At 54.3% G+C, this 67,674-nt stretch overlaps 4 protein-coding genes across 8 annotated transcripts in view; 1 reads left to right on the top strand and 3 right to left on the bottom strand.

Moving 5' to 3' along the window:
* The window catches only part of COPZ1 (COPI coat complex subunit zeta 1), a 19,521-nt gene extending 14,553 nt beyond the window's left edge, over window positions 1-4,968 (top strand). The window contains exons 6-9 of one of the 2 annotated variants that reach the window (XM_065934243.1): window positions 1,210-1,287; window positions 1,446-1,497; window positions 2,708-2,746; window positions 3,568-4,968. In XM_065934243.1, coding sequence (XP_065790315.1) covers window positions 1,210-1,287; window positions 1,446-1,497; window positions 2,708-2,746; window positions 3,568-3,615 — 217 coding nt within the window. In that variant the 3' untranslated portion in view covers window positions 3,616-4,968. Of the gene's footprint in view, window positions 1-1,209; window positions 1,288-1,445; window positions 1,498-2,707; window positions 2,747-3,337; window positions 3,488-3,567 lie in introns of those variants that run through there. The other variant, XM_065934242.1, reaches the window with a different exon arrangement.
* An 11,064-nt stretch (window positions 4,969-16,032) lies between these two features.
* Window positions 16,033-17,743, bottom strand: GPR84 (G protein-coupled receptor 84). Its single transcript, XM_065935501.1, has 2 exons — window positions 17,664-17,743; window positions 16,033-17,232 (listed from the first exon to the last, which is right to left on the bottom strand). Exon 2 carries the CDS (start codon window positions 17,222-17,224, stop codon window positions 16,034-16,036), a length of 1,191 nt encoding a protein of 396 aa, XP_065791573.1. The 5' UTR covers window positions 17,225-17,232; window positions 17,664-17,743; the 3' UTR covers window position 16,033.
* Window positions 17,744-19,488: 1,745 nt separating this feature from the next.
* Window positions 19,489-35,229, bottom strand: ZNF385A (zinc finger protein 385A). 4 transcript variants are annotated; one of them, XM_065935499.1, is made up of 8 exons: window positions 35,133-35,229; window positions 33,909-34,045; window positions 26,201-26,311; window positions 23,969-24,131; window positions 21,828-22,070; window positions 21,300-21,469; window positions 20,994-21,089; window positions 19,489-20,847 (listed from the first exon to the last, which is right to left on the bottom strand). In XM_065935499.1, exons 2-8 carry the CDS (start codon window positions 33,993-33,995, stop codon window positions 20,617-20,619), a joined length of 1,101 nt encoding a protein of 366 aa, XP_065791571.1. In that variant the 5' UTR covers window positions 33,996-34,045; window positions 35,133-35,229; the 3' UTR covers window positions 19,489-20,616. The 4 variants fall into 4 exon arrangements, with proteins under 4 accessions (XP_065791571.1, XP_065791570.1, XP_065791572.1 ...); XM_065935498.1 differs by lacking the exon at window positions 35,133-35,229 and adding an exon at window positions 34,443-34,590; XM_065935500.1 differs by lacking the exons at window positions 33,909-34,045; window positions 35,133-35,229 and adding an exon at window positions 29,379-29,520.
* Window positions 35,230-44,223: 8,994 nt separating this feature from the next.
* Window positions 44,224-65,233, bottom strand: ITGA5 (integrin subunit alpha 5). The gene is made up of 30 exons (XM_065934241.1): window positions 64,851-65,233; window positions 58,513-58,643; window positions 56,861-56,973; window positions 56,623-56,743; window positions 56,356-56,417; window positions 56,220-56,265; window positions 55,841-55,966; window positions 55,566-55,610; window positions 55,387-55,430; window positions 53,438-53,494; window positions 53,209-53,261; window positions 52,716-52,924; window positions 52,251-52,442; window positions 51,984-52,029; window positions 51,710-51,811; window positions 51,456-51,511; window positions 51,168-51,322; window positions 50,717-50,854; window positions 50,518-50,585; window positions 50,010-50,160; window positions 49,832-49,924; window positions 49,635-49,714; window positions 49,465-49,545; window positions 49,247-49,352; window positions 48,743-48,895; window positions 47,508-47,594; window positions 47,284-47,397; window positions 46,558-46,659; window positions 45,901-46,023; window positions 44,224-45,318 (listed from the first exon to the last, which is right to left on the bottom strand). The coding sequence occupies exons 1-30, from the start codon at window positions 65,225-65,227 to the stop codon at window positions 45,235-45,237; spliced, it is 3,315 nt and encodes a 1,104-aa protein (XP_065790313.1). The 5' UTR covers window positions 65,228-65,233; the 3' UTR covers window positions 44,224-45,234.
* Between the last annotated feature and the right edge of the window lie 2,441 nt (window positions 65,234-67,674).

The raw sequence follows: 67,674 nt of genomic DNA, 5'->3' as shown, positions 1-67,674 counted from the left end.
AGTTGATTTACCTTGAGAAGTTGGGCTTATTATTTCAGAGTAATTTACACTGATGGGGAGGGCTGGATGGGGGAGTGTGTTACTCCTGTGGAATAATTCTCCTGAGAAAAAGGATTGGGAGGGAGCAGAATCTTTGCCTCTGTGTCTACTGTCACATCCCGCCGTGGCTCTGTCAGAGCTCCAAGCACCTCACAGTGTTCTCCTGGGCTTCATTCTTTACATTCAAGATAGAGAAAGGGCAAGCATAGGGAAATGTCCCGGATACGACATCAGCACCTCGGCAATGGAGGCAGCACTCCTAATTTTTCATGTGCGGCCCTTAGTTGTTCCTTCTATAGAACAGGAAGAATGTGCCTTTTACTACCCTCTCCTCCCCATCTACCTCCCCGCCACCCTCTGCTCCCCACGTAGATGGGCCGTAGAAGAGATATAAGATACTTTTCCTGAAAACATCCAGGGCTCCCCAGTGAGCCCAGTACAGACATCCATCCAGACGGAGCAGAACAGCAGGCGCTCTCAGCCCCACAAAATCAGCAGGGTGAATGGCTCAGATTTCCTCAGGAAGGGGATGATTTATTTCTCAGCCAGGTGAATGAATAGGCTTCATTTCAGTGATCTAGTGAAAGAGTCAAACTGACGGATGTGACTGGCCATGTGCACCAACCACCGGATCTGAGGCTGGTGGATGCTGGGCCCTGGCGGTTCCCAGCCCATTAGTTGGGCTTCTTTTCAAGGCCTGAGCAGAGCTGGGGAAGGAGGCCAGGGGAGGGGAGTGTGGAGCAGAGAGTCTTAGAAGGCTTGTCAGAGCTTGAGTGCAAATAGAGTTTGTACTCAGTCCCTCCTCACCTCCAGATTGAGTGTTAACTCTGTGTATTTCCTTTTTTCCACCCACTGATGTCAGTGTTCGTGAGCAATGTTGTAAGCAGCATCATAGCAGATAGGAAAGAAAGCATAGCTCTGGAAATCAGCCCTCGAATAGGCAGAAATTGATTGTGTATGTTTTGAATCTCTTTCCTGGCATTCCTGATCCTTACTCAGCAAAGAAGTGTAGGAAGGGTGTTAGGATGGGTTAGCCAGAAGGTTCTTACTCACTTGTTTGTGTGCTTAATGGAGACATACACTGGTCTAGCTGAGGCTCCCCCAGCTCAGACCATGTCCTAGGATCCCTTTCACACCCAGGCTGGGTTTTCTCTTCCCTTGGGGACTCAGGAAAAATGTAGAAAAGCGAGCTCTGCTGGAGAACATGGAGGGGCTCTTCTTGGCTGTGGACGAAATCGTAGATGGAGGGTGAGTTCTCGGCCTTCCCTGGACCTCCCTGGATCTGGGGTGAGGGGTGGGGCCACTGCCCCTGTCCTGAGGCAAGGGGGCTGAGTGATCAGAGTTCCCCCACAGTAAGTTGGACCTTAAGGACAGAGTAAACAGTGGTCTCTTCTTTGTCTCTTCAGGGTGATCCTAGAGAGTGATCCCCAGCAAGTAGTACACCGGGTGGCATTAAGGGTAAGTAAGATTATGCTCGTCCCCCACAGCCACCATCCATTCATCCTCCAGGACCAAACCTCCTCAATGATATAAAGGGTTGGGACTGGTAGAATACATGTAACTGTCTCCTTCCCTTTCAAATTGTCCTGATCTCAAGAATGGGAACCAGAAAGAAGGTATTTCTACTCCTAACCTGGTACCTAGCGTCTCATATAGTCTGCCCAGAGTGGACATTTAATACATACTTTTAAAATCAAAGATGAAATAAAGGGAACTTGAATATTGATGGTTCTAAAATGATAAAGGGATTTGAGGCTGGCTGCTTCTTCCTGGGCGAATGAATCCAATCATCTGAGGCAGAGGAGTGTCTTCCTTGTCTTTTAAAGTCTTAGGAAACTGAGGACAGCACCTCTCCATCAGGAAGTACTTATTTGTCAGAACCTCTGTCCTCTTTGGTGCCAGTGGTACCAGAAAGAGGCTTCTGAGTTAACCATAGAAAGCCTCAAGTCATCGAGGTGCAGAGAGAGCCCACCAGCAAATTGCAGGGCTACAAAGAGGCCTGAGCAAAGCCAGTCTCCCCACTCACAGAATGTCCCGGCTCTGACCTCCACAGAGTGAAGGCTGCCAGTGCTGGTAATGGGAAATCTTCTCCCTTAACTGCCGTGGGCTCCATTTGCATAGTTTAATCTTCTCCTTTAACATATGTCTCTGTGTGGCAAGAGAGAAGGTCCCCCCACCCCCCCAGCCGACTCCCTCCTTTCCCTTCTCAGGCTGCTGTTGCAGCAGTTTATTTCTCAAATTAACATGCTGTCGTTACCCATCAGGCCTTGCGGGATCCATTAAACTACCCCCGGCTCCCCCTCATCCTCTCCCTAGCGATATTGATATTCAGGGAAGGTCTTCTCTGACTAGGGAATCAGGTCTCCCACCCCCAAGTTGAGAATCAGATAACCTGCTGATTACCTGGAATGGAATAAATCTTAAGAAGTCCTCCTGCCTTAAAACAGAAGATGGATGAAATGACCCTTTTTTTTTTTTTTCTCACAGTCCCTCTGGCCAAGTAAAATTGTGGCTGCACTAACTAGTCCCTAGGAGGGACTGAGAAGGCTAGGGCATGTGCCCTCCACTTCAGTTTAAAGGACTCCCTCTTCCTTCCTCACTGCCCGACCTCAGTCAGGTCTTACTCCAGCTTTTTTCCACACTGAACGCTTGTTTCTCTGTGCCATAGGGAGAAGATGTACCCCTTACGGAGCAGACCGTGTCTCAGGTATGACTTTCTTCCTTCCTCTCTCTTCTCCAGAGGGACCGGGTCACTAAAGAGGCTAGCATAGCATTCCACCCCAGCCCACCAGGCCTGAACTCAGTAGATTAGAGACTGAAGACACATCTTCTTTGGCTCCCTCTTAATCCCGAGAACTGGGGCTCATGGCTCATAACAGCCCAGTGCTCCCTACCCATCCCAACTCCTATCCCACTTTCCTGTGAGCAGTGGCTGTCAGCCTTGCTCTGTACCCTTCAAACCCTCCCTGCCTGATGCCTCATTCAGTGATTTATTCCCCAGCAGAGACTTGCCTTAAGCAGATGGTCTGTGTGCATGCACACACACACTCTCCCTTTCTCTTATTATTCAAATGAGGGCTAAGCTGGCAATGCATACTGTAGAATATGCATGCAGGTTTTGCAGATCCATCTTGCTACTTTGCAGATAGATTGTCTACCTGATGGGGGTGGGGGGGGTGCAGGGAGGGATTCCGTTTTCTACCCACTTGGAATTCTCACCAAGAAGTCCATCTGGATGTGGTAACCCCCCTCCTTTTAACATGTGTCCAGTAACCCCCAGTTTTTTCTTTCCTCCCAGGTATACCTCTTCTCTCTTCATCCCCCCAGTGGACTTGAATTTTTTTGGAATTTCCCAAACTGACAGTCCTCTAGGGCCTTAGAGAGCTTCTTCCCATCCCTCTACCCTTGGGGATTTTCTATTTGCCAGTCTTCTAAGGACAGGGAAGGCAAGTGAGGGGAAGGAGAGCCTCATCCCCACCCCCACCCTGCCCCTCAGCAAGCCCCTCAATGCCATCCTTGTCCCTGCAGGTGCTACAGTCAGCCAAAGAACAGATCAAGTGGTCCCTCCTCCGGTGAAGACCCCACTGTTCCTGGCTCCTCACCCCCTCAAAAAATCCACGTCGGCTGTGACTTGTCATGCAGTTCCCCAAATGATGCTCTCAGGGTCATCTTGGGGATCACAGGGATCCTTAAATCTCCATCCTGTCTGTTGTTGCCTCCTCATTCCCACCCCAAACCCATATACACTTCCTGTTCCTTCTCCCTCCTTTTGGCAGTTCTGGGAGTCAGTCAGGCTCTCAGTGGATTTGGACGTGGACAGGGGCAGCACCCTCTCCCTTTCTCCACTGGATTAGGCGTCCTTGCATTTTCTCCTCCATTTCTGTGCCCTTCGCTGCAGCTCCACTTCAGAGCAGGAGAAAGAATGTGCTGAGTGTTTTCCTGCCTCTGCCTTTATCCCATCAGCCCCTGTGTCCAGCAAGGGGAGGGAGAGGGAGTTCCTTTCTATAGAATGAGTGAGGGTGGGAAAAGGCATATCAGGTCTCTGCCGAAGCCTGGCTGGGCTTGGTATTTTCTCCCATTTCTTCTTACTGCCCAGATATCCAGCCTTGGGAAAAAAGACTGGGAGCAACTCATAGGCAGGGGACAGCGTGGAAGAAGCAGTGATTTAAATTTTATTGGAGAGGGCCTAAAAATTCTTTATTTCAAACACAGCTGAGTTTTTTTTTTTTTTTTTTTTAAATTCCAATCCTGGCTTGTAACTTCAAAACTGCTGTCGTCTGTGAGTGTCCGTTGTGGGAGGGTCCGTCTCTTGGGCCAGTACCTTAACTCTCCACCTTCACTACCCGTGAGATCTCCGCCTGGCTTGTCTTCTCTGTGTCCTGGGGCAAGGCCAGTCCCTGAACTAAAACTCCATTCTAGTCTTGGGAAGGAGAGTTTCTGCTCAGAACAGGGACAGGGTGGAATTTATGACTTGGGCCTCTGGGCTCTCTCAGCCCCTTCTCTCCCCCACATGCATTTCACTCCTCTGCCTCAGGTCTGCAGTCTCTGTCTGCTGCTTAACCCTGTCCTCTCTGCCTCAGCCTTACATCCAGGCAGTAGGTCTGGGCGCCTCCCTTCCCTTGGTCTCTGAGAGAGGCACCTTTCTTCAGAAAACCTTGGGGATTTGGATTCCTCCAGGAAGACAGAGGAAAGAACAGCCACTGTTTTGTCTCATCTCTGACCCAAAACTTCCCACAAAAAACGTCTCAAGAAATCTTCCTGAGACTTTGAGTTCTGCCCCACCGACTAACTGCCAGTTCTCCAAGAGTGTGGGTGGATAACGGCATCCGTGAGGGACCATTTCTGTGTAAGGGATGTGTGGAGTCAGGATGGTAGCCGCCTTCATATACTGCTCTGTGCAAAGAGGAATAAAACATTTCTTTTTCCAAACTGCCTTTGTGTGATGTTTGTGTTCCTCTTCCTCTCTTTTTGGCAGCTGCTCCTATTCCTCTAAACACCACCGCCCCTCGCTCCCCATCTTACAATATTTCTTCCCTGCTACCTCAGAGACTCCCCAGCATTCTGCCCCCCCCCCGCCCCATCCCTAATTTACGGGGCTGTTTGCCTCCTTGGCATCTCTTCGTCCACTCTCCTGGAAATTGGCGCCAGGGGTGGGGTGGGGATGGTATTTTCTCAGTGGGAGTCCCAGGGAACCGAGTGCTCCCCCCACCACCCCCAAAGCCAGCTGCCTGCTCCCGCCTCAGCCATTAGTAACCCGGAGACGCGCACCTGCGTGGGGGCTCGCCTGCAGCCCCGGCTCCCTTCCTGCACCTCCCTCTCCCGCTCCGAAATGGCGCTGAGCGGGTTATTTATCGGAGCCAGCACTGCTCCAGAAGGTCAGGACGGTGGTGTAAATAACCTCTCCCCGCCATTTCCCCGTCCCTCCAGAGCCTGCTCCCCACCCCTCCTCCACCTTTATTCGCACAAATGAATGTGGCTGGGCTGGCGCAGAGCCTGGCCCTGCATCTTAATGGGGCGGTGAGCTCACAAGATGGATTTAGCTGGGGGTTTTATGGTTGCCGCGGCGACAGGAGAATGCTTTGGTTTTCTTTCCCCCTTCCTCTGCAGGATTTGAAGGGGGGGGGGGGGTGGAGTGTGGGGAGCCCTTCTCTGCACTGCAATTTTAAGGGTCTCTGCAGTCACCTCTACTGCTCATGAGACGGGCCTGTAACTTCAGGATTAGGCAACAGAGACAGGAAAGGTTGAGGGAAGGAAAGTAACCAGAGGGAGAAGCCTTTCCAACATCAGTGATACCTGAAACATAGAGGTGTCATCTTGCCTGCTCTTTGAGAACCTAGCAATTCAGCTCAGCCACTGTAGGACCCCTGGGCCCAGGGTCCCCCTCAGCAGAGAGGGAAAAAAAATGCTTGGGTATAGCACTCTGCAATCCTGCACTGAGAGTTGGGGTACAGGGTGCTGGATAAGGGCTAGGGATGTTTGTCTTGCCCGTCTGAGCTTGGGGAAAAGCAGTGTTCAGGAATTAAGGTTACCACCCTAATCCTCCAGGCTTCCCTTGTGGCTCAGCTGGTAAAGAGTCCACCCACAATGCAGGAGACCTGGGTTCAATCCCTGGGTTGGTAAGGTCCCCTGGAGAAGGGAAAGGCTACCCACTCTAGTATTCTGGCCTGGAGAATTGTCCATGGGGTCCCAAAGAGTTGGACACGACTGAGGGACTTGCACTTTCACCCTAATCCTCCTACTCATCACCCAACATGGACCCTGCTGGAGTTGGGGGCATGTTGATTTGAGAGTTGGGGGCTGCCAGACATGACTGAGTACGCACGAGATCAGCAATGGTGTGGAGAGTAGTGTTCTATCCCAGTTCTCAAACTTGGAATTCTCTGAGCTTGTTTTCCCAGCCTGGCCTGCTGTGAACTTTTCCTGCCTTCTGTTTCGCACTAGGAATGGAACTCTGGTGCCCTGGCCTACACTGTCCTCTGGCCAACAATGTTCCTTCAGGACAATGAGCAAGCCCTCCCCCAGCACAGACTGAAGCAGAGACTGAGGAGTAGGGTCTGATCTCTCCTTCCCTTGGCCTTTTTCTGTCTGATTCTGGGCCTCTGTCTCTGTTTGTGAGTCCTTCCCTCTTCCCCAGGGGACCCTGGGAACCCCTCCTCCCTCCTGTCTCCCCCTCCTCCCCTTTGGCTGGGAAAGTGACTAGAGCCTGAATAGTGCCAGACACCTGCCTGCCAGATGTGGCGATTCCCTATTCTTCTCTCCCCCCTCCCCAAATGTCTATCCTTTCCCCACCCCACTGAGCTCAGGCAGAGGGAGCCCCCCTACAGGGTGATTTAGTGCCACAGCCCCTCTTCCTCAGCGCCCCCTCCAGTTCCTCGCTCTCCCCCTGGTGCCCATGCTCCCACTTTTTTCCACCTGGTACAGCCTCCTGCTCCCACCCCAGGGTGCTGGCTTGCGTAAGCTTCAGCTTCTGGACTAGAGAATGAATGGGTGGGGCAGAGGTGACTGGCCTCTTTTTCACCCATGGGAGAGTACATCAGCTGGGCTGAGGACAGTGGCAGCCAGAGCTGATGTCATTCTCACTGGTGAGGTGGGGAGGAGGGGGTGAGTGGGGAGAGAACTAGCACTCTGACTGCAGAGGTCTGTGAGACCTCCCCAGGTAGGCAAGAGAGCTCAGACTTGTGGCTGCCTGGTAGATACCACGTCTCCAGCTGGGTCTCCAGATCTTGTCTGGATCTGTGTCTCAATATGACTCAGTAAATGCCCTTCAGCTCCCCCCCTTCAGACTTATCCAAAACACACACTTAAAGGGAACCCTTACTCCTTACCCTTCTCTCTTCAGTGTTTGCCCTTCGGTATCTTTTCTCTATTAATCTTTCTTCCCTCCCATTTCACCCTCCTCCATTTGTTGAATTTCCCTCCCAGTCACCTGGCCTCCCCTGACTCCATCCGTCCCATATCACAACACAATATAATCCCAGACCTCCTACCAAAGCAGAGACTCATACAAAGTCACTCATTTCTCCTTTCCATCCCTCTTTGCAATCTGACAGTCCCCCTGGGCCAGACAGAGAGCTCTGAGATGGGGGTGGGGTAAAGGATGGCTGAGTTGAAGAACAGCAGAGGCAAGACAGGTAGATGAAGTGTCCAAAGAAGTAGAAGAGGTGGAAGGAGTGGGACAGAAAGATGGAAAGAGAGAAAAAGATGACTGTGACACAAAGAGGGTTGAGGGTTAGTAGAAAGCCAGCAGAGCAAACTGCGTGAGAGAAACCCACACAAAGAGAGCAAAGCTGGGAGCAGGGAGAATGGAAAGATGGAGACAGGAAAGTCATAGCAAGAGAAGGCAGCTAGGGAGGGGCCAGGCAAGGGGTAGACTGACCCTCCTGGGCCCCCTCACACTGCTGGGCCATAAATCTTGTGTATGCGTGCATGTGTGTCTGTCTGTCGGTCTGTGTGCCTAAATACAGGGCACAGGCATAGAGGGGTGTCTGGTGAGGGTAGAGATGATCCCCACAATATTATTCTCCCATTTCTTTCAGCCGCCTCCTTCCTTGAGGCACCCCACACCTATACACCCCTCAACCAGTATTCCTGATGCTCCAAGAGCCATCCCCAAGGTATTTCCAGGATTCCAAGGAATCCAGGCTTTTTCACTTGGAATGCAGGCCTGCTGGAATGTGCAGTTAGGATCTGTAGCATCAAGAGGCCCCATCACCTCACTGCCCACCCCCATGCCTGCTCACCAGCTGCTCCTGTCCATCTTCTCCTCCCACTCTCCTTGTATGTCTCCCTCCTCGGCACTGACCCCTCCCCCAGCCCCTGACCCCCAGCCGCCTGGGGCCTGGATTGGAGGGGAGACAAAGACAGGATTTATCACCAGGATAGAGAAGCAGCCAGAGACCAGGGCTGAGGGCAATGGCTGACCTCCCTGGATGGGAGGGAGTGCTTGGCCAGATGCTGGGAGGTGGAAAGCCTGGGTTCTAGTGGCTCCTGCTCACAACTCTTGCCCCCTCGCCCTTTCCCCCACTCAAACCTTGGTTTCTCCTTTTCCCTGAAGACTGAGGAAAGAGAGGATGGCCTCAGGTGATTTTAGGCCTCTGAAGAACAACCTGGGAGAAGGGAAGAAGGGAGATGAATGTCTTATGGATATTGGGGAGGATCTGGAAACCAGGCAGCAATCAGTTTCCTATTATTTCCTGGACTAGAAAGGAATTCAGGTTTAGCAATGCAACAGATGAAATGAGATGGAGAGGTATCCCCCAATCTAGAAGGACTTCTCCGGAAAAGGCCCTGATTGCCAACAAAGAGGGAGAAAAAAGGTGACTGTGGGTCTTGAAAGATAGAAGATACCATCTCACCTGAAATCAAAGGAAGAAATTAAATTCCCCAAGGGTAACTAGCTCCTGGTGGCTCAGATGGTAAAGAATCTGCCTGTAATGCAGGAGACCGGGTTTCAATCCCTGGGTCTGGAAGATCCCCTGGAGAAGGGAATGGCAACCCATTCCAGTATTCTTGCCAGGAGAATTCTATGGACAAGCCTGGCAGGCTGCAGTCTAAAGAGTCAGAGTCGGACACGACTGAGCAATTAACACTTGCTAGTTCCAGTCCCTTTGAGAAGACCTGCCTCCCTGAGATCCCCCACTGCCTACTGAGAGGATGGGGAGCAGCTGGACCCTGCCTTTACAGTAAATAGACTATTGGCCTGAAATTGTCTCTACTCAGCAGGCAGGGTGTGTGCTCAAGGAGAGGGAATGGTGTGATCCAGGAGTTTCCGAGAAACTAGACCATATATCTTTCAGTGGACAGCTCCTGCAGCTTCCCGAGCCGCCCTTGGAGGCCCACTAGCCCTCCAGAATCTCAGCATGTCAGAGGCTTCCAAAAACCCAACTCTGAAGCTGCACCACTTCCAACTCCTGTCCCTCCCCCCCCCGCCCAACATCCTGCTTTCTGCCTTCACCCCACTGTTCCAAGAGAAGGATGCTTAAATGAATTACCTCCAAGTGAAAAAAGAATGGAGGGAAGAGAAACCAAGGCAACTAGGAGCTTCTAGTCTGTCTACCAGTCTCTCAACACAGCCCGAACAAACCATTCCTACCCAGGGGCTGATGAAGGAGACCATCTCGTGGTTTCTTTTTAAATTCTTCTGCAAGCTGAAACCATCCTCTCAATTCTCAAAGGAAAGCCCAATTTTGGAAATTTCAGTGGGAAAGGCTCATGGGTTGGGAGCAGAGACTGGGAAAGGACAAAAGAATGGTGGGGCAGGGGTTGGGGTTGGGTGGGTGGGGGGGATTTGCACAGGGTAAGGAAAAAAACAGGAAAAGGGAGAAGTGAGCATCTCCAGCATCTCGTTTTTCCTGGCTCCCCCCTTCCCCCAATTGAGAAGGCAGATTTACAGCCCTGGTTTGGGGAGGTGGGGGGGTGAGCATAAGGAAGACAGATCTGCAGTTCTGCCCTCTGAGTGTCTGGGTACTTAGCTTTAACTCCCCCATTAGCATCAATCCCCATCTTGCTGCCCATCCGTCTTCTGACATCAGCTCCTTCCCCTCTCTGTAGCCCAGGCTTTCTGACCCTAAGTGGCTCTTAAAGGGCCAGTCTAGACCTTTCTCTCCCTCCCTTCTCCCACTCCAGGCAGCACAGTCTGGGCTGTGTGTGTGTTTATGTGCAGCCATCCTTGCTGAGGCCAGAGTGGATGGGAGGCCCACTGTGTACATGTGGAGGGAGGGGGCAGCTCTTCCCTAGCTCCCTCTGTTCTCTTTAGGTCCCTCTATATCAGGGACCCCTGTCTTTGTTCACTACCTCCGCAAGCCCAGAGCAAGCCCTCCAGTTGAGCTGAGGGTCACAGACATGGCTCCTAGAGCTGAGGGCTGGAGAAGTCATGTGGATCCACAGGGAAGATCCTCTCTCCCTCTCTCATTTCCTGGAGGCCCAGGGCAAGGGGTATCCTGAATTATTAGCTGTTTTTAATTCTCAGCCAGCAGTGGGGGTGGATAGGCTGAGACTCCTAGGAGATGCCCTGAGCCCCACATTCCTGGCCTCCTTTCCCAGGGCCCCAGGCTGTGGTGGTGGTGGTGGGGTGGCATTTCAAATCTTCCTCTCTCTGTGAGGGAAATGACAAGCCAGAGAAACCTGCCTCTACATTTACTGGCTCCTCTTTCTTATTCCTCAGCAACTGAGTTTAGGGGGTAACAGGGGAAACTGGCTTCTCCCCTTTTCTCTCCATCTTCTGCAGAAAATGCTGTAACTGCACTCCAGGGGCTATAAGAATGCCAGGATGATTGGAAAGTTCCTCCCCCATCAGCCTTCAATCCTTTCTGCTGCAAAGCTCTGCAGTCCTCTGAGAGGCTTTCCAGGACAGTCAAAGCCCCCTCCTGATATCTGAAACCCACTCCTCACCTCACTCAGTGTTCCCTTCTCTGGCTCAGGATGAGAGAGAACTGGTAGGTGGGGGGCTTGGGAAAGTGGCCACGCTAAAAATAGGAGCCCCCAGCTGCACCCCCCCACCCACGACCCCTTATTTATCACCTTCCAAACCTCACTCTCAAAGAAGCATAAATATTCCTAATTCCTGAAGGCCAGCACTGAACTCATAAATTTAACTGGGGAGGTGGGCAAGGGGAGGAGTGAGGTGTGGGGAAGGGGAGCCTACTGCAGCCTTGAGGAAGCCGAACATCTCCTGGGGGGGCGGTGTCTGACTTATCCCCAGGCTGACGCCTGTGGGTCTACGTTGAGAGGAGGAGGAGTTGCGGCTCTCAATATTTCCTCTAGGAATTAGCCTTTTCTCACTCCCCGCCCCGAAATAAAAAACAAACTTAGTTCTGTCTTCTCGATTAGTTCTCCATTCTTCTCCATCCCTCTTTCCTTGCTATTACCTTTTAGCTCTTTCCTGCGCCCCTCTCTACGCCTTTGCTCCTCCAAGTCTCTCCCTTTTCAGAACCATTGTCTGAAGAGGAAATTTTCATCTCTTGTTCTGTCTGGATAGTGAGGTTTGAAAAGAAAAGTCCCCCTCAGTGCCCCCATCTCCCCGCTTCTGCCCATTAGCCCCCTCAAACGCGCCCTTTTCAGTCTTCCCCTCAGACTCTCCCTTTCTCTCCCTGGGCCTTCCTTTCTTCTCAGTCTTCCTTTTCCTCTGTCACTCACTTCGCCTCCTCAGTTTCCCCTTCAGCTCAGGATTCTCTCTTCCCTCTCCAATCTCCTTTTCTCTCCCTACTGCACCTCATCCTACCCCGCGGATTCCTCAGGTCTTATTTACCCCTTCAGACCCCCTCATCTGCTTCAGTTCCTACCACCACCACACCCAGTTTTCCTCTCCCAATGGATGAAAGAGGAGGAGAAAGCTTGAGGAATAGGTATAGGGAATGCGGTTCCAGAAGGGGAGGGAGAGCAAAGAGAGAAAAAGCAGGGGAGAGGGAGACGGAAGCGGTGCAGAGGGGAGGGGCGTCCTCACTCCCCAAGCGGCGCCCCCCTCTCCCCGCAGCCACTCAACCATAAATCAGAGCTAAGGCGGTTTGGCCAATGGTAGAGTGACTCGTAAATCGGCCTGTCAAGATCAGCCAATGAGAGGCGGCGTTAAATCAAGTCCTGTCAGCGCTTGGCCAATGAAAGGCCCTGGGCTGACCATAAATCTGCCTGTAAGAGACAGAGAAAGAAAGAGAGCGTGCGGACGAGCGAGAGCTGCAGGGGCGGGGGGCAGGGGAGGGGACATGGGGAGAGCGGGCGGGGGCAGGCGCGCGAGAAAGAGCTGCGGAGAAAAAAAGGCGATAACCGAGGTACCGGCGATGAAGACAGCCTAGAGGAGAGACGGACAGATGGAGAGAGACAAAGAGAAGCCTTGAGAGATAGCGTCAGAAAGTCAGCGATAGAGCTGGGGCTCCGGCGGGAGACTGACAGAGATAAAGAAAAAGGAGAGACCGACACTGACACCCTCAGGAGGGCCCCCGCGAAACCGTTCCCCAAGACAAATGCATACACTTGCCCGAGATACGTGTGAGCTCCGCACCACGAGGGACCGCGTGCGTGGACACACGCGCGCCGTGCACACACGCAAGAGCGAGAACGAGCCTGAGGCATAATCTTCCTTCTCTTTTCCCCTCACTCAGCGCCTTTGGCGACTAGGCGTGGGGTATATGTGTGGGGGCTGAGGGTGAGAGAGGAGGGGGTTGCGTTCTCGCTATGACGTGTCCCTTTTGGTCTCAGACTCTAGGGTTTCCCGTGTCCTCTTTGAGTCATTTTTTCCAGTGACTGAGGATTGGGAAGTCCCTCCTGAAGTCTAACTTCAATCCCTATTGCTGCTCATTTCTACTTGCCAAAGCTTTTGAATAGCCTTCAAAGTATATGAAAACTGAAGCCTTTTACAACCCTTCAGAGAACTCTCAACTTTGAGAATCGTAGAAGGTCTGAGCAGGAAGGATTTTTAGGCGTCATCTGATCACTTGATTCTAGTTATAGAAAAGTTTAGGTCTTACTGTAGTTAGACATGTAGGGTGTACTAAAGTCAGACTTTCAGGTCTCAGATCATGATCATATCACTAACCCTTGGACTTTAGACAAATGGCTTGCCCTATTTGTGCATTATCTATTTATTTTTTAAGCAAAAGATTATAGTAGATATGCTCAGATGCTCAGTCGTGTCCAACTCTTTGCGACTCCCATGGACTCTAGCCCACCAGGCTCCTTTGTCCATGGGATTCTTCCAGGCAAGAATACTGGAGTGGGGTGCCATTTCCTCCTCCAGGTGATCTTCCTGACCCAGGGATCGAACTCGAGTCTCTTACATCTGCATTGGCAGGTGGATTCTTTACCATTGGCACCACTTGGGAAGCTCATTATAATAGATACCTTATGGTAAATTTTGTGAAGATTATGCAAAATAATATATTTACAGGATTTAGGACAGTAAAAGGCATATGGTAAGAGTGCACCCCCACCTACATCTTTGTACAGATGATAAAACCTGAGGTCCAAAATGATTCAGATTCCTGCTCCGATTCACAGAACAAATTATCAGAGAGCCTTGACTGGAGCCCTGGTATCTATACTCCCAGGCCAATGATGTTTATTGGTCTTGCTGTTCACCCCACCTGTCTGGACCCCCAGCTCAGTCACCTGAACTTGATTCAGTACAGGCTGCTGTAATTTTTGTGGAAGGAAGATGCTCAAAAATACATGTTTCTTATTAGGAAGCACGACTCTTGGGTCCTGGAGGTGTGTTGAACGTGAGGGTGTCAATTTGTCCACCCTGACTATGGTTCTTTCTGCTCTCATCTTCTTCTCTCTGGACTTTGTTCTCTCAAACCATGGACTTAGGGACAGGGAAGGGATACCTGCAGCCAGAGCAGTGTCACCATCAACATGACTCTCACATTCTATCCACAGTGCCCACTCTTCTCCCTCCACCCCAGCTAGGTAGACAGTAAATATCTCATAATAATAAGTGTCTAATTCCTCACTTTTCTTCCTAAGCTTTGGGCAAAAAGGAGGGGTGGGGATTCCTGGCTCTCCGCCCTTGCTGGCCAGGAGGGTGGTGGTATCTCTGGGCTCCCTGTCTTGTTGATATGTTCTGTCCTCACAGGGAAGCCAGAAAGGAAACACAGAGAACCAGCGTCACCTGGTGGCCACAGGTGCTTTGAATTCATGCATGTGCATACACGTGCACACAGATGACAGGATATCCGTCACATTGGAGGAAGGGAGTGGTGTGACATCCGCTTAGCCTGGCCCCTGGGCCTTCTTAACTAGTCTTTTTGTAACTTTTGTAACCCAGGATGACAAGAGCAGGTCTGAGGGAAGAGGAGGGGCCAGGACCCAGGTGAATTAACTCCAAGCAGTGTGACCCTGCTAGGGCAGCTAAGAATGCCTACCTGCCACTGCCTTGGTTAAGCTCAGTTCCATTTCCACAAAGCGAGCAGTTCTCCCCCATGTCCATTCTCTTTGGACAGGGTAAGGGTCAGGGGGCTGGACTCACTGAAGTAGCTATCAAAGCTGGATTTCAAAACTTTTTTGTGTTGAAAAAAAAAAAAACCTGTTTGTTGTGATGGGGCATCCTGGAAGCAGTAGTTAGAGGTGGGGGCCATTTCTGGGAAGTTAAATCAGTTCAATCACTCAGTCGTGTCTGACTCTTTGAGACTCCATGAACCGCAGCACGCCAGGCCTCCCTGTCCATCACCAACTCCCGGAGTCCACCCAAACCCATGTCCATTGAGTCGGTGATGCCATCCAACCATCTCATCCTCTGTCGTCCCCTTCTCCTGCCTTCAATCTTTCCCAACATCAGGGTCTTTGCTTTGCTTTTTTTTTCGTCAGGGTCTTTTCAAATGAGTCAGCTCTTCGCATCAGGTGAACAAAATATTGGAGTTTGAATTAAACAAAAAGGCAGGCTAATAGGGACTTCCCTGGTGGCCCAGTGGTTAAGAATCCACCTTGTAATGCAGGGGACACAAGGTCGATCCCTGTTCAGGGAGTTAAGATCCCACATGCTGCAGAGCAACTAAGCCAGCTCGCCACAGCTAGAGAGTCGGTGCACCACAAGGAGAGATCCTTCATGCTGCAACTAAGATCGGTGGCAACCAAATAAATAAATATTAAAAAAAAAAAAAAAGAATTGGTTTTCTGGCATCCACTAAGGGTGCGTGTGCATGTTCAGTCTCTTCAGTCGTGTTTGACTCTTTGCAACCCTATAGACTGTAGCCCACCAGGCTCCTCTGTCCATGGGATTCTCCAGGCAAGAATACTGCAGTGGGTTGCCATGCCCTCCTCCAGGGGATCTTCCTGACCTAGGGATCGAACTGGTGTGTCTTATGTCTCCTGCATTTGCAAGTGGGTTCTTTACTGGGATTCCCTGGTGGCTCAGGCAGTAAAGCATCTGCCCACAAGGCGGGAGACCTGGGTTTGATCCCTGGGTTGGGAAGATCCCCTGGAGAAGGAAATGGCAACCCACTCCAGTACTCTTGCCTAGAAAATTCCATGGACGGAGGAGCCTGGTGGGTTACAGTCCATGGGGTCACAAAGAGTTGGACACGACTGAGCGACTTCACTTTCTTTACTGCTGGTGCTACCTGGAAGCTAATGGTAATTGATTTTTTTTTTAAAAAAGAGGCAGGCTAATCCTCTTAAACCAATTCACATGATTTATACCTGGAAACCCCTCAGCTGAAGGCTGTCCCAGGTCTTCCGCTTCCTGCCCCTGCTCTGACTTATGTCCCCTGAAACCCTCAACTATTAGGTTCCAGCTGCAAACCAACCTTGGCCTATTTTCTTCTTCCCCACAGATCACACCTGAATATGAAGAGGATAGAATTCATTTATTAATAATTAATAATGCATCTTTAGCAGCCTAGGGCTGAAATGTTGAGTGAAGGGTGGAGAGGCCTGGTTTGGGGAGTGTGGGGGGTGCTTGTCCATGAAAGTTCCCACAGGTCTCACTTTCACCTCTTCCTATAACAGCCGGCCACCTTAGTTCTGGAAGAGACAATCCCAGATTCTGGTGACTGGGGACACAGTTCTAATCGAACCTACGAAAACTCCGGGGCCCTCGTTTCAGGAGGGAGCCATAGGCTTGGCGGAACTGGCGGTTCATGGCTGCGTACAGCACAGGGTTGATGCAGCCATTAAGCCAGGTGAAGTTGGCAGCCAGCATGTGGACAACTCGGGGAGCCTGGACCTTGGCATCCAGGATGTTGAGTAGCAAGAAAGGGATGTAGCTCAGGGTGAAGCAGAGGAACACAGCAAAACACATCCGGGTCACCTTCCCAAAGTCTGATGGAGAGTCCTGAGCTCTCTGGGCTCCTTTAGCCATCCTGGCCTTGGCAGCCACTTCTGGAGGGTTTTTCTCTGCCATCTGCTTAGCTGCCTTACTGTTGCTCTGGTCCCTGACTTCTGATGAGTCTCCTTCCAGGGTCTGGGTGGTGGCAGCACTGACTGGTTCAGATGAAATCCCCTCGCTGGGTCCTCCGGATGCCAGCCCACTATCTAGCTCCTGGAAACGACCAGGCACGGCCTTATCTGCCCCCGCCACATGGTTGGAGCGGATGCTTGCCTGACGCAGCTTGTACTGATCCAGTGCCTGTGCTGCTTGCTTCACCTGCCGGTGGATGAGGCAATAGAAGATGCCGACACTGCTGAGCCCAACCACAAAATAGATGCCCAGGAGGATAGTGGTGTAGGGCTGTCCTCGGAGGCGGTCAAAGCTGCAGGTGCAGACTACGGGCACCAAGATATAGATGGGCCAGAGGGGAGCGAAGCTGGCTACAGCCACCACCCAGGTGCTCACCAGTGCCAGCACTATGCCCTTGGCACTGAAAACTTGGGGAAAGAGCTTAGGGTGGGCAATGAGGAGGTAGCGTCCTAGGGCGATGAGGCAGAGGGTGAGGATGGAGACGGAGTTGGATACGAAAAGAAGGAACCCAAAGACCCGGCAGAAGGTGGCACCGGTGCGCCAGTGCAGGTGGAGGTAGGTGTCGACGGAGAAGGGCTGGAGAAGGGTGCAATAAAGCAGGTCAGCCACCGTGAGGTTGGCGATGAGCAGGTTGAAGCGGGTGCGGAGCTTGGGCTGGATCGCCAAGGCCAACAGGGTGAGCACGTTGCCCACGGTGCCCGTCACGGCCACCACAATTCCCCAACTAACTGCCACGTAACGATAGCCCAGCACAGACTCATGGTAGCAGGAGAAGTTGACGTCAGAAGTGTTCCACATGATGGAAGCTGAAAGAGGTGGGGAGAAGAGGGAGTCAGAACCTGACCTTGAACTCAGATTTCTCGAATAACTCTGGGCTTCTGGGCACCTGGACTGTTCCAGGAGCTCCAGGGCCATTCCCAAGCCTTTTCATCCCAAGATCCCCAACCTCCTCTTTCCCATTCTCAAAGATTTTTCCCAAATGTTTATCTATTTTATCTATGAAGTTTCTGTCTACTCCAATCTCCAGGCCTTTTCAATATCCATCCAGATACTCTCCGCTGTCCTTTAAGACCACCTGGAAGTCGCCTCTCCTCTTTTATTCAGAATAGTCCTTTCTATCTGTAGTCCCTTCTGCCACACACACATAACAGGCCTCAGTTTTTTATTGTTTGTTTTTACCACCTGGGAGATGAGGAGACAGAGAATGTAAAAGTATATCCACTACAAAAGTACTCACCTGGGTCTCCCAGCCTTCAAATCTCTCTTCAGTGGAAGAAGTTCAACTCACTCAAAGCACAGTCCTTTCTGGTGGGCAGTCAGGCTTCAGACAGGAGGTGCTCTGCTCCTATTATACTGACCTGAAAGAACAAGAAACTCCCTAGTTACCCAACCTCAGCCACTTCCTCCCTTGCCTCGGGTCCTACTCATTTGGTTTTAACTAGTGAAATATGGGGCTTCTTTGTTGAAATTTCCTTACTACTTGCCACACTGGACACCACAAATGATGTAGCCAGTCCTGGCTAGGACAGTGGTTGTGGGAAATGACAACAATGATCAGGATCCATAGGTTATTGAGAGGCAGGTAGGATTTATTTAATGACTCATAGGAAAAAGGGTTAGAAGGAGGGAAGACTAGGAGGATGCCCACTTTTCCAGGTGGGAGTGGTTCTCTTAATCAACGAGATAGGGAATGTGGGAAGCATAGGAGGCTTAGGAAGGGGGTAAATAATGAATTCAGTTTTATATCAGATTTGAGGTACCTGCGGGATAGAGATATGCTAATATCTTAGCTCCTCTAACCCAAATTTCTTCCAGCCCCCCTCTCTCCACATGTGATCCAGCCCTACTTTTCTCCACCCACTTTCCTATTTGGCCACTTCTGCCCCTCAGATTTCTAGATCTCTAGGCTCTTTTTTGAGCTAGATCAACCCGAAAACAAAACACACATACACATAAAACCCCTCAAACTCCTTGTTGGGTTCTATTTCTGAACCTATAGCAAACTCCCACCCCCAACTTTGTAACTAATTCAGGAGGCCTGATTTCCCTCATCTTTCTCATCTTCCTCTTTAACAGTCCTCATCCCACCTTCCCTCCCCCTTTCTTCCGGAAGACTGGGAAGTGGGTAGAGAGGTGGAAGTGAGCAAAGAAGATGCAACTCAGGATGAGCCCAAGTCAAGTTTGGATTCTGGTCTGGCCTTTTTTTGTTGACCTTCTTGCTGCCCTGCGGGGCTAGAGGGAGGGGGATCACAGAATCACTGGCTGCTCTTGGGAGTGTGTGGTTGAATCGAATCCTGAAGATGAAGAGACTCCTCCCCCCAACATCTTGTGAGAGGCGGCTAGTGAAGTGCATCTTCCTGTCCTACAGACCATTTAGGGAACCAGATGAGAAGGCATTGTAGTATCGTTGTAAACAGCACGGCCCCAGCTCTTTAGTCTATGATCCATGAAAGCAAATGAACTTTTAAGAAACCCAAACTTGCTCATTTTGCAGATGGGGAAGTTGAGGACTAACCGCAAAGTCACTATTTATATGGAGCCGAGTCGAGCCTAGAGCTCAGATTCCCAGGTCCCTCCTCCCATCTCCCCGTGCTTTGAGTGTCGCTGGCGTGGGTTTCCCACTAGAGGCACAAACGTCTGGATCCTTCCTTTGTTTGAGACCGGGTCTGAGACCCGTCTCCTAGGACCTCGAGACACCACACTGGAGCGTTTTAGCCCCGCGGTTTTCTTTTCCATGTCGTTGTCGCCGCCTGGTGGAGTTGTGACGAATTCTCAACAGCCGTGGCTGCAATCCGAGACCTGGACTCGAAATGATTCCCCAGGGCCAAGTTGACACTTGAGCTGGGCCGGAGTGGGGGTGAGCGGGATGGGGAGTATTGCTCGCTTTGCGCAAGCCTCGAATCTTGCCTCCTCCCAGCTCGGTTTTCCCATCCCCCTCCTCCTCCTGGCTCTTTCCTCTGTGCCCTTCCCCGCCCCCCACCCCCCCATCATACACACACACGCACACCCCTTCTGATGGAATTGCTCCCCCAAACAGCAGGCAAAGATTGAGAGTCTGAGTCTGAGGGACGGAGGGCAACGAATCCAGATTTTATTGTCAGGGACTGGGAAAGGGGGAAGACGTGGGTGGGGGGCCGGGGTTGCTACATCGTCAAGCAGAAAGAGTTGATGTGGAGGGGAAGGCCAGTGGGGCCCGTCCCTCTCCCGGGTCGGTGCTGGAAGGGCTGACGATACGGAAAGCACAGGGGGTGGGGGAAGGGAAGGTCACGACCCCGCCCGAATTGTGCAGTGGAGGTGTCTGGTGGGAGGGGACAGCCTTGAGGTCTAGGAGCTGGGATGGGGGAGGCTACAGACTGCAAATCCTGCGGGAAGGGGCGGGGCGGGGGCGAGGCTTCTATTGCTTTTTGCTCACAGTTTTGCGGAAGGCGAGGCGGGGGTGGGCTTGGACTGGACACCCCTTGCCCCCCTTGGTACCCCTTGGGCTATGGGTGCTGGTGAAAAGAATGGAATCCGGACTGGGAAGGAAGAAGGTGAGGGAATGGGTCTATAGGGGCATCTACTTGGTCCCACCCAAATGCCAGAGATGCCCCCAAGTGCTGCCCGTGGGCCCGGCTAGACCTGGGCTGGGGCATGATGCGGGGCGGGCACAGTGAGGTTGCAGGCGGTAAAACCAAAGTGCTTATGAGGGACCCAGGATCCCGCCTGCTCCCCTCCCCCTGCGGAGGACAGGGGTGTTCACGGAAGCGCTTCAGTTTGGGGGTAGGGGGCGCCGGAGTCCCAGAGTCCGCTTATTGCCAAGAAAATCCATTTCTGCCCCCTGGACCCCGACCATGGCTTGTGAACCCCGTTTTGTGCTAGGTTGGGGGGAAGGGCTGGATGGACATGGCTTTTGGGAGAGGGGGTGTCTCCAAGGGGGCTCGGGGGTGAGACGGCCCCCCCCTTTTCTAGGGGAGAGGGAAGGGCAGGGGGCGGGGTTCCCTGAGATCTGGGGTGTTCCCCCCCTTCTGAAGCCCCCCTCCCCCGCTACCCCTCCCCTTTCCTGGAACCCCGTACCTCGGGGTGGGGGGGAGGGAGAGAGATCATTCAGGGAGTGCCGGGAGGAGGGGCGGGCTGGGCGCCCGGAGGCCTGGGTCCCGGCTGGAGGTGGGGGGGGGGTTGAATGGGAGGGGGTTCAGGGTTCAGGTTTCAGGTCAGTAGGGGGAGAAGAGAATGGGTCCGTGCGCAGTTCGGATGGGCCCGGGGGCGGGGTGGAGCAGGGGATGGGTGATCGGCGGTCCCTGGAGAAGAGGTGCGGCTGGAGCCGGGCGCAGAGACAGCGGGGAGCCTGCTGCCGCCGCCATCACCGCAGCCACCGCCAGGGGGCTGGGGAGCAGGCCGCCGGCCAGGGACTTGGGCAGTTCCTTGGAGAAAGTCAGCGTGCCCTGCAGGGGGAAGAGGGCGGGGAGGGGAGAGGGAACAGTCATTCTGTGGCCTGGCCAACTCCACCTCTCCCAGGGCGGCCGGCATCCCCTCTCCTCCCCGCTCGGGTCCCCCGCTTTGGCCAAATTCTCCATCGTCCAGGCCTCACCGCTAGTTCTCCGGCGCCCCTAGGCTTCTTGTGACGGCTCAGTAGCGGGTTGGGCTTCCCGGCCACGCCATCTCGGTGCCGCCGGCTGGAAATGTGCTGTAAGGACCAGTGGGTGGGGGCCCGTGAGCCATGGGGAAAGGAGCCGCCGCCAGGGAGCAGGGTACTCACACCTCAGCACCCGGGCCTGCCCCTTCTGTGGCACCAAACGGGAGAACCCCGAGGGAATGCCCTCACCCAAGCTCTCCGTCTCCCCTCCCCCTTAGCAGGTGCCCTCCAGAGGATTCTTGGGGAGGGCCTCAGACCCACCTGTTTCAGTTGGACCTCCGAGTTGACCTTGACATTGCAGATCTCACAGTGGAAGGTTCGGTCCTGGGCAGGGGCCTCGGGCTCCCCGGGAGCGGGAGGCCCCAGCCGGGGGTAGGCTTTGATGGGGCCCAGGCCACTGCGGGCCTCCAGAATGGTCTTGTGCTTTGTACCTGGAGCCCACAGGGGGCAAGGGGTGGAGAAAAATTCTCCAGGTCTGCTAGGCCTCAAACACCCTCATTTCCAATGACAATACTGACAGGCTGCACCAGGTGTGGGGCTTTGCCAAGCCCCTTGCGGCCCTTTCAAAGGTGGGTCAGGGGAGGGTCATAATTACAAGCGATAAGGTAGGGAGGGGGTGGGGAGGAAACTGAGGAGGCAAGAGGCTGAGGAATGAGGGAGATGCTTAGAGAGGGAGACAGGCTGGTGAGCCTTAGAGGGTCAGGCATGTTGGAAACCTGGGAGTTGGGAGGTAGGGGGCAGTAGCGGGCTGAGGAGAGGGCAGTGGGCCTGCGGGAGGGGCGGCCATACCTTTGTTATGTGCCTCAAGCTGGGACAGGGAGTTCACTGCCACTTTGCACAGAGCACAGTAGAGCAGCCGCTTGGCCTTCTCCTCCTCTTCCTTGCTACCCCCAGGCAGGGAAGCTGGGGCTGGAGTCCCCCCTTCACCCTTGGTCGCACCCTGACCAGTCTCCGGAACGCTGGGAGGGGATGGGGAGCCAGGCTGTTTCTCTGGGGATCCTGGGGCTGGACCCACTCCATTCTCCATGGAAACTGTCATTGGGGGAGAAACATAGGGATCATCCCAGATAGCTTTCGGAGAAGATTCTTTATGTGGAGGAGACCTACCCCCATTTCCTGGAGGGCAGGGGCCCAGGAGTCCCCACCCTGTGACAACATGCATACACTCATGCCCTGGACCAGAGCCACGTGTGGTCCAGAGCCACGTGTGGTCCAGCTGCTGCAGGCTGGGTGTGAGACTCCAACGCCTGGCTCGCTCTCCATAAGCTGGGAATGGCTGATGGGTCCGGACCCACCAGCCTCCCGTTCAGCCAGGGTGAAGCCGGCAGCCAGTCTAGCCAGGGGGAGAGCAGCATGGAGCAAAGAATCTCCCCTCCAAGGCCTGCCAGCCAGCCTGGGCTTTCTGCCCGGCCAGCCCCCTCTCAGAGGCCTGCCCAGTCCCTGGGGAGGCATGCCAAAGAACTCTAGGAAGGGGCCGAAGCGAGGTGAGACGAGCCTGGGAGAGACAGACACAGACATGGCGAGAGGGAAACAGAAACAGCAGAACCGGAGAGGGAAGAAACAGGGATGTGGGCTGCTCTATAATTCATGGCTTGATTAAAGATGCACAGGCCCCAGTCCTCAGCTCTGGGTTCTGGCCTCTGCACAGGGGAAACTCAAGCGCTCCCATTCTTGCTCCAGTGGCCGATCCAGTTTCCGGGTCAGGGAGAGGCCGGGGGGTGGGAGTGGGGGTGGGGGTGGGGGGCTGGTGGGAGGGGACCCTCCCGAGCCCTGCAGATATCCATTTGTTGGTCCATCCTGGGATCTTTCTCGTTTTTTTTTTTTTTTCCCTCTCTTCCTCATTTCTGCCATCCTTTATCTCCATCCCAATCCAGACAGCACAGTCATATCTCAATCTGGACAGGCCCTCCTGGCTTTCAAAAGCAGGACAGGTTTCCTTATCTCCTTAGAGAGATACCCCAGGAACTCAGTGAGGTAGTATACATCAAGCATCGAGAATGGTGCTAGACAGGCAGTGTTAGCTACATCACCACCATCGTCAGCCCCCTTTGACAGAGACATTACCAAATGAACACAAGATGTTCAGGCTAAGAAGCAGTTAGAATCAAATTAGAACTCAGCTCACTTGCTTGCCCTATTCGTGCATCCCTGAGGACTGTGTGTGTGTGTGTGTGTGTGTGTGTGTGGTGAGAGTGGGGACCTGTTTCCCGGTTCTCATTCTTAGGATAGGGCAGGAAGGACAGGCAAGGATAAGGAGGACATGGGGTTACTGAGTCTCCCTGGAGTTGGCCCTGACTGACATCTGATGTGGTAATCCTGGGATGGGGGTAGCTCAGATCTTCCTGTCTTGATATTCCTTCTTTCCAGTTTCTTGGCTGGGAATATGGTTGAGGATGGCCATCAGCCATGAGGGAGAAAGAATCTCACAGATCTTCAAGTCTCAGTCCCTCATGTCCCCAGAAAGAAAATTCTGGCCTAGAGAGGTCAAAGATCTACCCAAGATCACCCAGGGAGTTGCCTGGGTTTCCTGTGCTCAGTCCTCCCTGGTGGAGTGGGGAGCCTCCATGGGCAGGTCCTCAGATATCCTGATTCTTTCCCCTGCTCCTCTGCCCAAGATGAAGGGGCCTCTCCCTGCACTTGATGGTTCTCTCTTTCTTGAGGAAGTCTGCCAGGTGGCCTCACCCTAGCCCCTCTCTGAGTCACTGGGCAGTGGGGAGGACAGAGAGTGGGGACTCTGCTGAGAGGAGCTGGGGCGGGAGTGGGGGTGACAGGATGGAAATTTTGCATCACTGTGTTTGGCTGCAGGACTCACCTTGGGTGGGGGTGGGGTGGGGGCTGAGGAAGAGAGATGAAAGCAGGGGAGAGTTCTGGGAGTGGGGACAGAATGGAGGAGACAAGGTTTGCTGAAGGGTGTGGGGATCTGGACTTACCTGGACGGGGGGCTACACCATCTCCATTTGGGGGGGTGCTGCCTGGGGGAGCTGGGTCTCCTGGTTCCCGGACGCTGGGCTCCCTGCCTCGGGTCTTGGCAGCCTCGATGCCTTTGACTCTTCGGGCATGGCGGTTACCCTTGTAGTGTGCCTCAGCCTGGCTCTTTAGGGATGGAGGAAGAGAAGGGAATCTGAGATCACCTTTCATCTGAATGTTCTCCCCACGGATCTGTCAGATCCTGGGGTGGCCTCAGCGGGCTGCAGTAAAAGCTGTCCCCACACCGGGGATATGTAAAGCCCCACGCCGAGGAGCCCTGATTATTCCTGGGGCTCAGTTGTGGGGAACCTGGGTCCCCAACTAGCCCGGGCTCTATCCTACCACCTCACCCAGGGCCTGGCTGCTGACTCAGGCTTCCCACCTTGTCCAGGGCTGAGAGAAAGGGAACTCAGTCTATGCGTGCTAAGTTGCTTCAGTCATGTCCGACTCTTTGTGATCCCATAGACTGTAGCCAGCCAGGGTCCTTTGTCCATGGGATTCTCTGGGCAAGAATACTGGAGTGGGTTGCCATGCCCTTTTCCAGGGGATCTTCCCGACCCAAGGAAGAGACATAACCTGAGTCTCTTATGTCTCCTGCATTGGCAGGTGGGTTCTTTACCACTAGCACCACCTGGGAAGCCCACTCGCACCAATAAGGGAAATGGTAGGGGCCGAGCAATCCAGCCAGCCTGCATCTCCTATGGCCCCGGGGTTTTCTGCGCCAATGTCCCCTGGCCCCAGCATCCAGCCTTGCTGCTTCCATGCTCAAGCTGGGAGTCCCAGGAGCATTGAAGCCTGGGCTCTACCCTGAATACTCCCCCCGGGTCTCATTTTCCCTGAGGCCTCTGTGGACACCCTGGAGGACCCTGGCCCCCAGCCCAGCTCTGGAGACAGAGACAGCAGCAGAGACAGCTGTCAAAACAGAGCTGCTTGGTCGGGGGTGGGGGTGGGGGGGTGAGGGAGGGCAGAAAGAGGGGAGGGCTGCCTACCACTGGGCCCTGGCCCCTCCAGTCTCACAGTGAGTGGAGCCAGGATTGGGAGAGGGGGTTCTTGGGGCCAAGGTCAAGGTGAAGTCTAAATCTGAGTTGGTCCTGGCTCCACCCCCACCCTGCATGCACCCTCTGCTAAGAATACACAATCCTGGAACCACCAGGCAGGGTAAAGTAGAAATAAAAGGTGTGGATAGGCAGGAAAAGATTGACAGCGAAGGGTGGGGCAGTGGTGTGCAGTCTGGCAGCATGGGGTGTGTGTGTGTGTGTGTGTGTGTGTGTATGTGTGTACTGGGGAGAGAAATAGAACATGCTTTCTTTTCCTCTACTCAGCAGAATGAGGCTGTGCTGTTTTTCTCCAAAAGCTCTCAGAGCCTGCACCCCACAGAGTCCCCTACAGACCCATAGAAAAGGGAGCCTCAGAGGGGGATAATCTGGGAGGCCAAATACCTTGGTTCTGACTCCTAGGTTTTGGGTGGCTTCTCCCATGAGACAGACTTTCCCACAGGAGAGCAGTAGGGGCCAGGCCTTGGGTGTGATTTGGAGAGAGAGGGAAAGCAGGTTAGAGGGAAGTGGGGGCGCTGGGAGGAGTTTAGCAGAGGCCAAGGAGGGCACTGGGCTTCCCTGATGGCTCAGTGGTGAAGAACCTGCCTGCCAGTGCAGAAGCCTCAGGTTTGACCCCTGGGTCGGGAAGATCCCCTGGAGGAGGAAATGGCAACCCACTCCAGTATTCTTGCCTGGGAAATCCCATGGACAGAGGAGCCTAGTAGGCTTCAGTCCTTGGGATCGCAAAGAGTTGGACACGACTAAGCGACTAACCAACAACAAGGAGGGTACACAGACTCTGCAGGGGGGCCAGTGACCCAAGACCCGCGGGGCCAGAGGCCACACTCCCACCTGGACACAGATGGCCACCTGAGTTCTAAGAAGTTCTGAGGCAGGAATGCCTCAGTCCCCGAGGGAGGAGTTATAGGGCAAGGGAAGAATGTCTGGAAACATTATGAGTAGACTTGAGTCCCCCAAGAAAGATCTCTGGTCCCTCCGGAGGGCTTCCATCGGTCCCGCCCCTCCTGCAGTATCCTCTGAGACCCCCTTAACCCCCACCCCTCACCCAGAGCTCCCAGCCCCCACCCTCCCAGAAGATGCCCCGCAGCCCCTGTTCCACCTGCCCCACACACTGGATGCATGAATGGCTGAGAATCTTACCTGAGAGTTGAAGCGAATCTGACAGACATTGCAGGAGATGATGGGCCGCTTGGTCTTGAGCAAGGGTCCCCCAAAAGTGTGGGAGAGTACAGCCTTCTGCACAGGATCCATCTGTGGAGGCAGGCTGGGGTAAGCCAGGGACCCCAGCACAAGCTCATGTCCATCATAACCCCAGTGGCAGCAGCTGGACTGAACCAAAGTGCCCAGAGCTTCCTCCCCACTCTTCAGCGGGCCAGAAGGCCCCGAGCCTCGGTTCCCTGATTCTCTCCCAGCCCAGTCTTCATAGCACTGGAAGGGCCCTGAGAGAGCCCCTGGCCCAATAGTCCCATTTGACAGAAAGTACAAGTAGCTTGCCCAAGGTCACAGCATGCATTAGTAGCAGAGTTGGGACTTGAACCTGGACTCCTGCGTCCATCTGTTATACCATGAAGATTGAATCCTGTCACATTGACCTTTTTCCTGAGCTAATCCACCAGAGGCCCACTTAGGAAGTCCCCAAAGCATCCCAGATCCTAGGGCCTTTGGCTAAAGTCTTTTCCAGCCTTTCAACCAAGCCAAGCCAAGGAGACAGATGTTCCTAACTTCCCATCTCTGGGCCCCAGGTTGCCCTGACATGCTCACTCCCTGGACCTCTTAAGAGTAGCAGTTTCCAGAGGGAGTAAAAGAACTCAGGCGAGAGTAGGTGGCTCCAGTGAATAACGGGGAATAAGGGGAAGCTAAGAAGCCTGGCTGGCCTGAGGAAGCCCAGGCATCTTCTGAACTCCCTTTCTCTGGTCACAGGGCTTCTAGGGCAGGGCTGTGGGGCTGGGCGGGATTAGGAACAGCCTCTGCCCCCACCCTGGATCAGCAGATGTCTTTGCCGTGTCCTGCCAAGAGTTCACATGAGGAGGGAAGAGGATGGGAGTTTCTCTCTGAGGCGTTCTGCTATCAGGGGATGAAGCCAGGGGCCCAGAGGCATGAAGACTGCCTCCCTGCTCTTCCTCCTCCCTTCTGGCCCCTCAGTGGCCGGGGAGAGGCGAGCCTGGAATGCAGCTGAGGCTGTGCAGGACTGGGTGATCTCTTATAAGCTTAGAACCAAATGAGAGCTGAAACCTTATCTCCTAGGATTATGTGGAAAAAAACATTGCTGGAGACTGGGGGGGTCCATAGCTCCTTAGGCGAGGCCCTCCCTGTGCCCAGGTCTTCATGATTCCCAAGGAGGCAGTGGTGAGAGACAGGAGCACGGAGCAGGGTGAAGAAGGCGGTCTGGAAAGCCCACACATCCTGGCTCCTCTCTGCTCCCCTCAGTTGTCTCACTGGCGGCTTGGGGTTAATGTCAAGAAAGGGGCTTCAGCATCCCTGTGAAATAGGCCACCCCACTTGGCAGTAGTAGAGGCAGGAGCCAGGTTCAGATAACCAGGCTGACAGACAAATGTCCGTTGCCTGGCCTGCCCATGGCTGGAAGCAGCCCCTCTCAGTGACTCTTCACCTCCTGGAAGCCTGGGTCCTTTCTGGGGGAAAGCCAAACAGGGGAAGACTGGGTGTGTCTGAGTGTGTCTAGGCAGGCTATGATCAATCTGTGCAGGGGTGGAGTGTGAAGGCGTGTCATGTGCTGTGTGTACATCATTTATGGATCAACATTTCTGTGTCGGGGGCTCTGCTGAAGCCATGAATGGTCAGGTTGTGCAATCTTCAGCTGTGTGTTTATCGGTGTGAATGTACGATGTGTTTGGCAGAAAGATAGACAGACCAAGTTGGAGACAGGCTTTAATCACAAAGAGGAGACATATGACTGCACTCGACTCTCAGCCCCTAGCCGACAGTCCTCCCTAATCAGGGACCCCCAACCCTGTCCCAGGGATACCCTCAGCTCCTGGACATCCTTACATGCTGGGTGGGGAATGGAATTCAGCCCAAACAGAAACCCAATCTGGGCCAGGAAACGTAAGTCAAAGAAAACTGTAGGGAGAGAGAAGCGGGAAGGAGAGGGGGACAGAGAGGCCCCGGGTTCTGTCTGTGCCCCACCCAGCACCTCGGCCTGCTCCCCGGGGTGGCTGAGGACCAGTGCCCTGAGGATGACCTGGGAGTTGACCGTCCCAACATCCATCCCTGCCAATAGTCCCTCCCCCACTTGGGTCCTCCCTGCAGGACGAGAGCCTTTTCCTTCTCACACCCCACTCCTCAGGTTTAAGTCCATGAACACCAGCTAGGGGTGGGGGTAAGCAGAGAAGAGGGCAGCAACCCAGCCAGGTGGGTCCTTCCCACCCTGTCCTCCGGGGAGCGAGGAGACACTGGGCTGAAGGTGAAGGCTCCTGGGCCCAATCCCTGCGCAGGTGGAATGTGAACCACCGAAGTGCTGCTCCAGGCCAAGGTCAAGAGGCCCTGGTGACCTAGATGAGGGCTCTCTGGGGAGGGTGGGGCCAGCGTCTCTGAGAGCCCATCCCACTCCAGAGCCCCTTCCCTAGGATTCTGGCCTAGACGCTGTCTGGAAAAGTCCACACAACAGTCCCCTCCCACCTGCCCTCCAACAGCAGACATGAAAGGGAATCGCTCCACTAAGCTGGGGCAAAATGAATCAGGAAGGGCAAGGGGGAGGGAAGAGGGAAACCAGATCAGGAACACGAGGGGGGGCTCTGATTATATTTCCTTCCATTGCCCTTTATCTGATGGCACCGCTGCCCCTGTTTGACCACCCCACTTCCCCATACCCCCAGGTAAAGGTAAAAAGGGGAAGGGGGTGGAATTTCGGGGATGGGGAGACCTGAGGGGCAGGAAGGATGAAATAGGAGAGAGAGGGGGCTAGAGGATGTCCAAAGAGCAGGTGGAAGCTGGTGGGGGAGGGATGCTAGGAAGAGGACTAAGGCTGAGATGGGGTCAGGGCTGCATTAGGGATCTGAGCAGCGGCCTGGCAATCGGAGGGTAGGTGTAGGACCTGATGGGAAGTCTTAAGATTTGGGGGACCTCGAGGATCTGAGAAACAGAGGCCGGGGTATCCAGTATGGTGGCAGCAGGCTGGGGGGCGCCAGATGGGATCCGGAGATTGGTTAGGGCCGCGCCGGTCGTGGGGGATGGGCCGGATAACCCGAGGACCAGGCGAAGGGAGAGGTAGGGAGTCGGGCAGGGGCGGGCGGGGATTGGGGTGGGGGGGCGCTGCGGCAGCGGCGGGAGCCAGGAAGGGAGGAGGGGCCGGGTGGCTTACCCTGCGGGACCCCGGGGGACGCGGCTCCATGACCCGGGTTGGTGGACCCGGGCGGGGAGGCCGAGCCAGGCCGGGCCGGGCAGGCCGGGGACGCGGCGCTCGTTGCCCGGGTGGCTCGGGGCTGTGCGGCCGGGCCGGCCGGGAGAAGGGGAGGCGGCGCCGGCCCGGCCCGGAGCCCGCCCCAGAGGCGGGGCCGTGGGAGGGCCGAGCACGGGGGCGGGGATAGGGAGCTCGGGAGGGATAAAGGGTCGCTAGAGCGAAAAGAGGACGGGGTGTCCATGTTCAGACACTCGTTCCAGGAAGACCTGGTCCTGGTGAGCGGCATGGGCCAGACGCCCCATTGGGCTTCCTCCACTGGGGACCTTGCTGGGGCTTATATCCCTACGAATCCCATGGCCGACCCTGTTTCTCTAGCTTGGACCTTTCTCCTTTCTGTCACCCCTTCCACCCTCGCTCTTCTAACAGCTTCTCTTTCGAGTCCCCAGACGACCCTTCTGCTCCCTCTGCACACGGCCCCCGTGCCCCCTTTACATGTCACTTCTCCTGCTAGGGATGGGAGACGGGGCCCAGGTAGCCAGGTGCCAGGCACTGCTCTCCTAGTGACTCCTCTGGATGGTGGAGCTGGGGTCGCCCAGGGCTGAAGCGACCTCAGGCTGGGGACATTATCCCTAACCTCTTCCCACCTGCTCCCCTCGCCCGCCACCTGCTGGAGAACAGCGTCCCGAAGAGCTTATGCTTCGTGCACCTGCTGCCCTCTGGCGGTCGAGTGGGGACAGCACTGGGGGACAAGGGCCAGGAGGGCAGAGCAGCCCACTCCCCCAAACACTTCCTTATCGTTTTCTGGATAAGTCCTAGGAGATTCTGGCTCTCTCATCTCTGGATCTCTTCCCCTCCGTTCCACCTAGGGCTGAGAGATGAGCGAAGCAGGGCCCAGGATGCGGAGAGAGAGAGGCTGTCTCTGAGAGACAGTGAGGGATATTCAAGGGCAGAGGGATGAGTAATGCAGGGAGGGGTCTAAAGAGTAAGAACTACCGGAGTAGGAGAGATCTGGAAGTATTACAGACGCGAAGGAGAGGCTTTGCCATGAATAATAATATCACCACCACCATCTAATGTTGATTGAGCCCTTGGAATGTGCCAGCCTGTGGACTGAGCTCTTTGCATGGATTATCTAATTTAATCTTCACAACCACTATTGGAAGTAAGTACTATTATTATCTTCATTTTATAGATGAGGGAACTGAGGTTTAGAGAGGCTAAATAATTTGCCCAAGGTCATAAGCTAGTAAGTGGCTGAACTGGGATTTGAATTTAAACCTGGGCAGCCTGACTCCAAAGCCCTGGACTTAACTGCTGCACACCACTGCCAAGGCCTGTCTGCAGCTTTTCTGCAGTCCTTGTTCCCCTGCAGAATTTGACACTATTGATGCAGCCCGCCACACTCTCTCCCTTGGCTTCTCCAACTCTACAAAAACCCAATTCTGTCCCCACCCCCTCCTGTGGCTCCTCCATTTCCTTTGCTAGAGCCTCCTCCTGTTACCACTGCCTAGCTCTGCGTATTCCCCGAGGCTTGGGCCTTGGCCAAACTACCTTTCTCTCTCTGATCATCTATAAAATAAAAACAGTAGAAATAACATAATAATCATAGCAGCTTACCTTGAAAACTTACTTCATGCTAGGCATTATGATTATGTAATACAATTCTCACAATAACTTGTGAGTTGGTACTATTGCTCTTCTTGTACAGCTGATAAAATTGAGATTCAGAGTGGTTAAGTAAATTTGCCTAAGTCACACAGCCAGTACTTTCAGAACATCAATTCGAAGTCTGTCAGTCTGATGCCAAAGTTGGTGCTGCTCAAAACCTGGTCACACTCTCTCCAAGCTTATCCATGCTCCTGGCTTTAAATGGCTCATTCCCACCGGAGGCCATGGAACCATGAATCCAGGGAGTCAGAAACCTGAGATTATCCAAGTGAATAGACTAAGTAGCTTTGTGACCTTGGGCAAATCACTTAACCTCTCTGAGTCTGTGTTTCCTCATTTATAAAATGGGGACAAAGGGGACTTCCCTGGCTGTCCAGTGGTGAAGACTCTAAGCTCCCAATGCAGGGGACATGGGTTTGATCCTTGGTTGGGGAACTAAGATCCTGCATGTTGCATGATGTGTGGCAAAAAATAAATGGGGACAATGATGGGAGACCTGAGGTTAAGTGTCAATCAGGTATGCAGATTGGGGGGAAAGTAATTTCAGCACCTTCTGCTCCAATCACACCCAATCAATTGCAGTTTCTCAAATGCTCTTTTCTAGTCCTTGTTTCAGTCTGGAATATTCTCTGAGGCCCCTTTTTAAATCCTACTAATAATTCTTTTTTTTTTTAAATCCTACTAATAACTCTTCAAAGCCCAAATCATAACGTCACCTGCTCCAGCTTCAATCCCTTTTTCCTCCACTGTTTTTCTTTTTTCTCCCTGCTCAGCTCCAGTTGGTCCCTCACCACATCCAACGAGTCTTTTCTGATACAGCTTTGGGCTGCCCTACAAGCTGCATGCCCCCAGCACAGCTCTTCTCACACTATAGGGTAAATGCTAACTTGTTATCTTTCCTACCACACTGTGAGCTCTCCAAGCAGACTGAGTCCTGTGTCCCTGACACCTGGTGCAGTGCCTGGCACATAGTAGGTGCTCAAAAAATTTTTCATTCAATTGAATTTTTGTGACTGTCTCTTTTGCCATTTTTCTAACCCTTCCTCTGTTTTGCATTGTAGATCATTTCATGCACATCTATACTTCTCCGAATATAAGTGTCTTTAGGACTGGAGCATGTTATATTTACCCTCACATCTCCATCATATCTAGGACAGCACCCTGCTTATAGTCAGTATTCAGTTTTCTTGTCTGTAAAACATGGATAAAATGGCAGCTACCCCATAGGGTTGCTATAAAGATTGAGATATGAAAAATGCTTTGTAAACTTCAAAGTGCAATGCAAATGTTGATTGGATTCTCTGAGAAGAGTTTGGAGGGAACAGGTGTAAAGAGAACTCTTTTGGAGTTAGATGCTCTGGGTTCAAATCTTACCTTAGGCATGTACTGTGTCAACTTAGATACATTCCTTCAGGGCCTTAGTTTCTGTCTTCCTATCTGTCAAACTGGAATAACAGTGTCTACTTTGTTGGGTAGTGATGAAGATTAAATGAGATCACATATAAAGAAACATCTACTGGTTAGGACTCACTTTTTCACTGCTGAGGGCCCAGGTTCAATTCCTGGTTAGGGAACTAAGATCCCATAAGTCACCCAGTGTGGCCAAAACAACAACGATAGAACCATTTACTGCAGTGACTGATGCATAGTTGATGCTTAATATGCTCATAAGTGGATATGGTTTGATGGTGGGTTACTTGAGTTGAATAAAGCTGAACTTTCCCCAAACCTTTAGCTCCAGCCCACTCTCCAGGCCCCAAGTTCCAACTGTCTGTTGGACATTTTTGGCTCAGTATCCCATTGGCCCACAACTCACCATGTCTTCAAGTGAGTTTAGCAGCCTCACCCCAGGCCAGCCTCCTCCTCTGATCCCCTGCCCCTGGCAAGGTAACTTCTTTCTCTCAGTCACCGAGGCCTGAAACCGGGAGTCATCCTTGACTCATCCTCTCTCTTTTCGCCTGGTTCCCAAACCCTGGTTGGTCACCGTGGCCTGTCAACATTTCCTTGGAAACACCTCACCCCTCCCTTCCTCTGCTCACTCTGCTGCTGTCATGGGCCCAGTCTGGCTCTCCAGGCTCCCCTGCAGGCTCTGGACAGTACCTTGTTTATAATCAGTACTGTTTTCTTATCTGTAAAACAAGGGTAAAATGGCAGCTACCCCATAGGGTTGCTATAAAGACTGAGATATGCAAAATGCTTTGTAAACCTCAAAGTGCAATGCAAATGTTGGTATTGCAGGGCCAGCCTCCTGACTGGCCACTGTCCTCCAGCCTTTGCTCTCTTCCCTCCTGCCCCACTCACCTGCCTCAAACACTGCTTCTCCAGCTCACTCTCCTGCTCAAGAATGGATAATGTCTCCCTATTTCATATTGTATTAAATCTAGACAACTTAGCTGGCCCTTCAAGCCCTACTGCATGAACCACCCCCCCCCACCCCAAACAGTGGGCTCCAGAGAGATGGAGCTTACAAACAGGCTGCCTGTGCCCTTGTGGAGTCTCTCTTTCCATCTCCTTGTCATCACTGCCCCCAATCTAGGTCTCATGACTTCTCTTGATGGTGGACTGAATGAGATGATTCACATAAAACACCCAGCACAGTGTCTGGCCCATAGCCGAACTTCAGCGATTATCAGCTATTATGGATATTGTTGTCAATGGTATACCAGAAAGTCTACAATGCTTGTAACTGACTAGAAGTGAGGGATGGGGCCTTGAGATAAGGAATTAGACTGAATAGGAGAAGAAGGCAGGGATGGATCTGAGGGAGAGAAGGAGCCAGGTGATGGGAGGGTGGTGAAGGCAGGCAGGCAGGTTGCTACTCACAGCGCTGTAGTTGCTGAAGAGGCCCAGGGTGGGTGCCGGCTCCAGTGGGAAGGGCAGGATCTGCTTGAGGTCCAGTGGGGGCTGCATGATTGGGGGCTGCCGTAGCAGAGGGAGGGGCCCTGCCCGGCTCAAGCTGCCTAAAGGGCAGAGAAAACATTATGTCGGGCAGGAAGATTGACACTTGGGAGCCCCACCCAAGCCTGGCAGTCCCAATCCCCAGCTGGGGCCCCCAAACTCAGAGTGCTACCAACCCCCATCACACACACTTCCCCCTGCTGACTGGCTCCGGAGCAATGGAGCAAGGTGCCCTGTGGGCCTGGGGGAGGGTACAGATCTGTCGTTCTTCCCTTCTGGGTGATTTTCACTTCCCTCTTCTCCAGCCTCCCTCCACCAAGACCTTCAGGCATTTTACAAACCCAGGAAGATCACAGGCCTTATCTGCCGCCTGACAGACCAGCAGGACTGGGAGTCCCAGACCCCTGGCCACTCCCTTCTTCCGGTTTTGCTGTCCCCTAGGGAATCCCAAAAGCTTACCCCAGGGAGAACAGTCAGGTGAGTGATTCATCCCACTGCTTAGAGGGGAATATTGAGACCTGGATTTGAAGGAGGGCTGCTGAATCTTTCAGGCTCCCCAAAGAGTTATGATTTTGTCCCAATTGTAATTCTTAATAAACTGTCGACGTCCGGGGTCAACGAGTGGCATTTGCTCTGGGAGGCGGGCTGCCTGGGACCATTCTCAGAGCCCCTTCTCCCAACTGGTCTGTCTTCCCCAGGCACCTCTGTTGGTCGCTGCCGGAATGTTCGCTCCGGCTCTGCAGGAGGAACTGTGACCGGCCTCTGGGAGGGGAATGCCTGGGTCTGACCCCAAGGGGAAATGAAAGTCCAGGCCAGCCACGCCACTACCCTCCCTGAAACCTTCTCCTCCCCCAGAGCCATGGGAGGAGCCCTGCCAGGCTCCACGGGGTGGTCCCTAGGCCCTAAGTACCCCTCTGGGGTTCCGCTGGCCCAGCTCCCTTCTGCAATCTCACTGTCCACCGGTCAGGGAACTCTGGCTGCCCTTCATGGCTCCAGCAACCCCCTGCCAGCACCAGGGGTTCCCAGGAACAAAGGCAAACCCAGGAGGCTGCAAGCTTAGCCCCGTCCTCCCTTGACCTCACTGGGGCAGAGGGTCCCCCCCCACCCGGATCCTTTCCTGCTCCCTCCAGAGACGGCCCCCTTTCATACCTTCAGTGTCTGGTGCCCTCTGCCCCCAGGCAGTAGCCTGGCCCTGGCCCCCCAGGGGCCTGGGCCTGACAGCGTCCCCTTCCCTTGGTTCTGCCCCCTGCCCCCTCCCTTGCCAGCCCCCCCCTACCCAGGTCCAGTCAGTAGAACCAGCCAATCAGAGTCCTGGAAAAGTGGGGCAGAGGGGAGGGCGGGGGAGCAGGGATTAGGGGAATCAGAGGCAAGAGGGAGGGGGTGGGGAGGGCTCAGGCACAGCTGGGGGCAGGGAGCTGGTCCAGGAAGGTTGGAGGGGTCTGCCTTTTTCACCCACTGCTATGACTGCGTGGCCAAGGGCCCTGAGGCTGAGGGGTTAAGGCTGCTGGGAGCTTGGGCGGCAGACATCTAAGGGCTGAAGGAGAAGGGTGGGATGCTTAGCCTTGGCCCTAGGGCAGCTGGGGGTCTGTAAGTCATGTCCATTCCCTCCTCACCTTGGGGTTGAGATGGGATCGGGGGTAGGAGAGAGACAGACAGACAGGCAGATAAAAATGAGGGAGAGAGAACAGGAAAGACTGACAGAAGCAGGAATAGGTGACTGAGGAAAGGGACATAGAGGCTGAGAGAGAAGTTAGGGGACAATGGAGAGGTGAAGACAGGAAAATGAAGGAGAAACAGAGACACCGCAGAGAAACTGGACACAGCGCTAGGGACAAGGGCAGAAAGACCAGAAAACAGAGAGAACGAGAGAGGAGAAAGAGGGATGGGCAGACTGATGGGGTAGGGCGACCATCTCCCCTTCCTCTCTGTTCCCCCTGTGGGTTCTCCCTTCTGTGCCCACCCCCTCCTGCCTGGCACACAAGGCCAGGGCAGCCTTAACGAGCCCCGGGCGGCATCAGGAATGGTGAGAGAAACCTGAGCGCTCCCAGAGTCCCCGGCACCCAGCACCCACCCTGAGCAGCTGGTTCGGGGCTGGCACTTGCCCCGGCCCCAGAGAGGGCAGCAGCTCAACTCCCTGACCCTTTCCCTGGCTCAGGATTCTCTAGGTCCCCGCCCCTCAAACACCTATCTCGGAGGAGAGAGGTGAGTTCTGCAAAAGGCAACAGGAAAACAAATATATCCAGGCATTCTGAGTATCAGCACATTTCATCTCTGAGGGAACCATTCTATGTGGTAGCTAATGCTAGGTTTTAACCATTTGACATATGAAGAAACTGAGGCTCGGAAGAGTTGCAAAGACTTGGTTGATATTACACAATCTGTAAGTATCAGGGTTGAAATTTCAATGAAGATCTGTCACCCTCTGTAGCAAATGCTTCCTCTGCTACATAACCCCGAAGGGCTCCAATCTAACTCTGAATTCAGCAAAGATATGAGCAAGGCTTCCATCTTGTCCAAGGAGAGGAAATGGAGAACAAGTTCCACGTACTTCCTGGGGCTGGAGGAAAAGAGGTAGCCACCACTTGGTTTCCTTTGACCAGCAACTCATCTTTTCCACTGATGTGAGCCCAAGGGTGGGGGGAGGGAAGGGGAAATGGGAGGAAGGAACTAAGGATGGAGTGAAGTAAGGAAACAAAGAGGGCAGCTAGAGATTCGTGTGTCTCTTTCCCAGAGTCCTGGGACTCTCCCAGATTCCCACTCCACTGATATCTGGGGTGGAAGGGGGCAGACAGCAGCTTATGGACCCAGTGAGCGAAAATAGGGCCCTCGGTCTGGTAGCCCAAGCCTCAGTCCTTTCCTCTCCTTCTTGGGAATAGTAACAGTTGCCATTTTCTGAGAGTCCACTGTGTGCCAGGCACTGTACATACACGCCTCCCTGTGGATGGTTCCATTGCTTACTAGCTGGGTGACGAGCTTGTTGCCCGAACTCTCTCTGTCTCACTTCTCCTTTATTAGAAGAGAGCAGTGGTATCTTGCATTGTGGAGTTGTTGAAAAGATAGAACAAATCCACGTACAGTGCTGGCCTGCCACAAAGAAAGCTCAATAAGTGTTTGCTAAATAAACAAATCCTCATCTTTTAGATGACGGCCATCAGATCAGAGAGGGGGAGTTACTTGATCAAGGTCACACAGCTAGTGAGTCATTTGAATCTGGCTGGCTGGCTCCAGACAGGGCTTTCAGGCACCATACTTTACTAGAGGTAGACGAGGGAAAGGCAGGAATATAAAGAGGGCTTCGCGGGAGGAAATGAAGCAGGAAATCTGGGGCTCCTGATGGCTGGTTAGGTGAGGGCTTCAGGGGGGGGTTGGAGGAGGAGGAGGTGGAGTGCAAATTGGAGTGTGTATGTGTGCGCTAGTGCACAGGCCCGTGGGCGTGCACACCATGTCAGGCAGGGCAGGGAGGAGCTGGGGCCTGGCTGGGACAGGCCACTCCAGAGGGAAACTCATTAGAGTAATTACCTCCAGCAGATAGAGCCCCACCCAACTCTGCTGGGAGAAGCCGAATGCTTTATTAAAGACTGTTCCCAACCACTTTAGGGGGGTGAGGTCTCAGTCCCTTGGTTGCATGTCCGTCTGTCCATTTCTGCGCCCTACCTGGCCCTAGGCACTTTGATTTTGTTCAGGTTTCCCCTCCAGCACCAAGCCACAACCAAGCCAGATTTGACTCCTTCCATCCCACTTAGGGCTGGTCTTTTCCTTCCTCTCTTCCCCAGAAACTCTGACCAGGTGGGAGTCCCAGCCCTGGACTCTCTTAAGTGGGCCTGGGACCTGAAGCTCCTGTGCCAAAGAATGGGAGTGTCTGCCGTGAGCTGGCTCTGGGAGTGGCAGCATCTGGTAGGAACAGGATCCAGGAAGGGTGCTAGGGTAGGGCTTCGGGTTAGTGTTGGGCTGGAGATCAGACTGGGATGAGATTCAAATCAGAGAGAGGATTTGGGGTTAGGGTGGCAAATGTGTTAGGGTCCACGGTCGTGAAAAACAAGGGGTCAACACTGTGTTAAAGTGGGAATTATGCTCAGGGGCCAAAGGAGAATTGAGATTGGCATCTGGTCTTGAATCTCATCTCTAATCCATTTTTTCTCTTCAGGCCTTTTGGTCTCTTTTAAACCCCAGACAGTTTTAAAACTGGGGGGTTGTGGGGGAGAGCCTGGAACCCCTGGATCTTGCTTTCTTGACCAGCTCTCAGGTATCTGTCTCCTTCTGCTTCAGTTTCCCCCCCGTCTTGGCAGGAGGCAGGCTGAGTGCTGGGAAGGCTTTGAAGTCAGAGATGAAAGCAACAAGGGGATGATTATGAACAACTACTCAAAACATCATCCCTAATAACCCTGGGGTGGATTGGGCGGGGGCAGGGCCTAAAAGGGAGGAGGTGGCCAGGAAAGGAAGGAGGAAGACCCCTGCAAAAATTTCCCCAGCCTGACTGGAAAGGCCTCCTTTAATGTCCCCAACCCCCACAACACCACACTAAGGGCCCAGTTGCAGAGGAGCGTAAGAAAAGCTCAGAATAGGGAACCTGAGCCCAGAATCACCACCTTAAACCTGGGCCCACAGTCTAGTTCTTGAGTAGGCAGGCTGGGCCTCGCCTGCTGGGCAGGACACCCACACACAGCTTCAGTGGACCTCAGCATTTAGAACCTGAAAACCTTAGAATGGGGCTCAGGCCCAGCTGGCAGCTTCCTCCCTCTTTCTTTCCTTGTCTAAGAGAGTTAAGGTGTGTGGCCCACCAGGCTTCCCACTGCTCAATGGGCTTGGCACAAGGAGGGAGTTAATTACAGTGTCTGTCCTCAGGGAGATGTGGTGGGGGTCCAATTGGTGGCCCCTGGCATTCCTCCTGTGGTGGGGTCTTGGTCTGGTACTAGCAGAAGTCCTCCCCAGGGCCTACTAACCAGAAGCACAGCTCCAACTGGCCTATCCCAGACAAGCGTGATGCTGCCTCTGGGGTTCGTGCCCAGGGTGGGGCCAGGGTGTGGGGGATTGCACAGGTTGGAGGAATGTAGAGCCTGTGCTCTGGGGACCTGAGACCAAGAGTGTTGGTGGGGGTCACACAAGGGTAGGGATTGTCTTGATGGGAGGGGAGTCTTTTCCCTGCTAGAGATCCTCTTGGGAAGGAAGGCAAGCAACCAGTCATTCGTGCCTCCGTTGGCTCATTCATTTAATGGATTTGATGGAGTGCCAGGTGGAGAGAGGCAGACATGGAGTGGTGAGAGTGAGGAGATACAGGAAGGGGAGAGAAAGAGATGGAAGGAGGGCAGAAGGGGAGAGAGACCCCTAGTGGGAGTCAATAGGGGTCAAGCCAAAGAAGAAAAGCAAAAGAGCCAAGGAGGCACCAGCAGAGGGCTGAGGCGGGAGCCAGGCAAGCCCTGGAGCGCCAGCATGGAGCCAGGTGTCCCCGGTGGGGGCAGGGAGCCCACAGGTGCCTGACCTGGTGGGCAATCTCCCATCACAAACAGGGCCCAGGAACCGGCCTATCCAGGGCAGAGACCAGAGGTCAGAGGACAGAGCACAGTAGTCCAGAGGCAAGGGCCTGGAGCCGGGATCTTGAGAGTCCTCTCCTCCCCCACTCGGGGCTCCCTTCCCATGTAGGTCATGAGGCTGGGGTGGCTGTGGTTGAAGGGATGGCGGAGCCCCGCGGGAGTCTCCCTCCCCCATCCTGATGCTCTCCGTTGCCCCTTCCTCTGCTGGTGCCCCTCGGCCCAAGGCAGGGGTGGGGGTGGGGTGGGGGAGGAAGGAAGAAGAAAGAAGCCGGGAAGGAAGGGCCCGGGCCGCCAGAGCTGGGAGAGAGAGGGGCAGGTCCCGGCGTGTTGGGGCAGGATCCTGCGGAGGCAGGATCCGAGCCGCAGGGGCCCTGGGATGGACAGTTTCCACCCCTGCTTCTCCCCAGACCCCTTATCTTCAGCCCTCAGGTTCCCACCTCCCACCACACACACCTCGAAGCTACACCCACCATCTTCTCCCCCCGCCCGCCCCCCCACTTCCTCCTTTCCATCTTATCCTGGGCCCAGAAGGGGGTCGGAGTGTTTGAGCTAAGGGTGGGGGAAGGCGCTGGGGGTGAGGAGGGGGGGGCGGGTCAGAACCTTTCGCTCAACTCCACCAGGCCAAGGCCAGCCCCCTCCCCCAGCCGCTCGTAGACAGTCATATAATATTCATGAGGCTCATGAATACGCAATGTGCTCATTGTGGGGCTGGGGTCTCACTCGGCTCTGCCTCCCCCTTTACCACTCCCAGGATTACCGGGAGAAGAAGCGGTAGTTTGGGGAAGGAGGGGGCCCCAGATGTGGAGCCAGATGAAGGGGGAGGGGGGAACCGGTCGCTGACGGGCGGCCGCAGTCACCGCGGTGCGGGAGGTTGTGGGGCGACCTACTGAGAGGGACCCAGGAGCCTGGAGCCGCAGAGCCCACTCACCGAGGATCATGCTGGGGACCCAGGCGCCCGGGGGTTCCGCGTCGCTCTGTCCCGGGGGCCGTTCTGGCCGGGCTGGGGGTACGGGGGGTGGAGTCGGGGGAGGAGCAGAGGCCGGCCGAGGCGGAGCGGGGGCGGAGCCCGCAGCAGGTGAAGACGGGAGGAGGGGGGACCGGGGCGCCCAGGGCTCCAGGAAGGGGCGTCCCGGCCGCTCCTCGCCCTCTCTCGCTTTCTCTTCTACTTGCCGCCCCTAAGTCTCCTGGATTTACGGTGACGCTGCAGCCAGGGCTGGGGGAACAGGACATCTAGAGGACGGCGTGTGCTGACACAGGAAGCTGGGAACTAAGATGCCTGGGATCCCGGGAAGGGCTGAGTCTGAGGGCGGGAAGTCTAGCCATGGGTTGATATGGGGTGGGGGTGGGGTGCCAAATACTGTGGGGAGGGATGGGGCCAGGGTGGATGGGACACCTGAGTCCTCTCCAGAGTGATGGACTGGGCAGAAGCGGAGGGCGGGGGCAGAGATGTTTGGGTCCTCGTTTGTTTCTCTGGCTCTGCAGCAGGATGCCTGAGGGCTGGGTCTCAGAGGTGAAATGTGGGGTTGAAGATGGATCCCAGGTTGATCTCTGGCTGGGATCTGAATGCCTAGATCTTAGGGAAGGTCTGAGGGAAGAGACTGCAATCCGTGGACCCAAGGAGGTGGAAATAGATGCTTGCAACTGAAATCATTAGGGCAACCAGAGGTGACAGGAGATCCAGAACTGAGGCTCAACCTTGTAGATATGGCCTGGATTGGTGTGGAGATGGAAGTGTCTATCCAGGGCATTCACCACTAAGGTGAGCTTAGGCTAAAGAGGCCTGGTGGGGGGTCTTTGATAAGGTGGAGGATAGGATGGAGGATAGAACAGACTGTATGTGCTGGGGAGAACGTGGGGGTGGCAGGGCAGAGTACAGAACATTGGATGTTTTCTAAGCACCAACAGCATGTATTCTAAGGCAGGCAACTGGAACCGCAGCATGAGGCTGGAGTCTGGGAGTCTGCGAGGTGTCTGGAGAAGATGCAGCTGCTGCAGCCTGGACCTGTCTGTACCTGCCCCAGGAGGGAGGGCAGGAGGATCTCCCAGAATGCCAAGCAGCCAGCTTCAGGCCAGCCCCAGCCAGAGGGAAAGTAGGTGTGACTAGGAACTAGAACACTTGGGATTTAGGGAGAGTGGAGGCGGGGAGGAAGAGGTCGGGAGGAGGGTGGGGGGGACTGGAGTCTTGGAATAGTCTAGAAAAGAGGAGCGTGGCATTCCTGGGTTCTGCAGGAAATTTAGGACTATATGGCTAATTAAGGTACAGGAAGTTTAAGTTCCTGTTTCTGGGCCTCAGCAGTTTCTTGTCCTCACCCCACTGATCTGGTTTGAAAAAAATATCTTTATTTACCTGCCAAGATGCTCCAGCTCAAGGGCAAATTCTGGGGGTCCTAATGCCTTGGTCTTGTTCTGATCCAGAGGCCCAGAGATCTAGGGGGATTGTGGCTTTGTGCCTAAATCTGACCTTGGGGGAGAAAGTAGGGTCTCCTAGCCCATCAGAGTTTATCCTTGTGGTCCAGATCCGACCTACTACCATGCTGTTCCAGCTTCATATCACCAAGCTCGCTCTTCCCAGTTCTTCTTATCCACACCCCCCCACACATATACTTCTCCCTGCCTCTTGCTATTCTTTCTCCTCCTGGGCGGCCTCCCGAGAACAAACCAGAGTCAGCATCAGACATAGTTAATTAGTGATGAAGACCCCTTTGCCCTCAGCTTTGTCCACCCTCCCACTCTGTAACCCCCAGGACACTGAGTTAGAGGGGTCTCAGAAGAGGGGTTGCTTAGCTCACCAAGGGGAGGCAGCTGGCTGGAGGGCGGGGTGACCTTGCAGGCAGCTGGAGGGGGGCAGTGTGAGGGGTGAATTCATTATTGATGAGCCCTGCACCCCGGGCTACTAATGAGCCCAGGCCGGCTGCTCTAATTGATGTCAAGAAACTTGAGACCCCCAGATCAGCTTCCCGCCTGCCAGCTGCCTCTCCTAAGCCCCCTCCCCCTTCCGCGCCCCCAGCTGCTCTGTTCCCTTCCCAGGCCTCCTTTCCACTTCCACTGACACAGACAGGGCTAGGACTCAGGCCTTCCCCCTACTCTCTTGTCTCTCTGCATCACTCAAGTCTCAAGATGAGAGGCAGACATGCTTTGGAAGGGCTGGGAGATTTGGAAGGGGAAACATACCAGAGCCTGAGAATTACAGTTCAGCGACAGAGAGACTGAGGCTGGGTTACATCTTCAGCACTTCTGAGCCCAAGGGATTCCTACCTTGCATTGTGCCTACTTAAGAGAGACCTCGTCACTCTCAGAGACTCAGAGGTACAGGCACTAACTATACAGACACACCCATGATACCAGCCCAATACAGCCCACTTCCCCTCCTCATTTCCTCCTCATCACAGTGTAAGAAATCTCAGATTTGGCCCCTGGAGTATGGCTATTGCCATTCCCACCCATCCCCCAAGAAGGCGAGTATGGGATTTCATTCTTGGAGAAGTCTCAGTGCCTTGCTATGCCACAGCTGTCATCCTTGGAAATACGGGGTAGCTCTTTGCCTCATCAGGTCTTGCCCTCTCTACAGTGCTTCATTTATGGGTTCTGGGAAGAAGTTTCTGAGTTACAGAATTATTAAGAAGTTGACGATTGGAGTGTAGAGCAGGTTTGAATTCCCAGGAGAGATATTTTGAGATCATGCTGGAACTTCGAGGCAGGAGCCTAAGCTAATAAGAATTGTCTTCTTGATGGGGGAAGAGGGTGAAGAGGACCTCATACATAGCCTCCCTTCCCCAAATTCCCATAAATTTGTGACTGTGCCGCCCTCTGGTGGCTGACCTCAGTCTAGCAGGACATAGACACCTTTGCCTCTAACAATCCTGTTTGAATTTCAGCATCCCTCCCCAGGCTCCTGCTGGACACTACTTTAGGATAGGCCTCGAGGAGACAGAGGATGCTGAGGGGTTCCCTCACTTTATCTTCAAAGACCTGAACTGTCTGTCATGTTGGTTAAGAATGTGGGCTTTCACAGTCGGGCAAGACTGAATTAGACTGTGACCTTGGGCAAGTTACATAACTTCTCTGGACCTCAATTTCCCCTTGTGTAAGTGGGGTTAATTGTGCCTGCCTCGCACATTTAATTTGGTAGAAATTAAATGAGATAATGTATGTAAACTAGCATTCCCTCTACCCATCGGATTCATGGGGTCGCAGAGTCAGACATGACTGAGCGACTGAACTGAACTGAACTGAAATACCCATCGGAATACAATGGGTAATGAAAACTAAACACAAACCCAACTGGCTGTCTTCTGATTTAGTTCTGTGGCCTTTTCTCTCAACCCTTTTCATTATTCTAATTTCGGGAAGCCTAAGTGAGTCTTCTGGGCCATCTTCTTCCACCTTCAGCTCTGACCTCTCCCTTTCTTTGTATTCTTCCCTAACCCTCAAACCCAAAGAGAAGAATTCCTCTCCCTGTTCTCTTAGAGGTGTTAGGATCAGATCTGGTGATCTGATGGGGCTGGGAGATGGGCAGGAGTCAAGCCCTGCTTTCACCCCTTCCATTATCTCTTCCATGTAAGAAAAGGTAACCCCAAAACTAGTCCCACAGTTCCTGGGGGGTCATACTCCTGGTTCCCAGTGGAAAGAAACTGCAAGAAACATTTCCCATCCACCAAGCGGTCTGGTTCCAGGAAAGATCTGGAAAGAGTATGGAGAAGACAGATTCCAGCTCTGATCAGTGGGGGCACCAGGCCGGGTTTATTGCACTTGCAACAGAGTTTAAATAAGTCCCGGGTGTCTGGAGCCGAGGTGAGGGGAGGGTTGGGTAGGGAGAGGAGGGGCAGCGTCAGTGCAGCTGGCGGGCAGAACCCAAACCTGCAGGCCCGGGACAGCAGGCTCCCCCTTTCTGCGGAGGACTGAGAGGGCCTACATCCAGCCAGGGTTAAGGTTCCAGATCTTTTACCATCATGGCCCCTTCAGGGTCCTGGGCAATTCCTGACTTCTCCTGAGTCAGAGGTGGATTTGGTCTCCAGGCCCAGGTCTGGAGCAGGCTCAAATGTCCTGGATCTGCCAAGTTAGGTTACCAACATCTGAGTCTGGGTCCCAGATGAACTTCAGGCTCCAGAGGCCCCAGGTTCGATCTGGCCCTGTGAAAGTTCTGGTTCCCCTTGGAGCTGCTTCTGGGCCAGCGTGGATCCTGGTGTGGGATCTGTCCTGAGCTGGGCCTGGGGTGCCATCCATGGTTAGTGTTCTTTGTTGGCCCACCGGGGTGGGGGCTGTCCAGAGCTGCCATGTCTCGCTCCCCAGGTTCCAGGCTCTTAGCTGGGGGCTTCCTGTGGATCTCTGGCAAGGCCGACAACAGATCTCTGCGGGTTGGAGCTGGACAGGAAGTCCTGGCGCCACATCTGAGCCGGAGAACTGGGATTGGATCCCCTAGTTCTGGTTCCAAGGTGTTTTCAGGAAATTCTCCAAAATGCAAAGGTGGCAGGGAGGCTGGGGCCTCTGTCCCTGGATCTGAGTTCCCTCATCCATGAGGAGGGCATGTGTAAACGAGGGTCCTTCACAGTGCATGGGGGGAGGGGATCCCCAGCTCCTCACCTCCCGGCTCTGGCCCTTCAAGTATGTCTCTGGGCTGGGGAGAGGAGCTTCTCCCTGGCCCTCAGCACCTTCAGGAAGCGCCCAGCCCCCTCCCTGTCAGTAGACTGAGGGTGGGGGGAATGGGCCTTCAAGATTGGGAGGAATCAGGCATCGGAGGTGGCTGGAGGCTTGAGCTGAGCTTTTTCCATGGCGGTGCCATACGGGAGGGAGCGTTTGAAGAATCCGAGCTAATGAGAAGAAAGGAGAGAGAATTGAGTTACTTCTCTGCAGATCTTATTCCAGGAAGGTATGAAGCTGACTTCAGTGCTTCCAATCTCCCCATCTTGCAAAAGTGGCCCAAATTCAGTCTGTGAAGACTACCTCTCCAAGAGGTCTAATGGGCCAGGAGGGCTTAGGCTGGGGTGCTTTGGTGTTGTAAAAATGCCCCCAGTTAAGCCAGGTTTGGCAAACAGATTTGAAGTCTCGCTGCCTAGAAGTGGCTGCCTCTTGAGAAGGATTCTGAGGCTATTGCTAGAGTATGATCAATTAGTGACCGCTACCATGGGTTTCTGGAGCAGGTGACAGACACATATGCCACACACTGGCCACTTGTGAGTCACCTTGATTTTGAAAGTATTGGTAAACTTACCAGCTTGAGTCGAGAGAACTCTAAGCTAGGGGCTGTAGAATGAAAGAAGGGATGGTATAGGCAGTGTCCAGAGGGGATCCATGTGGCTGGAGAACTGGCCTGGAGGCACATACTAGGGAGTATGCTGAGTCAAGGGCAGAACCTGGTGAGAGAAGGCCAAGTCGAGTAGGATGTGGCTGACCTTGTAGAGGATATAGATGAGGAGACCGAGGAGCAGGAGACCGATGAGGATGGCTAAGATAATGATCCAGAGAGGGACTCCGTGGCTGCCTTCTGCCTTGATCCACTGCACAGCCGTGGCCACCTGGGGAGCAAGCCAGGAGAGATCACTGAAAAGCCACTGGTTCTTCCCACCCTACACTTGGCTCCCACTTCCCACTGGACTTAGAAACCCTCTCTCCCTTCCCACTTGAGGCTAACAGAATTCTGAACTTCAAATTTCTAAAATGTGCATTATTGTTTCTTTCGGGCCTTCACACCTTTTCCTCGCCCCAGAAAAGATTCCTTTCCTGACCGGTTAGCCTGGTAGAGCCCAAGGATTCTTCAGCTCTTGCTTAAACATCACTTCTTCCAGAAAGCCTTTCCCAATTCTGCAAGTCTGTGTTCAAGTGTCCCTATGATGTGGTCCCATAAACATGCTGGTCCGTGTCACACTGTCTTCTTACTGCCCTGTCCATCTTATCATTATATTCCCAGGACTTAGCACAGTGCCTGGCCCATAGTAGATGCTCAATCAATGTTTGTTACCATAATCAGGCCAGCCCCCGTCATGTCCCAGTCCTTGTGCCAGGCCCAGAACTCTGTCTTCCTTGGCCCAGCCTGCTGGCCTTAGACTTACCTGCAGCTCCTTTTGGGGAAGCTGGCGAGGCAGGATTTTATAGGGCATCTTCAGGGCTTCATACACGGCCTCACACTGCAGGCTAAATGGCTGGTGCGCCCGCTGTGGGTGGGGGAAAGGTGTTCAGGGTGGCCCGTCTTGGCATCTGGAGGACATAGGGCTCCCCAGTTTCTGGCTCTGGTTATAATCTTTCCCTATTTTGAACTCATTCTCTGAATCTCTGTCTACATTCCTTATAAGAGAAAATAAATATGTAACTAAATAGTTATAACTGAACAGTGGATAATTAGATAACAGCATGTTCAATAGAAAAAAAATTTCTTGATTTTCTTGAGTCATTAATATGGGTTAAGCACCTATGACAATGTTTAGCCCATAGTGTGCATTCAACAAATGACTACCATTTCCTGTTTACACATCTGCTTGCCTCTCCACGATGGATTCATCCTCAGTCTCTGTTTTTCTGTCCTTATTTGCTGGCTAGTCTCCCTCCAGCCCTCCCCTCCTCTGAATGGGCCAGAAAAGGGAAGCTGTCGTTCCCAGTGAGGCCACTAGGTGCCGCCAAGGACACACAGCCCTGTCAAAACAACAGTGAGGGAGGGGAGTGGGGCTGCCTGGGTCCCAGTCACCAAAGCAGATGGCTAGGGCAGTGGGGAAAGCGGGGATCAGTCCAGCAGGCCTGAAGGTCAGGGGTGAGGTGTCAGGACTGAGGTGAGGCTCCCTCACCTGTAGGAAGGTCTTGGCCCAGATGCGGAAATGAAGTTGCAGACTTCGGCTCTCTTGCCGGTGGAGTGGCCCCAGCTCGCAGCGCAGCTTGAAACACTCTGCCTCTGGGCATTTCTGGGGAGAAATAGGAGGCTTGAACCATGACTTCTGCCCTTCTGGTGGCTCTGAGGACCCACGGAAGTATTCAACACTTGGGCACAGACCTCATTCCCAGGACAACTTACCAGAATCTGAGGCCCTGAGGAGGCAGGGCTCCGACCTGTAACATCCCGTCTTTGCAGCCGGTGGTGCTGGGAACCCTCAGGATCCAACTGCAAGAGGAAAGAGACCATTAGCTGACTCTCCCACCTCATTACAGCATCTGAGTCAGCCTGCATCTGGGGTCTGCAGCAGCTTTGACCTGGTCTTCCATCCATGCAACTGACCACCTCCTATGGCAAGGCAGCAAGTTCGTTGTTGAAATACGGAAACGAGTAAGATTTGGTCCCTGGAGTTTAGGAGGAGGTGATGTATCAATAAATAATTAGGGCACTGACTCTGCCTTGAGGCTTTTGCACTGGCTGTTTCCTCTGCTTGGAATACTCTTTCTTGAGTCTTCACAAGCAGTTTCATCCTTATCTTTCATACTCAATTCACCTGTTCCCTCCTCAAGAGGTTTTCCCTGATGATTCAACTCAAACAGGCTCCCAGCTCCACCCCACCCCAGCATGTGAGCACTGCACTTTCATCACTTTTCGATATCTGTTCCTCTCTCTTCTAATTTTTATTGTTTACTGTGTGCACATGCTCAGTTGCTCATTCATGTCCGACTCTTTGTGACCCCATGGACTGTGGCCCACCAGGCTCCTCTGACTATGGGATTTTCCAGGCAAGAAAACTGGAGTGGGTTGTCATTTCCTACTAAAGGGAATCTTCCCAATCCAGGGACAGAACTCTTGTCTCTTGCATCTCCTGCACTGACAGGAAGATTCTTTACCACTGTACCACCTGGGAAGCCTTACTGTTTATCACCCTCCTCTAACTCCATGAGAGTAGGGACCTTGTGAATTTTGGTTACTGTGATATTTCCTGAGCCGGTGACATGGTTCTGTAAAGTCATTCATTTAATTTAAATGTTGTCTATGAATAAAATGAACTTTAAAACAGACACTGGGGTCTAGGGGAGTGGGTCTGAAGAAGGCTTTCCAGAGGGGGTGGTGCTGAGCTGGGTCCTAGGAGTATGCCAGGGCACGGAGTCAGGAAAGGATACTTCAGGCAGAAAGACAGAAGTGCAGTGCTTAAAACAATCTTTTCCCCTCTCATGGCCTCAAGAGGTCTTGTGGGACTTCTGACTGCCTTCCAGTGGCCTAAGTCCTAGCTCCAGGCACATCCTCTTTAGCTCTTCCAGGTCCCTGCAACCTTCCCCAACTACCACCGACTTGGTTCCCCCCACCTCCCGGCCAGTCCCCAGGCCCCTCACCTCCAGGCCCTCTGGGTTGGGGGGGTGACTGGTGGTGCAGTTGCTGAGTCCTGTGACCCTGGTCACGTAGAGGAGCTGCTGGCCATTCAGAGCATGGGGACAGCTGAGCTCCAGCACGCCCTGGCTAATGGAGCTGGGGCCCAGGTTGATGAGCTGAGGAGAGGAAGGCACAGTCATCACAGGAAGGGAGGGAGCGATTCTGCCCTGTTGAGACCCGGATCCCAGTGGCCCACTCTTCCCTGCTCTGAGTCTCAGGAGTGAGGCAGGAAATCAACGGGAGGAGATGAAATCCTTTCCAGCCAACTCTCCTGGAGGTGGCTCCATCCTCCCTTCTAAGTCACTCAGTTGGCCAGTCTCTCACTGATCGGTCCAGGCCTTTACCTCTCCCTTCCCTCTCTTCCCCTCAGCCCCTCAGGCTGGCCCCAGCCATCTGTCACTCATACTGGCTCCTCCTTCCCTGTCATTCATTCTAGCCCCGCCCTCCATTCCCAGCAGCCCACTCACCTCATAGACATGGTGGACAGCTGGGCCCACGTCACCCTCCTCCTGCGGCTGGTCTTGGGGATGCCAGTCGCTCACCAGAAATAGCACTGCCTCAGGCTTGGAGACACTGCAGAGGAGGGTGGTTTAGAGGACTGTGGAAGGGACCCCATTTCATATGCCTTCTTTGGCAGAAGTCGGTCTCCCCTCCCAGAGACGCCCCATTTTGCCCGGGCACTGACCCGTTGAGAGAGACCTGGGCCTGAGCCTCCACCGAGAGCCGGAAGGAAACCACGTCGCTTTGCGAGTTGTTGAGATTCTTGCTGTGGGACGGAGGAGAGACTGATGGTGCTAGAGCCCAGCCAGAAGGTCACCTGCACCAGATTCCGTCCCTGCCCCGCCCCCTCTCTACCTGAGGATCTGGAAGTCAAACTGGATGGTTTTCTTCGTGTCTCTGAGGTGAGGGACGGTGAAGCGAAGGCCACCCCAGAGCTGCGGGACAGGGAGGACGGACAAGCGGGCTGTTAGATCGGGTGTCTGCCACACACCGACTGCAGCCCTCCTTCCCTTCCCCCAGCTCAGCTCGGGGCGAGATGGTCCCAGACTTACATTGGCCCCAGCCTTCATGGGGTTGCCCAGGTCACACACCAGCAGACGACTCTGGTTCACAGCAAAGTAGTCACAGCTCAGGCTGGAGAAGTTCTGGAGGTAGGGTGGGTGCAGATAAGGCTTCAGTGTCCCTCTGGCAGGGTCTCCTCCCAAGCCCCGCCTGTGGGTCCTCACTCACCCCTGGGTGTCTGACGAGTCCTGAGTACTCAGCCTCCGGAGGGGCCGTGACCCAAAGCTCTGCCTCGTAGGCGCCACCCTCACCCACATTCTGGGCGTGAAAAGTGAGGTTCAGAGAATTCTTGTCGCCCAGGTAGACGTGGTTCTGCTCCCTGGAGGGGATACACAGGGGTCAGGGACACTGGGGAATTAATTGCTGAGTCAGACAATGGGCCCTAACAATAATAATATAATAATAATAGACACCGTTCACTGACTTCCAGCTTTAAGGCAGGCATTAGGCTAGATGCTTTATGTAGATTATTTCATTTAATCCTTCCAAAAAGCTAGAGAAATAGATGCTATTATTCTCACTACACAAAGAAGTTGCGTAATTTCCCAAGGTCACACAGCCAGCTGATATGTTCCTCTTCTACTTTTCCACGTGCCAGGTGCTTCCAAGCTCCATGTGTCCTGCTAGGCGACTTCAGCATCTGGAACCCCCCAGCCTGACGTCAGCCTTCACTCACCCAAACACTTCCAGCTGTAGGTCTGGCACACAGATATTGTCTTCTCCACAGTCCAGCAAGATCTGAGCCTGGGGAGCGGGGCAGCCTTGAGAGGGGGAGTTGTGACTGCCTCCCAAGCTGTCGGCTTCCCGCTCCAGGGCCCCGTCCCCAGGGGCCCAGGCCCCTCCCCTCCCGGCCTGTCTCCCCACCCTGCCCTCACCTTGTCCTCTATGCGGCTCTTGCTCTGGTAGTGTAGGACTGGCCGGAGGCCGTGGCTGTCCACTGGGGCTTGAGGGTCCAGGGAGAAATTGAGAGCGATGTGAATCGGGGAGAGTTTATCTCGAAACTCTGACTCGTTCTGGGGCCGGGAGTGGGGGAGGGTTCACAGAGTCAGGGGACACAGGGGACTTGGCGGCCCTGCTCCTCATCCTCTCACATCTCCCTTTGTCCACGCAAGACCCTCAAGAATTTAGGTGTCCAAACGACCGTGCTCATTGCTTCTGAGGCAGCCTGGTTCCCAGCTCCTCGGACAAAAAGGCACCTTTCCCCAGCCTCCCAAAGTCCCAGGACCTTCATTGGAATCTCCCAATCCTCTTCCTTTCAGGAGGGGTCCCCAGTTCTATGTGGCCACCCTCCCCAAGCCAGTCCACACCCCGCCCTCCTGCCCCTACCCTGAGGTAGATCTTCATCTCTCTGCAGTCCTCCCGAGCCCCATTCTGGATGAGCAGGGTCTGGGTCAGGGTGGCCTGTCGGGAGGCCAGGAACAGCGCCCGCCGCACCCCGCCCTTCTGCTTCTGCCAGTCCAACTGGAGCTGCACCGTGAAGCCTGTGGCCACGAATGTACATTAAGGAGCATCTTCCCCTCCCTCCTGATTTATCCAGAGAGAAAAGAGGTCCCCAAGTGCCCAGCCCCTCCACCCCTGCCCCAGTGCCTGAAAGGTTCAGGCAGTCTCCCTCACCGATGGAGTCAGGAACATGTTTTCCAGAAGCATTGAGGCAGAAGCTGAGGTTGATGCTAGAGGACCAAAAGGAAAGCTGGTATATTCAACTGGAACAGGCATTGTATTCTCTGCCTGCCTCCCAGACAGACCTGGACTGGGACAGTCCCATGTGCCCCCTTTCGAAGGCCTGCTCTCCCTCCCCACTTCCAGGCATGGATGAGGTACCCCCAGACTCCATCCCGCAATCTCCCGCCCCCACCCCCCCAACTTACCAAGTCACAGGGTTTCCCTCCAAGCTGCAGCTGTGCTCCTCTGGGTTGAACATGGCGGGAAAGATGGTGAGGGAGGCACTGGCAGACACGATGGGGCGACCCCTACCAAGAGTGAACGTGGGGGTCAAAGAACTAGGGCTCCTCAGGAACCTGGGCACAGGAAGCCGATGCCCAAGCCCCAGGATCCCAGTTTGTACACTTCCCCAAACTCAGCCCTACTGAGAAATCCCCCAGTTCCCATGTCTTCCAGGCTGCCCCCTTCCTGAGTTCATACCTGTATACCACAGCCTTGTCTACACCAAAGGACCCCACAATCAGATCTGCAAGAAATCAAAAGAAACTACCCCTTACAGCAGGCCCCCAAACAGAACTCTTCCCAACCCCTTCTAGCCGCATTGTTCAAGGAGGCTGAAGTGAGGGGCATCGCCACCTGGTGGCACCATGCTAGAACTGCACCCAGGAGCTTAGGCAAATAGGTTAGAGGCTAGGGGGTCTGTGACCAACGAATTCTAAGGTGAAAGGGGTCTCGGGCACCACTCACCAGGGTATCCATTGCCATCTAGATCTCGGCCTCCTCGAAGGGCAGAGCCAAAGAAGTCCGGCGTGTGGCCAGCTGCCCACAAGGGCAGCAGAACCTGGGAAGGCTTAGATGCCAGACCCCCTGGGCCCCCAGGGAATATAAACACCACTCCCTGCCGGTTCTCCCCACCAAAGGCAGCCCCAATGGCTACATCTGCAAGACACACAACACAAACCAGTCAGCAGGCCGGGAGTCCAGGAGTTCAGATCTCTACCACCAGACCCCAGGACCTAGGATCCGATTTTTCCCATCTGTCATTCCCAGTATGCTAAACTCTTCAAGCCCCAAGATCTAGATATTGGGATTAAAATCCTCCAGGAGACGCTGGGGGGTCCTGGTTTTCTTATCTGAGTCACCTCTCCCCAGATCCCTTCTGACTCAGGCCCCTGGCTCCTCCTCAGCCACTGGAGCCCATACGGTGCTCACCATTGTAGCCATCCTGGTCTAGGTCCCCCAGGGGGGTCAGGGAGCTGCCGAACCGGCCAAACTCATCCTGGCCAGTGAGGGTCAGGGTGGGTGTGGGCTCCATGCCAGCCAGGCGCTGCAGGTAGATGTAGACCCTGCCCACCTCCTGCGGCCGCCCATCGGCTGTCCGCTCCATGAGCAGGGGCGCCCCTACCAGCAAGTCGTCCAGCCTGCGGATAGGGGAAACACCAGCATCCTGAGACCATGCCATTCCCCCCACCCCCCTCAGTCCCAGTGCCAGGAAAGCCCAGGCATCCTGGATTCCCGGCTCTTTTCCACCCAGGGGAGAGACCTGAGATCTTCTGGCTTTTGGTGCTCAGCTCTCTCCTTGCCCCTGAGCCGAGGGAATGCAGGCAGAAGGAGAATCCAGGGAGGAACTCTCCTTGTGTTTCTCTGTCCCACCCCCACCCCTCACCCCTGGGGAGGGCACCACTGTGCGTTCTCCACTACTCACCCATCCCCGTTGATGTCTGTGGCAGCCACTGCGTAGCCAAAATAGGAGGCCATCTGGGGAGGCAGACAGAGCGGCAGCAGCGGGTCAGTACCAGGGAGTCAATCAACAAGGGCTGTGGGGGGAAGTCAGGGACTCCAGGGAGCCTGAGAAGTTGGGCTGAGCTTACTGACTCAGGGCCAGGGCTTGGTTGGCAGAGGGTCAAGCTGGGTTGTAGAGGGGGTGTCCTCACCTGTTCCCCTGAAAAGTTGTAGAGGGACCGGATGTCTGAGCCATTAAGGATGGTGACCTGGGGATGAGGAGACATACCCATTGATCCCAGACTTAGATGGATGGAGGACAAATGGGTACAGGATACCCAGGGGCAGTCATTCCTTGGAGACATAGACCACTTGTCCTGTAATTCCCTTCTGTGCTTTGCCTTCACCATAGTCTTATCTCTGTACTGGTAGCCCCATCTCATGGGGACTTCATTATTTTCCTCCATGTCACCTAGCAACCACTACTGACAGATTCCATACTTATCTGTCTGTTGTGCATCTGATCTACCTACTAGAATGTGAGATCATGAAGGCAGGAGCTGTTTTGTTCTTTGCTTTCTCCCGAGAGCTTAAAGTCATGCTTGGTGAGAATAGACACTAATTATTAGCTGAATGATTGAAGCCTCATCCCCCAGCCCTCCCAAACCACATGCACTCATGTCTCCCCCATGTCGCCCCTTAGTGATGGGCGACACTGGTCTCTTGACTCCTCATTCTCTTCCTCAGTCTTGCTGCTGTTCCTCTGGTGTGAGCCCTCCCCAAGGAATGCTGGAGAAAGCCCTGGTCTCCGCCTGCCTCGGACATTCCCTTCCCCTCACTGCCCTTCCCCACGGCACCGAGACTGATCACCCTAGAGCTGGTCTAGGAGGGACACTGCTGGCTTGGAAAATCGTGGTGGTTCCCCGCAGCCATGGCCCAATCTCAGCTTATTGGCTGGTCCTCTGAGGCCCTGGAGAATCTGGACCCAACCTGTCTGTTTTTGCCCAGCCTCTCTTTTTGTGTTTATTTGGCTGCACTGGGTCTTAGTTGTGGCATGCAGGATCTTTAGTTGTGACATAAAGGATATCTAGTTCCCTTATGTTCAGGGACTGAACCCAGATCCCTTGCATTGAAAGCATGGATTCATAACTACTGGAGCACCAAGGAATCCCCCAGTCTCTCTTTAGTCTCTCTATTGTCAGTCAGCCCATGCTGAACTGGCCTGAATTGTTTCCCTTTCCTTCCATGCCCTTCTCATGCTCCGGTCTAGGATGCTGTCTTTCCTCATCTCCTCTGGTCTTTCATAGAACCTTTTCTGATCCATCCCCACCCTAGAAAGGAGGTTATTACTCCCCCTAAACTGCTGTATCATCTTAACCACTTTCCTGAAATTTACGTTAGTGCAGAAAGAATGCTGACTTTGGAATAAAACAGGTCTGGTTTTAAATCTCTATCCAGCCACTTACTAACTGGGTGATCTCAAACAACTTACTTGGTCTCTTCCAGTCTCAGCTTTCTCATGTGTAAAATGTGACTGGTAATATATCCCCCGATAAGCTTGTTGGGAAGAATAGAAATCATGAGTGGACAGCGCCTGATGCACTGAGGGGCTTATGCATAGGAGCTACACGCTAGATTACCATCATATGTGTGTCTTATCTTACATACTTGATTAGAAGCCGTACAAGATGGGGTGTGATGTCTTATTCATCTTCTTATCTCATACCTTGCCCTAATAAATGTTGGTAATTAAACGGACTCCTATGGCATTCTTATCTATACCCTTTTTAAAGCACTCGCCATGGTCTAATAATAACAACTACAGTTGTACCCTGCCTAAGAGTTCACTAAGTACTTTCACATGCCTTATCTCACTTCATCCTTACAAGAGCCTTGTGAGGTCAGAACTATTATTATCCCATTATTCAGAGAAGAGTGAGGCTCAGAGAGGTTAAGCAGACTCAAGATTTTTACAGAATGAAGTGGGATAGGAACAAATCATAGATTCATCCAGAGTTAAGTGCCAGAACTTGAACCCTGGTCTGACCCAAGAGCCTGTGTTCTGATCCACTTTTTGAGCCCTCCCAAATCACCATGCATGGTTCTTTGTGATTAGGCAGGGGAGGGGGGTGAGGGGAGGGAGGGTCAGGCTGGGCCTTACGTAGCCGTAGGTGAGGTTCCCTTTGGGCACACCAGCAACGAAGTCTGGAAAGGGAAGAGAAGGTTGCAGGCTAAGGGCAGGGGAAGGGGAGTCAGACAAAAATGTCTCAGTCCTTGGGGCTCCAGATCTGGGGTCTCCATCTGCCCCCTCCCTTGGCCCCAGACTGGGGATGCACTCACCTTCTCTATCATCACCACTGAATTCACCCACAGCCACAGAGTATCCTGGGGGGCAGGTGGATGGATATTAGGTTTCTTGCTTTGGGGACCCCTCTGTCCTGGCCCATCCTCAATCCCTTCCCCACCCCTACTGAGCCTTCATAGTCAGCCCACACATGACACATAGGGTGCGGGGCTGGGGATGCCTGGGTGGGAGAAGGGAGGTGAGGGGTGAGTGAGGACAGGGGCCCCCCGAGGTTCTCCCCCTGCAGCTCCCACCCCATTTGCTCACTTACCCAGGTAGCTGTCATCATAGATGGAACTGGCCTGGCGAGTCTGCAGCTGCCCCCGAACTGGGTTGATCAGGTACCCGGGATAATAGGATTCTGCAATCTGCTCCTGGGTGGCGGACAGGATCTGGCCTGGAGAAGGCGATAAGGAGTGGATGGCCGAAGGAGGAGGTGGCAGGGAGTGGGGCACTGGGGACTGACTGGGGAGATATTCAGGAGGGAAAGCTTTTGGAGGGTGGTGGGAGAGGACAGGTAAGTCTCAGAGGACAGGAAGAGGAGTATTGGGACAGGGGCAGAGGAAGGAAAGATTGTGATCTTGGGCTGGGAGAGGGATGAGAGGCCGGGTGCGGGAGACAGACGCAGGGACAGCAGAGGAAGGACTCACCTTGCCAGAAATAGCTCCCTGGTCCACCCAGGACCACACGCCCAGTCTGTGCAGGGGAAGAAGTTGAGTCTGCATCTGGTCCTGATTCCCCTGCATCCACCACCCACAGCCAGGCTCCTCCCAGATCCCCTCTCACCTTGGTGAACTCGGCACTGAAGCCCCCTTGGCAGTAACCCTGTCCCGCTTCTTGGCTGAAATCTGCAAGAGGAGAAGGTGGTGGGAAGATGCTCTGCACAGACGGGTCACGCAGGAAAGAGCAGAGAGTTTGGGGAAGGCAGGGGGAGAGGGGGGCCCTAGAAAGGACCTCCCTGGACCAGACAGTGGGCTATCAAGGCTGTTGGGGGTGGGGGATTGTGAGGACTCAGAGAAGGCAGATGCGGGACTCACGCCACCCCTGCCCTACCTGAGCGGCAGGGTGCATACTCCAGAATCCGGGTGAAGTTGTCTGTGGAGAGGTAACAGGTGCCCACGGGGTCACTCTGCGGCTCCTTCTCGGTGCGCCAGCTGTAGAGGGGAGCACAGGCCTGGGAGGGCCCAGGAGGAGGAGGCGCCAGGTTTAGTCCAACAGGGCCTCTCTTCCCTCCCTCCTCACTGTGCTGTTATCCCCAACTGCTACCCCTCCTGCCCATCGTGGCCCTCACCAAGATGGAGGAGCCATGGGCTCGCACTGTCGCTCCAAACCACTGCAGGGACTTGTACTCCACAGGCTCCTCTCCCTCTGGGCTGGACGTTGAGGACTCCAAGATCCGAGAGCCTTGGGGAAGTGAGAAAGTGGGGTCATGCCAGCCGTGGGCAGCCAAGCCTTAGAGCAGCCCATGCCCTCAGCCTGGGGGTACCTCGGCACATCCAAGCCCTGAGCCCATGACTCATGGGGCGGAAAGTGAGGAAGGGTCTTGACAATCTGCTTGTTGTGGCCTGACTCATCTTCTGCTGCGTGTGTGCACATATACCCATGTGTGCACATAGGCACATGTGCACACACACAGAACCTGGGGTTTCTAGAGCTGCAGTCCCCTGATGTGCTTGCCTCCTTACCCAGCTGGGACAAGGATGCTGAGATAAGGTGGGGAGGAATGGCTATTTCCTGAGAGGGCAACCCTCTGGGTGCACTTCTGTCTACACCTGGGCTTGTGTCTTAGCACCTGTTCTATGTCCTTGACCTTTCTTACACCTCTGGATCTCTGCCCTATGTCTGTGTGTGTGTTCATGCATCTGTCTGTCTCTATCCTTCCAAGCCCTCTCTGCCTTTCTTTTTTTTTTCCTCTCTGCCTTTCTTATTCCTTTGCTCCTCACCTGTCTTTCAGATTAAAAAAATAATAATAATCAGGGACTTCCCTGGTGGTTCAGTGGTTAAGAATCCATTTTACAATGCAGGGGACATGGGTTCCATCCCTGGTCAGGGAACTAAGATCTCACACATTTCAGAGCAACTAAGCCTGTGCACCACAACTAGAGTGTCTGTGTACCTCAATGAAAGATCTACCCGAATGCCACGACTAAGACTGGATGCAGCCACATAAATATACTTAAAAAAAAAAAAATTGGTTTTGTGCTCTTACACCACCCCTCCCTCACTGTCTCTCTTTTCATGCTCTCCTCTTTTGTCCCCTCACCCCAGTTGATCTATGGAGTCAGACTGCTCAAGTTCATATCCACGCTCCACCTCTTATTAGCTGTGTGACCTTAGACAAGTTACTTAACCCATTTCCTATAAAATGGGGATAATCATACCTCATGCCCTCCTTCAAAGGATGAAGTGCATTAATATGTGTAAAGTGCCGACAACAGTGTCCAGTGCATAGCAAGTGCTCTTCGAGTGCTAGCTCAGCCTGTCTCCCTTGGTCCATCTCTGCATCTACTTAGGACCTTAAGCTCCTTGAGGTCGGTGGCTTAATCATGTTTCAATCCCCTGCAGCACACAGCACAGAGCCTGGCACCCATTATCACTTAGTCAGTGCTTAGTTAAAAGAATTGGAATAGGTTCTGTGACTCTCCCTGTCTTTGTCTGTGTTACTGCCCTGGCCTCCCAGAGTGTGGGTGATTCAGGGAAAATGAGAGCCACATGTTTCTGAATCATGCCCGCCCTCCTTGGGCTGGGCTGGACTGGGAACGTGGTGTGAGTGCCACGGGGAGCCGCCGCACCGCTGCGGCGCTGAGCTGGAGTCCCAGAGCCCGGGAGCACGTGGCCCTGGAACTGGTTAGGCTCCGCCCCGCGCTCCAGATCCCGCCCGGGCCCCGCCCCCCAGCCTCAGTCCCACCCTTTAGCCCCTCCCCGACCAGCGAAGCGGGTTACCTTTGCTGTCAAATTCAATGGGGGTGCACTGCGTCGGGCTGGTGCCCCAGGGACAGAGGTAGACGGCACCGCCCTGCAGCACTCCCGGCTGGCTGGTGTTAGCCTTGGGCGCCCCCACCAGCACGCTGACCCTGCGGAAGGGAAAGGAGAGGCATTTCAGGGGGGCTCCTAACTCTTCTGCAGTCTCCCCAGGCGGGGAGGGGCTGGCTGGGGGTGGGATAGATGCCCCCCGAGTTGTATTTATATCTCAGAAGATGCCACGGATGCCAGAGGCACAGGCTGGAGTCAGGCGGTCCCCATGTGCCGCTGTCACTAACACAGCCCCTCCTCCCCCTCCCTTTCCCACCTTCCCCTGTCATTAGAAGGAGGAACCAGAGTCAATTCTAGGAAGGGGTTGGGGCCAGAGGGCCTGGACCCCAACTTCCCCATCTCCCCTATGGACCTGCGAAGACTGGAGGTGCAGCCCCTGGAACCCCAGGGTCCTTTTACCTACCCTCTGCTCCCAAGCCAAAGCCCTTCTCTGGGCAAGACCCAGGCGTCCGGCTGCCCGGCCCTGGGGTGTGTAGGAGGAAAATGTGAGACTTGGAAATCAGGCAGTAGAAGTAGAGAGAGGCCCTGGAGGATGGTGAAAACAGACTGTTCCCCGGGGCCTGGGCCTGCCCTAACCATGGTCTCTGGTGGGACCCTCCCATCCTGGCTGGATCTCTGTCTCAGCCTCTTAACACCTTTCCCATACACCATCCCTCAAGTCTGAATTCAGATCTCAGTCTGCTGGGTCTTAGTTCTGGACATGGTTACTCATCTCCCCTGAGATGAGAAGGTTGCCTTTGCTGGGGGTCCTCTGTAATGGGGTGGTGTGAGGGAAGGTCCTAGGTAATCTTCCTGCCTCTGGCTCTGCCTCTATCACTCCTGGGTCCTTAGCCTCCAAGGCCTCAGTGCAGCTGGCAGCCCTCTGGGCTTTCTACTCGAGTCTCCCATGAGGACTGCATCTGGCAGCCAGGGCAACTGACCCAGTGTCCCTGCCAGCCTTGGCCTCTGCTCTCCTCCTGTATCTGCCTCTGGCGTTGCTTCTCAGTCTGTTCCTCTGCCCTATGACTGCTTGTTCTCTTGGTTTTAGTTTTAGGTCTGTCCCCCTCTGTCTTTCTCTCTATCTCACATCTTGGCGTTCTCTATCTCTGTTGGATTCCAACCCCTTTCAGCTCTCAGCACCCCCAGCACCCACCCTTTTCTTGATATTTGGATCCCTTCATCAGCCTTTCTTACCAGGAGTCCCCAAGTCTGAGATTATGATAGAGATCACAAAATCAGGGGTGTGTGAGACAGGGGGATGGGATGGGAGACAGGATGGGTGGGGGAGGGATGAAGGGGTGGTGTCCAAGAGGAATAGGAATGGGAACACCAGAGGGAGCGGCTCCAAGGGACTGAAGTGAGGGTGGCTGGACCACAGGATGAGGACAGAGGAGGGAGAAGAAAGGGTCCAGAAGAACAGGAGAGGAGGCCCAGAGTGAGAGTTCCTGGAGTGATGGGGGGTGGGGTGCCAGCCTCGGTTACCCTGGGGACAGGAAATGTTTACTGCCTGTGGCTTCCTGTCTGTTTCCAACCTCTCACTTCTCCGTTTGTCTCCCACCCGCCTGCTGGGCCCCACCTCTCTCACTTAGGCGGTACAGCTAGTTGGGGGTGGGTGGGAGCTGCCTACTCAGAGGCACAGTGACCCGGTTGCCTGCCAGGCCTAGTAGGTGAGGTTGGTGTTGGGGAGAGATTGCCTTGCCTGGGGCTAGGGGAGGAGAGAGGGGTGCAACCCTCCATAGTAGAGGCAGCCCCAGAAAACAGCAGTGGTGCAGGAGTTCTGGGGTCGGGCACTAGCTCAGTGGAGACTTGGGAATACCTGCTTCCTCTGGGTGAAGAGGTTGCGATGGTTACCTCAAAGTCTTCTGGAGCTCTGATACTCTTCCAGGCCTTGGCCAAGAGACCCTACTCCCACTCTTGATTCTCCCACCACTTCCCTGGGTGGGGGAAGCAAAGCCTGAGTGTTCCTGGGTTGGCCTGAGGAAGTTTGTGGCGGGGCGGGAAGGTGTGAGAGGGGCCTTACAAGGTTTATAAATCCCATAGGCTTGTGCGACAGGGGCCTAGGCTGTGGCCGAGTGAAGGTTCAAGAGGTCTGGCACGCAGGCAAAGGACACAGATCCCGACCCAGACCTGCCCTGTGCCTCCTGTGGCTTACAACTGAGGATGCAGTGGTCCTTCCTTCCCAGCTCCTCCAAGTCCAGTAAATAGTGCCCTCCCCCATTGCCAAGCAAGGCACCCGGTGTCTGGGGTGGCACCTCACATAGCTTATCCTTATTCTCCCACTCCTAGTTCCTGCTTCCTAAATCCTACAGCAGATGGATCCTACTAAGGGTCCAAGAAGGTAACAACGGAGGGTCCTTGGGCTATTTTCATTATTTCAGAAAGCCTAACGGAAATCATGCATTTACCTGATAAGGCAGCCCGGGCTAATTAAAACCTCAAGTGTATTTGCTTTGGGCTGTAATTATATCAACTCCTGTGGGGAACCTGGTTATCTCATATTGGTCAGAAGCTCTGATTGGCAGCTATGGATGTCTTCTTGTTCTAAATTCTAGTTGATAAAAAACAGGAAAAAGGAATTAATTATTCCTTCCTCAGCGCAGCGTGGCAGATAAACTCCAAACTATGGAGACCAAGGGAAGAAGTAATTGCCATAATTTATCCTGAAACCTCAGAACCCTGGTATTCTAGAGTTGGTTCTTGGAGACACAGGCTGCACCAGCGGGAGGGCACCAAGGAGGGCATCTCTGGGATTGAAGACTTTCTTGTAGAAGCCTCAGGGCTTACCACATGGAGTAAGCAGAAGCCAGTTTGGTCCTGACACTGCTCCCCTTCTTCTTTCAGAGCGCTCTCTTGTCTCTGTTTTATGTAGAATGCCCCCGTAAAATGTCATTTGAATTAGAAAGAAAAAGAAAGGAAGGAAGGAAGGAAGAAAAGAAAAAAGAAGGAAGATGGAAAAGAAGAAAGAAAACTTTAACAAAAAATACAGCTTATCCAGTCCCACGTCAGTCCCATTGTACAGAGGGGGAAACTGAGTCCCAGAGAACTTAAGTCACATGTCCAGGATCACTCAGAATCTTTTCCAATGGACGAGCCAGAAGCCGGGAGTCCTGTTACCTGGTCTACCCTGTTGCCAGTTTGTCCCCTCCTCTCCACTATCTCGCCAGTCAGGCTTCTGATTAACCAAGTTCCTGTTCAATACATGGTTACTGTTTGACTCTGATGGCCTAACAAGGTCGGGGGTGGAGGGTAGCAAACGGACCAGACTCAGCTCCTGCAGGTCCTACAGCAGCCCTGGCCAGGCCAGAGGAAACACCTGGTTCTGGGTCCCCCAGCGTCCTCTCCAGGGAGATGCCTGGCTGGCTGAGGAGGAGGAACTGCCTCTACTTGTGGCAGTACTACAAAGGGCTGAGGAGGTAGGCTAAGGCTGGGGCACCTTTTAAGCGCACGTCTTAGGCCAAGGTACTGACTTCCCCTTTCCAAGACTTGAATCCTCTGCCTGTAAGATGATGGGTTGTCCTTGGACAGTCTCTAAACAAACTTCTAGTTCTAACCTCCTATGACTCCTGAAGCTTCAGTTCATATATATATACACACAATGGGGACAATAAAGCTTCATCTGTCTAAGGCAAGGATTTTTGTAATGATCCAACAGAAAAATTGGTAGAAAATGCAAATAAATGTCATGCTATAAGCAAATACTAAAAGCAAGTAAGAAATGGTGAAAAACTTAGACAAAGCACTAGGTGGTGTCTAGGGAGGAGGGAACCAGAAACAAAATAGGTACCTCATAAAGTCATGCCTCCCATGTACACTGATCACCCTCTGTGGACCAGGTCCCTTTATATATACTGTCTCAATTAGTCCTCAGAATAGCCTCATAGGTAGGTGTCTGATTTTCAGGAGAAGATCAGGTTCCAAGACTGAAGTCTTAAGTAGCTCACCCCAGGTCACACAAAGAACAAGTAAGAGGTGGGGCCTGGACGCACACCCAGCTCAACCTGACTTAAAGCCTGGCCCTTCCCTACCGTGGAACTCCTCTGTGGAACTTCTCTTGGTGCTTACCCTGCCCTCTGATGCTGTTTCAGTTTCCACCAAGAGAGGTGAGGGAGGGGGCCAAGAACACCGAGGCCCTCCCTCTCCAGCCGTGGCCCCAGGTGAGGGGCTCTGCTTGTCCCCTGCAGGGAGGAGGGCTTGGAGGCCCAGCTGTAGTGGGGAGGGAGGTCACTGGGGAGGTGGAATGTTCCGCGTCCTATTCTAAGAGAGCTTTGTACAGAGAAAACTGAGAGGGGGAGGTGTGCAAGCTGGACACCTGGGTTCTCTTGGGAGGAGAGATGAGCAGAAGGTGGGGGGGGTTGAGAATGCTGGGTCCTGCTCTAGAAAAGGGCTTTGGGGACTACAGGATCAGGCCAGGGGCCAAACAGACACCTAGGGACCCAGAATGTATGAAAGTCCAGATGTTTCAGAGGCGTGTTTTAAAAGGGAGATGACACTCTTGTTAGGTGGGGGTTGGGTAAGAGGAAGGTAAAGAGCCAGATAACTGACCCCAGCCCCCCTGGTGCCCTGATGTGGGGAAGGATCCCATCCCCTCCCTCCCTCTTCTCTACTCCATTAGGGTTGTGGTAAGCAGTTTGAGGGGGCCTGGGGGAGGCCAGGCCTGGCAGAGACTCCAGGCCAGGGTGATGCAATGGGGTTTGGGCAAGAGGCCAGGGGGGTGGGGTGGGGGTTGGGTGGGGACCTTGAATAGTCCAGAACCAACAGCTGGAACCTAACCATCTTTCTTTTTCCCCATCCTCAGGTCCTCCAGACAAAGGAGAAATTTGTCCCTGTACCCAAGTGGAATTACCTAGATTAACCCCTTTTCTCCAAAGAGAAAGGAAATGAGTAGATACCAGCTAACTGTATGTGTAAAAACAGCTCACCTCTGACAGAGAGTCTATCAAACCTGGATACCAGGGGTGGCTGTGGTGGTGGTGAAGGCCAGTGGTGAGGGGCGATGGTGAGGAGCAGTGGGGGGCTCAGAGCCCAGAGATGTACAAAGAGGACTCCTCCAGAGGTCAAGGATCAGTCACCTGGCACCCGGGAGTCCCTGTCCCAGACCGGGGGCAGCTTCCTTCTCCTCTTACTACTCCTCACTCCCCACATTTAAGCAAACACCGTTGTTTTCATGTTGCCTGGCTTGTCTCCCCAAGCCTGTGGGCTCCCCGTCTTCCTGGCACACAGGATCCAGGCTGCTTGTTACCCCGCTGAGTTGGGAACCGGGATCCTCCTTGGAGACTTTCCGGTTTCTGAGGTCCTGTGTTCTGACACTCTTGGGCCCTCGGAGCCCACGTCTCCTCAGCTTCCGACCCCAGCCCCAGAAGTCCCGGTCTCAGTTCAGCTCCAGCCGACTAGCTACAGGAAATCAGCTTTTCTCTTCCTCCCAAGAGCTAGAGGAAGAGGGAAACCGCCCACCCCCCTTCACGCGCGCACACACACCCCTCCCGACACATCCCAGTACCCGCCCTTGGCTGAGCCAGCCCCCAGCCCCAGTCCCCCCCAGGACCAGAGTCCCGGGACTCTCCCAACTTCCCGGATCCCCGCGTCTGAACAGAGATGCGGTGGGGGGTGGCGGGCAGAGTAGGAGACCGAGGAGGAAGGGGAGGGAGCCGCCATCCCCCTCCCGGGTCTTTCCCAGTCTGAGTTGAGGGGGGAGGGGAGGGTGAGGCTGGCCCCCATTTAACCTCCGGGACCCTTTCAGCCTCCGACTTCCTTCTTACTACACACACACACACACACCACACAGCTCATTCTGCTTCGACAAGTCCTCTCTGAGCACAATGGCCCTCGGGGGTCCCGGGGTTCCCCAATGCGCCAAAAAGCCTCCTGGCCTCCGCGCCCCCTCTCCGTCCCCACCCGCCTCCCGTCCCCGCGGTTCTCCAGTCTCAAACAGAGACCCTCTGCTCTCCTTTCCCGCGCCCTTCTCTCTCTTGGCCGCAAGACCCCTGCCCAGACTTCTCCAGCTTGCAGCTTCGTGTCCTCTCCCCACCCCACACATGTTTCTCCGCTGATCGCTCTAACTCCTGCCCCCCCCACCACGCCGGCCACTGTCCCCTCCCTACTCCAGCGCGGGCCCCCAACTTTAGCGCGGGCCCCCGACTCCAGCCCCAGTTCTTCCAAACTCCGCCTCCCAAACTCAAGCCTCGGTCCCCTCCAGACTCCAGCCGCGCCCCCAGTCTCTAGGCGCGCACCCCCGCCCTCCGCCAGCTCGCCGCCAACCCTCCTCAACTCACCCGTCCGTCCCCGGCCGGTAAAACTCCACCGAGAAGCCGAAGAAGGAGCCCGGGGGCCCGGAGAGCACTGCCGGGGCCTCCGCGTCTAAATTGAAGCCCCCGACCCGGGGCGGCGGCGGCAGCAGCAGCAGTAGCAGCAGCGGCAACAACGGCAGCAGCCGGGGTCCGCGCCGGGCGCCCCGGCGCAGCTGCACGGCGTGGAGAGGGGACCCTGGCGTCCGGCTCCCCATAGCGCCCGCTCTTCCCTGTCCTGGGGCCACCGACCCGGAGCCGCTTCCTAAACCTCCCAGAGGCGAATGACTCAACGCGGGGAGGAGTTTGCCAAACTCCCGGCTGAGCCCTCCCCCCGCCTGCCGGGGGGGCGGGCGGGGGGGCATTCCTGGGTCCCTGGAACGCTGAGCCCGCGCCCCCCACCCCGAAGGGGCGTGGGGGGGCCGCACCTCTCCACTTCCCTCGTCCCAGCCCCAGCTGGAGGCCGGTTGTCTGGACTGGGTCAGACTGGGCGGGTTTGGGCTCTCCCCCTCCTTCTCTCTGCTTCCCCCTCCTTCCTCTCGCATCCTTTCCAGATGTACAACGTAAACGCTCGGAAAAGGAGTCGGAAAAAGGGAGTGGAGAATTTCCTAATGAGGAAAGGAATCACCTCTGGAGGGCGGAGGGAGTGTGAAATATGTGTGTGGGGTCTCCCCCACTAATTCAGGGAGGAGACTCCGGGGTCTAAAGAGAGAGGAGACACCTCTGGCAGCTGGCCAACTGGGATTCCCCCTTGCCTTCCGGGGCCACGGGGTGCCTGGGTCCCAGCCAGCTGGATTTGGGACTCAGGAGTTGAGGTACAAAATGCTCCCAGTCAGCCTGATCTGACAGAGGACTTACACTCCTCTCCGCTCCCCGCGCCCCACCCCCAAGTTGCTAGAATTGAAAACCCAGGAGTCCAGCAGTTTGCGGTTATTCACCAGGAGATTACTGGTCCAAGCCTCCCCCTTTTTGGTTGTAAGAGTCCCTTCCTAGAATCTGAAGGTTGACCAAGAGCCTGGTAGTGGTGGAGAAGGGGTTGCTTTGGCCCCTCTGTGTCTTCTTGATTAAACTGGCTTGACTGCTACCAACCTGGAGAATTGTAGGAAGGGATGGGGTCGGGGTGGGGGTAACGGTGGGGGGGTAGTGTTTTGCAAAGGGGCTCAACATTTGGCGTCTATTGCTGTTATGCCCTGGGAGCTGGAACCCAGGACCCCATTCTGCCAAGATTCCCTCTGAATGTAGAGGAAGCGACTGTAGCTGGAGAAGGCAGTGACCCCCCTGCCAACCCCTTCCCCCAGTCCTGGCTCTGTGTGATGAGATCACCTTTCAGAATTCTAGTCTTTATCTCAGTCTGGGGGAGGGGGACCAAGGGGCCTAGATTCTCTCCTAACCTCCTCTCCTTTCCAGCCCTCTTCCTGTCTTTTTCCTGCAGGACTCCACCTCTTCCAGAATAATATGCACCCCCTCCCCCTCGGAACTCTGACCCTTCTCTTCCCCATTCTGGCTTGGGGGACTCAGAATACAAGTGCCGAGAATCAATGCTTTTTCCTTTGCTAAGAGTCTCCTCCTCAAACTCCACTTCCTGTCCCAGAGCACCCAGCTGTTTTTTTAAAAGCCCCTCTCCAGAGTCAGCTGCAGCCCAAGGGAGAGGCCAGCTGGTCAGACTGTGGGGTGATGCTGGCTCTGGTCCCGCTCTCACATCTGCAGGTCCTGACCCTCTCTTAGGCGAGGAACCCAAAGAATCTCCCAGTCAGGATCTTACAGCCCAGCATTACCGCGAAGGTAACCTCTAGGTGAAAACTACTCAAGCCAAAGGCTGAGACCCTCTCTGGGAGGAGACACGTTGAAGCCTGACTGTGTATAACCCAGCAGAGCACGTGTGTGTGAACCCAACTCGTTCCTTTTTCAGCCCAGGCGCAAGCTCTCCAGATTTTCCCAGGGTCTGGGAGCTTGGGTTGGGGATGGGGAGGGGTACAGGGAGGGAGGTGTGTGACTCAGCTCCTCCCAGGAGCCTTGGTGAGGGACAGGGGACATAGCGTCCTGCCCCAGTCCTCCTCCCCACTCCACCCCCCCAGCTTGGCCAAGTCAAACAGGCCCCCTCCCTGCGTCCATTCCCTGCTCCTGTTTACACCGGGAGCCCCTTAGTCATTCTCTGGCTGGCTTTTCTCCTCTCCCCAATATCCCTCCTCTCTTGGCTCTCTCTGCCCTTATAAGTCCTCTCCCAGTGGCCCCAACACCTCCTGCCTTTCCTCTCACCATGCCTGACTCTGCCTGGTCCTCCCTTCCTCTGCCCTGGGTCAGGCCTGCACTTGGGGTCCCCTCCTAGTTGGAGCTGCTTCAGCGTAGCCCTCAAGGTCTGGTAGCTTGCTTAGAAAGTTCAGCCAAGAGGGGTTCCCTAGGGGTCATCAGCCCAACCCTCTCCTTCAGAAGAGGAAATGGGTGTAGAGAAATGAAGAGACTTGTCCAAGGCCATGTGGCTAGCCAGTGAGTTAGTGGTGAGTCTAGAACCTAAGTGTTTCGACTCTAAATCCAGTGATGTCTCCTCCTAGCCCACTGCCCGCTAAATGCTCTGGCTCATGTCAACTTTTTCTCTGTGTATCTCTCAGCTTGTGTCTGACCAGACGGTGTGTCTCCAGGTGTCTCTGTTTCCTCTCTCAAATCTGACCTCCCTGGTACCCTCTGTCCCTTCATTGCTCAGCAAGAATGATTTGCTGTGATGACTGATTATTATTAATCACGGTTTGCTTGACAGAGGGGCAGAGAGGGTGAAGGGCAAGGACAGGACACTCACCAGACTCCTGCTGTCACCAGC

This window comes from Muntiacus reevesi, chromosome 4 (genome assembly GCF_963930625.1).
Source record: "Muntiacus reevesi chromosome 4, mMunRee1.1, whole genome shotgun sequence".
In the NCBI taxonomy this organism is placed as follows: domain Eukaryota; kingdom Metazoa; phylum Chordata; class Mammalia; order Artiodactyla; family Cervidae; genus Muntiacus; species Muntiacus reevesi.
The sequence above is the reverse complement of the archived record's forward strand: the minus strand, read 5'-3'. Positions and strand labels throughout refer to the sequence as shown.

What these genes read in the sequence shown, in the direction of transcription:
- GPR84 (XM_065935501.1), bottom strand. Translation starts at nt 17,224, where the DNA reads ATGTGGAACACTTCTGACGTCAACTTCTCCTGCTACCATGAGTCTGTG.
- ZNF385A (XM_065935498.1), bottom strand. Translation starts at nt 34,473, where the DNA reads ATGAATCACTCACCTGACTGTTCTCCCTGGG. An exon ending in TCTTCAGCAACTACAGCGCT is followed by an intron (nt 26,312 to 33,908) that starts GTGAGTAGCAAC and finishes CTGCCTCCACAG; the next exon opens with ATGGATCCTGTGCAGAAGGC. An exon ending in GGGGCGCCGGAGAACTAGCG is followed by an intron (nt 20,848 to 20,993) that starts GTGAGGCCTGGA and finishes TTCCCCCTGCAG; the next exon opens with GGCACGCTGACTTTCTCCAA.
- ITGA5 (XM_065934241.1), bottom strand. Translation starts at nt 65,227, where the DNA reads ATGCCCCCCCGCCCGCCCCCCCGGCAGGCGGGGGGAGGGCTCAGCCGG. An exon ending in CCCATGGCTCCTCCATCTTG is followed by an intron (nt 56,744 to 56,860) that starts GTGAGGGCCACG and finishes GGGCCCTCCCAG; the next exon opens with GCCTGTGCTCCCCTCTACAG. An exon ending in AGATGAAGATCTACCTCAGG is followed by an intron (nt 50,855 to 51,167) that starts GTAGGGGCAGGA and finishes TCCCGGCCCCAG; the next exon opens with AACGAGTCAGAGTTTCGAGA.